General features: G+C 43.3%; 1 protein-coding gene across 6 annotated transcripts; it reads right to left on the minus strand.

The window, feature by feature from the left end:
- Window positions 1-7,375: 7,375 nt before the first annotated feature.
- On the minus strand, window positions 7,376-55,959 carry BCHE (butyrylcholinesterase). 6 transcript variants are annotated; one of them, XM_018912735.3, is made up of 6 exons: window positions 55,798-55,906; window positions 48,874-48,936; window positions 35,526-35,682; window positions 31,156-32,677; window positions 14,825-14,991; window positions 7,376-7,620 (listed from the first exon to the last, which is right to left on the minus strand). In XM_018912735.3, the coding sequence occupies exons 4-6, from the start codon at window positions 32,670-32,672 to the stop codon at window positions 7,499-7,501; spliced, it is 1,806 nt and encodes a 601-aa protein (XP_018768280.1). In that variant the 5' UTR covers window positions 32,673-32,677; window positions 35,526-35,682; window positions 48,874-48,936; window positions 55,798-55,906; the 3' UTR covers window positions 7,376-7,498. The 6 variants fall into 6 exon arrangements, with proteins under 6 accessions (XP_018768280.1, XP_018768279.1, XP_018768283.1 ...); XM_018912734.3 differs by lacking the exon at window positions 35,526-35,682 and having other exon boundaries at window positions 55,798-55,959; XM_018912738.3 differs by lacking the exon at window positions 48,874-48,936.
- Window positions 55,960-71,632: the final 15,673 nt, after the last annotated feature.

Raw genomic sequence — 71,632 nt, forward strand, 5'->3', positions numbered from 1 at the left:
TTGGAACCCATGCCAGTGGGAAAGAAAAGGAATTTGGGCTGCAGGGGTTGGACACGTGTCAAGAAATCTTCCTTTAAATGGAGAAATAACAGAGGGGGCTTTTCAGGGATTTTGGCATTTTGCTTGAATCAGTTTCAGGAATTTCAGAGTTTATTCTGCAGTGGGGGGATGTTGGGATAGAGCCTCCACTGCTCTGAGCTTGATTCCCTTCCCTGCAGGCTGAGTTTTGCCTGAGATCCCTCTTTGCACTCTGGACTAACAAGTCCCAGGCCTGGGAGCTCCTGCAGAGATTTCCTGTCATGACCCCTCTCTAGAAAGGAATTTTTGGGTGTGATGGACTTAATATTTGGAATAATACCTACTCTGATGTGGGTAAGGATGGGAATGGATTCAATTTATGGGACAATGACAAAAATCTGTGGAGAGCCTTGGTGAGGAGAGGATCCTCAGGTGGGCTGCAGGCACTGCCAGTAATCCCAAGGATTGGCAGAGGAGAATTTTGGGTTCTGTTTCCATTTTTCAGAGCCCATTTGCTCACAAATGACAGCAGCACAGAATATGCAAAGGAAATGGCATTTGTAGTTAGCACCTAGTGGATTTTCCTCTGCAAAGAGGAGAAGATAAACACAATTTGTTCACATCTCTGCTCTCCCATTTTCTCACCATTGAGAGAAATCCGTGGGGAAAAAAAAATCATTCTGAGGTGTGGAATCTTTTTTTTTTTTTTGTTAAATAGTAAATACCTCCCAGATTATTAAGTGATAGGGAAGATTGCAAATGTCACTCAGAGGAGCTCTTGTGCTTCTGCTGAAGGCAGTGACAAAACTTTAATTAACTGAAAGTCACCCAATGACCAAGAAGTGGGAGTGCTGTGTCATTCCCAGAGATGGATGGATCTAGAAGTTTTATGGAATGGAGGCAGTGGTGAGTGTTTGTGGATGAAATGGGGATTTTGGTTTGCAATAATCATTTTTGCAACCAGAATTCTGCAGTGAGAGCTCCAGGGTCAAGATCTTTTTAAGAGCAGAGATGGGGAAAATTCTAACTGTGCTCATCACTGTAGCACTGAAAATGAGAGATGAAATGGGATGAAGGTCTAGGTAAAAATATCCTGAAAAATAAAACAGGAGCTGTTTCTTTTTTTCTGCAGTTATAGGTCTTAATTAAAAAATAAAATAAGTTAAATATATTTGCTTTAGGTCATGAGAAATGAGGCATGGTTAGGGTTATTTTATGACTGATGTAACTTCTGCTAACAGTACCTATAAAATTTATATCCCTGTAATTAGTGAGTGAGAAAAGTTTAATATTTCAGATATTACACATCCCTTTGGATGTCTAATTTCAGCTGGTTCTCACAGTCCTGAGTAAGGTCCTTTGAATTATTTCTAAACAATTCTGGATAAATGATCAGCCACATCTTTTGCTGCTTTTTCTGGGTTAAAACCTTAATTTTCTCCCCTGTGAGATGATAAAGTCAGACCAGTATTAAAATGCAGTTGAAATGTAACTGTTTGGTAAGAAAAGGTGCAGCACAGGCTGTGCTGGGGAGAGGCTGATGAGGTGATCCAACATCCTGCAAGGAGGAATTTCACTGGGAAAACTGAGAGCTGTGGTGAGAACTCCTCCCTGCCCACACACTTTTACCACTTCTCACTCTCACTGAGGACTTATAATTAGTTTATCAATTAAAATAATTAACCCCAGCACTGCCAGACTCACACCTTTCACACGTGGTTCTACTGAGAGTGGATAAAACATTAACTCCTGCAACCAGGGCTCAAATTAAAATGGAACAGAGTTGGAAATATCAGCAGCTGTTCTTTTCCAGACAAATATATGGGTTTGGAAGGAATAGATGGATAATTTGCAATACAACTATGATTTAGTACAATAATAATTTCCTGGCTGGCTCCAGAGCCATGAAAAGAATGCCAGGGTTTTTAAAGAGTGATTCATGGAATGCCCAATTTCAGTAAACCCCACAAACCAGCACCCACAGGCTCTGGAATTGTCCTCAAGCTGCCAGGGGGGAACTTTTATCACTGTTCCCATTGTGTAGAAGACCCTGGGCAGAATTAAAGTTCATTTTTTCTGCTGCTTCTCCCCAAACCATCACGTGGCCGAAGCCTCCCCAGCCCTGCCCTTCCTAGAGCATTCCTGGAAGCCTGAGTTAATCTCACCTGCAATCCAATTAAAAGCCTCTCCAAACCTTGCACCTGCACTAATTGTAGATTCCCATCACTGCTCTGCAGTCATTATGTCCAGGAGTTAAAGTCTGGATGAGTGCAGCTGATCTGGTTTATCAACAGAGGGCTGCAAGGTTCCTGAGCTAGACCAGGATAATCAGCAGGGGTCAGGCAGGAATTATCCTGTCTGGCCAAGCATGTCCAAATGGCTAATTATGTTTGTTCATAAAAGTCAGACCTAAAACAACTGAAATCCGAGGGAAAGGCTTTGGAACTTTTACCTGTGAGTAACTCATTGATTTATATCAGAAAGTTCTGGGAGTGTTTTATTTTTCAGTGAAAAAAGCAAGATACTGGGGCTGTGCTTTCAAAGTGCAGCAGATAAAACTGCATCTCCATGCTGCTGAGCCTGTATTTGCATGGATGTCTGTGTGCATGGATGTCTATTCCCTGAGAAACACCCCCAGAGTCAGGATCTTCAAAATTAACCCTGTTGCCAAATCCCTGTTGTAGATCCCAAAGTATCCAAACAGTCTAAAATTCTATATTTTACCAGGAATTGTTTTTAAAAGAAGATTCTTTGTGCTCATCCAGCAGCCATGGAAAACCCACCTGGAGGTGTAGATGAGGATAAATAAAACCAGAGCATGGAGAAGGAGAGAAATAAGTAATTCAGCCAGGAACCCTTTTAAAATTTTTTATCCCTAAAGGATTCTTGCTCCCAATTCAGCCAGGGCAAATCAGCACACCTGTGGCCTGTGGAACAGATGGAGCAGGCAAGGCAACCCCTCCAGCTGCACAGATCTGTCACACAGGTGCTGGGTTCAGGCTCTGCCTGGCCAAGGGCACTGGGCTTTGGCAAACACCCAGAATTCCAGGGGCTGGAAGAGAAAAGGCAGGGAGAAAGGAGTCAGCTGGCAGCAGCATCTTCCAGAGCTGCCCCCAAGTGAGCCAGACCTGCCTGGCTCATTCCTCACCCCGTGCTCAGAATCACTGTCAAATTCCTAAACTTATTTGGCAGTTCATGGGGAGGAATTTTTGGCTGGAGTTGCTGGAACACAGGCACTGGGATACTCAGTGCCTCCGTGGAGGGTGTCAAACCCTGCCATGGCTGAGCACTCTGGGACAGATGCTCTTGTGTGAGATCTCCTTTTAATTCTTTCCCCCTTATTTGTTTGGGTTCTTTTCACACCTTATTTTTCATCACTCCCATTTTCTGCTAGACTTGCTCCCCCTCCCTGGTTGTAGGATTTTTACATTTCCCTTCTTTGATTTCTTCCTTCCTTCCTTCCTTCCTTCCTTCCTTCCTTCCTTCCTTCCTTCCCGTTCCTCCTCCATCTTCCTCTCCTCCTCTTCCTCTCCTCTCCCTCTCCTCCTTCCTCCTCCCTCCCTCTTCCCTCCTTCCCTCTTCCTGCCTCCCTCTCCTCCCTCCCTCCCTCTGTTTGTTCACAGTTTTTTGGTTTTTCTTTTCTTTTTTTAAATTCCCTTCCTTGGTGTTTTTTTTTTTTTTTTTATTTTTTTTGTGGGGAGGGTGAATGTTTTCATTCATTTTGTTGGGATGTTTAGGGGAGTTTTTTGTTTGGTTGGTTTGGTGTGGATTTTGTTCAGTTTTCTCATTTTTATTTTATTCCTTTTTTTCCCCCCTCCATATTTATTTTCCTTTCCTTGTTTTTTTTTTTTTTTTGGGGGGGGGATGTTAATTTTCTCACTGGTGCAATTCTCCCCTCCAGCTGAGGAGGACAGTGCCAGTGCCAGGGGGCAGTGACAGCCCAGGCTGCTCTCCCCTCTGGACGTGCAGGTGTAACTCAGGAGAGGTTTGCTGTGCCCCTCTAAATAGCTCTGCTGATGGGGCAGAACTGGTGCTGAGCCAGCAGCAGTGATAAAACAAAATCAAGCCCCTCAAGAGGACGTTGTGATGTTATAGAGACAAATTGATGTCCCTCCTCTGTCCATGTTATGTTCAGATGAAGCCAAACCCCTTGGTGATGATCTGCTGGGACAGGGACGTGAGAAGGGCCCATTCTTTTACAAACTAATCTTCTCCACAAAACTCTAATTCAAATACTAATTTTTCTGTTTAAAAAAAAAACCCAAAATACTTCAGTTGCCTCTGTTGAAATGACACCTTCCCAGCTGTGAGCTGGTGGGGATGAGCTGTCTCCTCAGGACAATTTAACTGGGTACATAAATCCGTGTGTTTATAGAGCAGAAATCTCTGCTGTATAAACAGACTGAGCCTCTACTGACCAAAGAAAGCCAAACCCCAGCTCCCACTGCAACAGAAATTTGCCTTTTTTAGTGTGAAACATCAGAGTGACAGCCAAGGCTTGGGATGGCAAAGCCTGAACTTCCATTCCAAAAATCCAGGCCATGAGGGGTAAAAAGCTATGAGAGTAATATCTGCAGCTGGGAGGAAGCCTGGAAATTTTGGGAGGGTCTAATTTGTGTTAGGGACAATTTTGGACCCTGTTGAAAGCCAGAGATCTTCAGCATTGGTTGGTCCAGCTTTGCAGACCAGGCCTGGTGAACATCCCAACTCCCGGTTGGATTTCACACAAATAATGATTAACTTCACTGAAAGCTTATCCAACAAAAAGTTCTTCAGACAAAACATTTAAAATGTGAACAAAGAAAAAAAAAAAGGTGGGTTTGGTTGCTGGGAAATGTCTGACTCCAGTCCTCCAGTGCCAACATCTAAAACAAGTGTGAAATATCTGTCATTAAACCTGGGAGATTATAAACCCAATGACAACTGGTTTAATGCCAACGTTTTTGTTGGCACTGCAGTTCATCTTGTTCTGATCTTTCATCAACTCTGTGACTAAATTCACAATTCTTGCTCGGGGTATCAAGGATGGTGAGAAAGGATCCACACATTTTCCAAGGTTTCACAGAGAAACCTGCGTTTCTTGGCTCTCAGGAGCAAAAAGAAAACATCAATTAACAACATTCCATCCTCAGGAAGGTCTGGGTGAGATATCCCTCTAATATATAATCATCATTTTCAGCAATCACAGTCCTTTTTCACTCTTCATTACCTTAACCACTTACAGCCAAGTACTTCAGGCTTTCCTTGTTTTGTGGGGTTTTTTTTCTTTGCAGGTATGAGCCACGGATGACTACATGATGTCCTGATTTCATTTGAATGATAAATGGAGATATTATTTCCCAGCAGGTGAATAAACACAAAGCTAGCAAGTCACGCCAAGAAAACCAGTAAAACCTTCAAAAAGTGCTTTAACCTTTGCTTTACCCAAACAAAACCCACCTTTGCAACCAAATATTTTATAAACTCCTTCAACGCCTTTCCAAAGGTTATTTTACATTTTAATTGGCTCAGATATTTTCCCCCCATTGATTGGGCTGATCAGACAGGTGGATAAGGAAATATTTCAGGGAAGAGGATGGCAGAAGAAATAAATGCTGCTGTGATGGTGCTGTCAAGGCTCACTGTGGCCCAGCACCAGCCAACATCCCCGTGAAGAACAGCACAGAAATAAAATGGGGAGTGCTCAGGGATGGACAAAAAATTCACCCTCCTGTGTTTATTTTCAGTATCCCATTGTTATCCCAAAGAATATTTGATAAATACTGTGCTAATCAGTGTAATGGGCTAATTACCTGTGGTACAAACATGCAGTGCTACACAGAGAGGGATTTTGGATCCCAGATCATCTCAAGTTTTGATCAGCACGTTCTAAACTGATCAGATTTTTTATTTTTTTCTCTGTGCAGGTTTGACTGCAGCCTTTGAAAATCCTGTGCTAAAAAGTGTTTTTCCATAAAACAGTCAGGGAAATAATTGTGTTCTCTTAGAAATAACTGGGAAGATGATAGGCCACCCTCTCTTACAGAATTTGGCCTTCCTGTGTAAATAAATCCTTTCACTGGAGGGAGCCTGTGTGGTCAAACTGATTGCCAGGAAGAGAACACTCTCAGTTCATTATCTGGAGTTCTTCAGCTCAATCCAAGGAGGCATTTTGCAATCACTAGCACAGAAAATAGATGCACTGAGATGCTCTTGCATTTACAGAAAGCTTCAGGATAATTTATTTACGAGATGGCTTGTTGCTCTTACGTGCTCCTTACATTCATCACATTCTTGGCATTTATTCTTCCCAGTTGGGCCAGTGAGAAGCAACCAATTACGGTGGTGTTCAGGCAGAAAAAATCCAGCCCCATCCAGAGGGCAGGGAAGGAGGGAGAATTATCCGTGGGTTTCTTTAGGGGTTTTTAACGGGTTCAGCCCAAGCAGGTGGAAAGGAGTGAGGGAGATGCCAGCTCACAGGGCAGGGAGCTCACCTGGCCGTGGCAAGGAGTCCTTTGGGTCCTTCCCACCAAGGTCACAACGTCCCTCTGCCAGGATCCTCTCCCCAGCCTTCCATCCAGGAGATTCCTGGCCAGGCCCCACTCTCCTGGCAGGTTTTGGGGCTGGGAATCTGCTGACCCAGGGACTGAGGCTCTTGTGCCCCTGGTGGTCCAGTAAATGTGGGGTGTCCCTCAACCAGGAGGCAACTGAGTGGACACAAAAAAATCATAATTGGAGCTTGCCTCCATGGGAGGGACATTTCCCAGGGTGCCTGAGGTGGAAAGGTGTGAATTCATTATTTGTGAGTCTGTAATTCTTTACTCCTTGAAAAGTGGGAATTGTGGGGAAGAAGTGGCTTTTCCAGCTTATTTCACTGTAGCACTTGATTTAGGCTTTCAATACACAGCTCAAATCCCCTCCTGCCGTGGCTTTGTCCACATTTTTGGCCAGAAGGAAGCTCTGATTCCCACTTTTGTGGCAGTCTTAAAACTTTTTGGTCTAACAAGCAAATATTGCCTGGTGCGTGCAGCAAAGTTATTGCATCTTTGTGTTTATGTTGATGAGATGATGTTTGAAACAAGGCTTGAGTGAGGTGGTGTTGCAGTTAAAGATAAAATCTGATTGTGCCCTGCACGGCAATGCTGTAAAACTGCCATTTCTGCTTTAAATAAAATCCATTTTCCCTAACAGATGACATTGTTTCTTTGAAGGGTGAGTTAAAGCAGCGAGGGTTTATAAGAATATGTACATCATTAATCTCCAGCCTTTAATCTCTGCAGTCCTACTGAACCCAGGGAGGCTTCAAAGGGTGTGGGTGCCTTATACCTTTTTATTGAGAGAGGAGGTAAAATATAAATGAAAGATGTGAAATCAGAGCTGTATCTGTCAGATTTCCTTTTAATCTGCATAATAAATTTAATGCTCGACAGGCTGGGAAGCTACCTGGATATCTGCCTGATGAACAGTTCTAGGGACAAACTGGAAAGAGTAAACATATTAATTAGAGACTGCACAGCTCCTTCTTGCTGGTGTAATCATTAAATTGATTTTTCCAGTCTGACATGTAATTGTTCCAGCGATGGAATCCTGCTTTCCACTCTCGTTCTGCTTCATCAATATTTCCTGTAAAACATGAAATGGGTTACATTAATCTGAATTTGAATCTCTTTGTATGCTAATTGAAAAATAATTTTGATTATCAATGTCATCTGCTCCAAATACATTATGGGATGGTCTTTTGCTTCTTTTCTTAAACATGGAATGACTGAAAATTCAGTGATTAGTATTTTGTCTTTACATCAAAAAGGAAGGAGTGCAAAGATATCATTCTGTCAGGGTAATAAATACACTTTGGGTTTTTAAAAATAAATATATTTTTAATATACATTTGGGATAATTCTTCTGTCCATCAAAACCATCATTTTAAAGTCACTCTTTTTTCTTTTTTTTTTTTCTCCTCAAGGTATTCCTTTGGTTAAATAGAACCTGAATTGAAACCCACCCACCCTGAAGACTAAATAATGCAAAATGAGAGAGATGCTTGTAAAGATAAGGGGAAATCACAGCTTTGTTTAAGGCAACATCAGGATTTCCATTGTTTTAATGGATTTCAGTGGATGTCCAGGATCTTGACCTCCCATGGAACAAATCCCCAAATTTAAAGCATAAAGGGCACAGGTTTGGAGAAGAACCCTGTCAAATTAACATGAAACCATCCTCTCTTTTCTTTTTCATCCCCACCTTTAAAGCACTTTCCAAGTAATCCTGAGTCCCAAGGAAATCTTTATTGCCAAATTTGTTGTAAGCATGGGAGCAGAGGGTGAGGATAAGTCATAAAATCAGAGCATTTCACAGGGTTCCCAGAGTATTTTATGGACAGGGAGCCCCTCCTGCAGCCCCAAAAGGTGATTAACACCATGGGAAAGGCTGTGGCCTTGCAGGAACATCCCAGACACCACCAAAATGTGGATAAAACCTGTGTCAGCCACTGCTGCTCATCATTTGGTATCAGCTGCAGACTTCAGGATAAAGTTGAGAAACCACTGATGATCAGTGAGTGCTTTGTTCATTCTGGACCCAGCTCTGGTGGTGTCCCTCACTGGCATGGCTCCCTTCCAGGAAAACTTGGGAATGGTGTTCCTGAGGTAACAGCTCCGAGGGTTCTTTATGCTCCTCTGGCTTTTATGTTCTTCTGCTGCTCCTCTTCCCTCCATAAATACACCCCTTCCCCCTTTTTTACGACCTGCCAGCGCTGCAAGTGTAACTGGTGATGTGAAAATGAAATACTTCAGTGTTTTACACATCACTAGAGAGAATATTGGGGAGAGAGAGTTCACTGATCCCGAGATCCAGCTTGGAGAAGCATCCAGTAATTTGGTGGCTTATCTGCAGTTTAGCTCAACGTTTCCAAACCTTTTTGGTCTGGAAATCCAGATGGCAATTTAATGAGACTTTGAAATGAGATTTACTTCTTGGTTCCAGTGAGACCAGAAATAAAACCAGGATATTTTTTTTTTTTCTCCGGGAAGTCCTGTACTTTTAAATGCCGTCAAAAAGAAAATTGTGAAGAACAAATATGGGGAAAAATGTCAATAAATTAAGCACATCCTTCTCCCTCAGCTCAAAGTTGTAAATAAGCTTGGCTATAACAGAGATCAAAGGAAAGTTCAGATACTTTCAAATTTCCTTTCTGCAGGCCACAGCTGCCATTAACACAGAGATGATTTGGAAGTGCTGGTAACAATAAAATCTCATTTTCATTGCTAACTATGCAGAGAGAACTCAGAAACGTGGGGACAAAACATGCACAACATTCTGCTTTCCTGACTGTAGGAACTCTCCTTTACACATATTTAATTTAAACATGTAGTTAGGGTCTCAGGCAAAGCCAAATTTTTCACATTAAGTCAAGTGGATTGGTAATTTAGTGTATGAAGCAGTAGCAGTGTTATTTGGAGAAAACTGCCTGAACTGTGTTTCTCATTTTCTTCCTGATTCTGGGTGTCCAGTTTTATTTATTCAGTCAAAACCTCCACTTAGGAATTGAAAAGGAAACTCAAAAACCTCTCTTCTTTAATTATTCAGGGGCAGAGGTGTTTCAAGTCTGCCCAAAGACACTGAAATATCTCTGCCATAGACACATCTTGAATTAAAAGTCACTTTTCTGGAGTATAAATGATGGGGCTTCTCAGTCCTCTTTAAAGATTATGGTGAACAAGTGAACCAGATAGAGGAAGACATCAAAAAATGCAGAGGAGCCACCATTATGGATCTAAAAGACAAAAGGGGGATGGAAATCACTGAAATAAGAACTTGGATTCCCATTTGTTTGCTCTCCTTCCCCCCAGTGATAAGATCCAAATTGAAGTCACAAGTCAATGCATCCCATTATCACCAACACCATCAATCTCTGGGAGCCAACCACCCATGACTTAGAGGAGCTGACAGCTGGGAGGCAAAAAAGAAAAAGATTGGAGAGTCCAAGCTGACCAATAATTACAGCTCAGAGCCCTGGGAGCCTGCAGAGCCAGCTAACAGTGGAAACAGGGAATTTTCTAGAAGCCACTGGGCAATCCCAAACTTTACCTTAATTCCTGTGCAAAGCTCAGTGAGGCTGACCAGGAGAAAAGGGGAGATTCTGTAGGCAATGGATCAGTGCTCTGAAAGGCTCCAGTTTAACAGATCCAAATTTAAAAAGGGTTTTTTTTTGATTCTTCAGCTGGAATTTCCTCTCATTCCATCTCTCCCTTGCTTTAATGGCATTCCAGCAAAGTTAAATTTATCACCATCCCATCCTTTGAACTGCTGGATGTGCCAATAAAGTGCTAATCTTAATGTTAACACACAAAACCACATTTAGGATTGGGATAAAGGCCATTAAGGCTGTTAATTAATAAGGGATGACAAGTTAGAATTAATTTTTCTGTCCTCAACACCTCACGACTGCAAGTTTGATGATTGCAGGTTTCAGCAAACCCTCGAGTTTCTGGGTTCAGAAGTGTGATAAATGCCACAGGTTTGTGCTGTAGATTCTCATGGTGAGAGTTCCTCCACAAACATCACCAATAATATCTATATTGAATGTTCTTCAATCACTCTCTGGGTATTAAAGCTTTGTTAGACACAGCAGTGTATTCCTTTTCACGTGTGCTTTTAGGGACTACAAAATCTTCTCTTTTATTTTTTTAGTTCTTCCAGGATTCAGCAGAGCTCTCTGGGAGATGAGTTCTTCTAAGGGCTGTTATCTTCCTTGGCATGGAATGAAATGTTGGGAAGAAATCAGATGGTTTAGGTACAGAAATTTTTTGCTCATAGGTGCAATGAGTAAAGTCTTTGTTGGGAGGCGTGGTAGCATTGGTGAGGTTACCTGTGATTTATTCACATTCCTTCATGTATCCAACTCTGTGGAAATTTAATGTAATTCTGATGGTGAATTTTCCATTTAGTCAATTTTTTAATATTCTTACCACCCTGAATATTTATCTCTGTTGAATCCAGACACTGGTTGGAGGACCACAGCAAATACAATAATTTTTGTTGCTCATTGGTCAAGAGCTTGAACATTTCTCTGCCTCCACATAAAAAAGATCTTTTTAAGGTGCTTTTAAAAAGTAATGTATTCACATGACCAAGCTTGATTTCTTCATAGATGACACATGATCCAGTAATATCAAATAAAATAGAAAAATATGTATTAGGCTCACTAAAATAGCAATGGAAGAGTAAATGGAAAGTTTGGCTGCCTGCAGGGTTCTACAATCAAGAGGAAACGGGCTCATATAAATAGGAAGGGCTTTGGATGCATTAAAGGTTGTGTAGAGGAGGTAAAGTCTAGCACAGATCCTTTTATAATTTACATGTGATTGCTCTAAAAGCCACTCAAAAGTCACTTACTGTTTACTGTCCCTGCAGTGTGATCCAGCAGCAGCAGCCAGCAGAAACCCTCCAGGTTTCAGGATGGAAAGGGAAATGCTGAGTGCTCCCAGCTTGTCCTGGCTGGGCAGGGGGTGCTCAGGGCCTTGGAAATTGGGTTAAAATCCTGCAGGAATTGTGTCTGCTTGGAACTGAGAGCCCAGCTCTACTGGTCTGGACACAAAACTCCAGGTTCTGATCGTGTGATGATTTATGAATTGAAACCCAAGGAGAAGACCTTGAGAAACCTTCCAAAATCACACAAATTAGTCTAGAGGTATCTGAGCTTATTTTATCTATGGCTGTTACTCTTGTAGTACTGTGACAGCCTTATTTTTTCCTTATTATTTTCCTACCCCACAACCATAATAATTTTTTTTTTTTTAAATCTGATACGATTGCTTGAGGAAAATGTGAATTTTCTAACAGTAAAGACACATATTTCTCATATATTTACCTGCCTCAGGGAACTTGTCCTACCCAGCCTGTGATAGGAACAGGCTGGTTCAGATCCAGGACACATTTGGAGCTGGCCTTTAAAGGCTTTAAAATCCCCCAGAGGGTGGCAAGGCTTGGGCTAGGAGCGGGTCAGGAATTAGGCAAGGGGTTACCAAGCAAATCCATGGCAAATCCTGATCACTTGGTGCTGAAAAATCATGATTTCTGCAAAATAAGTTGTTTGGATTATCCTCTTTGGGTTCTACCTGACAGAATTCTACTCTGCCTATCTGAACCCTACTTGAACTTGTAACAATGAGAAGATAAAAATTTCTTGCTTGTTCACTGTCATCTTCTATCACCTCATGTTACAGCAGCCTTCTTTTCCTCAGAATATTTCAAAGAAAGGAGTAATAGAAAGGACAGACCCTCAGAAGGAGAGGAAATCTCTGCATTAATGCTGTGCACTGTCCTTTGGGCATAAAAGGAGAGAGAAAATGCAAAATAATATTTCAGTGAAGAGAACTATTGCAATAGAAGCTATTATATCACATTTGTACACAGAATTTCAAAGGGTTTTCTGTCAGAATTGGATAATATTGTACAGGGAGCATCATGGAAATACTCTGTTTTTATTACTGCAATGTTTCAAGGACTGACAGATGATACAAGACAAGGCAGTGCCACTTGTTGACAACATTCTTGCCTCAGTTCTATATTTGGATCCAGACACGACGATTCTTCTCTTTTTGCTCGGAATACGCTCCTGAATTTCTTTTAATTAAATTATGTAAATTGATGTTGCCAATTACCGAATGTGGCACAGCGATGAATTTGTGTCTGCTGGCAGGGCCCGAGTGCTGCTGGATCATCCCTCACCCCACAGGACCAGGCAGAGCTCTCCTCTCCCCCAGGATGTGTTGAACCCTGGTGATCTGCTCCCTCCTGCTCGGCTTAGTTAAGCTCAGCCCATTTGTAGGATCCACATTTTCCCCTAGGGCTCCCCAGCCAGGTTAAAGGAATATGTAAAAGAGCTCAGTTCTCCTGGCTCAGCACAAAGTTGTCAGAATCTTTGAAACCTCCCTGAAATCCACCCATAATTGGGAAAGCTGTGATTTTAAAATCACACAGTAGGCTTCATAAATTATTCATTGTACCTACTGATTTCGTGTCTCTTGATTTAATTGAAAAACATCTGTTGAATTGAGAGGGGATAAAAGTTGAGCCATAATACAGTCACAGACTCAAATGAGGAGGGAATAAATTATTTCAGAAGGAATCATCTGTGCACCATGACAGTTTACATATTTTTAAGGCTTACGTGTTTTTTAAGACGAGCATTCAAACTGAGTCTCAGAGAAAGATTTTAAATTACTAATTAACATCTTAAAAGTGTATCTCGTTTTTGAAACGAGACTTTCCCTCAGTCAAGCTGCAGAATGTGATTCCAGGGCTGCAAAATCACTTTATAAAATCAATTCCTTTTGAAATCCAGAGCACAGAGGCTTCGTCTGTTGCTGGGCTTTGGTAAAACAGGGATACTGGTCTTGGAAAAACTTGGGTCTCCTCTGGTCAACTGATCCTAAAGTTTCAAACAATTAAACTTTTCCTGGCAGTGAAATCTCATAAATCCATTGCAGACATGGCCAGGCACAAATCAGTTCTGCTTTCCACAGGCAAATCCTGCAGGCTCAGGGTTCTCAGCAGTGACACTCCAGAAATAAAACACAGGGCTCTCACGTGAGCTGGAAACCAGAATCCCCTCTTGGCAGTGGCAGTGCACTCCCTATCCTCAGGGGATCGGGTGCGTAAAATAGAATCCCATAAATACTAGATAATATAACCCAAATAGAACATCCTGTAACGTCCCACAGTTTACACAGAACATCTAAAGCCTCCAGAGCTCCCTGTGCAACCTTGTGGGAACCCAGCCCATCCCTCCTGATGTCCAGAGCTACTGAGAGAACCCTTGGGGGGCTTGGAGGTCTTGGAATGTTGCCAGAAGCACTTGGTGGATGGATTTTCATCCATCCAGGGATGTGCCACCTGTGTATGAGGAGATGGAACCTGTGGGAATCACTGGGGTGTGAATGGTGAAGGGAAAACATGGTTATAGGGTAAATCCCAGATTTTGGGGTTTGGGTACAGGGGGGTTGTGGAGACAAGATGGAGCAGTCAGGGCGTGTCACAGGGCTCTTCTTTCTTCTTCTTGCCATCCATCTTCTGCTGTGGTGTTGGCACTTGGGGATTGCTCTGGGGTGAGGGTGCACTTGGTGACGAGGGTGACAGGTATTGGGGATAAAAGGTAAATCTGATATCTGTAGTTTTTGTTATAAAAGATGTGCCCGCCTTGGGGGAAGGTCAGAGTGCCTTTGGCTGCCCTGCTGGTCAGATCCCAGTCAGGCAGAGAGGGGACTTTGTAGATAAGATATAATAAACAATTCTGAAGACTGAAAAAACCTGGAGTCCAGACTCATCTTTTGAAGCCCAGCCTGCCAGAACCATCCTAAGTGTGTGTGGGAGCAGAGATGAACAGCTGAACCCCATACAACCTCTCCTTCAGCACTGATTTTCCTGCTCACTCCAGCACCCAGGAACCCTGGTGGCACCAAAACTCTTTCAGGGGGCACCCAAGAACAGAGGTTTCAGCACTCAGTGTCTCACATTGTGGCTGCACCTGAATTTTGGGACAGAAAATCTCCATATCACAAAGTCCTGGCCCTTGTGTGCCCCCAGGTTTTGTCCTGGTACAAGAAACAGGGTGGTGACCCCAAAGCCAGAAGCACAGGGCACGTTCTGGGCTCCACCCTCAGCACAGCAGGGACAATTCAATCCAGCACCAATTCAGCTTTACCCAAAGGAGCATCTCAGTTACAAACAGGAACAGAAAGATCTGAACCCAATGATCACATGGACATCCAGCAAAGGATCCTGGCATGGAAGTTTTGTACAAAAGCATCCAGAAAAGAATTGTTACCTGTCATTTCCACCACTCTGGGGAAAAAGTGTTTCCAGAATCGACAGTGCTGAGCTCGTAGTTTTGTCAGTACCTCAGAAGTGTTGGTGTTCAGAGTCAAATATTTTTGGTCGGCACTAGTGAAGACTGGCCATTTTATTCCATTAGTCAGGGTCCCATTTGGAGCTCTAAATGAGAAAAGAAACACTCCATTTAGAGTGAGAAGCCCCCTCAGCACACAATAAAGCATGATTTGAGTTTATTTAATAGTTGTTCAGCTTAAGTGTGTTACTTTGGGATGACTGATGTGTCCTTTTGGAAGTAACAGGGGGAAAAAGCCAGATAAATTTCATTTACCCTCATTTAAAGAAAAAAAAATCCCATTTGTGAGGTGTTCTGGGTTCATCAAAGGGAATAACTTAATAAATGATCACATTCAAGCAACTTTTTGAATCTGGAGATTCTCACCGAAGCTGTGAATTATTAGGGATGACTGTAGAACTAACCAGCCTGCCAGTCTGAGAGGCTGAGTGATTTGTGGTTTAGTCTGAATGCCTTTGATCCCTTCAGGTGGACAAACAGACTGGAGGAAATGACTGGGATTAACATGCAAGTAAAGGTAGAAATAATCTCCATACTGGGATGGGATCTGTACTGGGAGAGAGAACAATTATTCCTTGTTAAGAAGGAACTCTCATCCTGGAGATGTGTTGAGTCCTGCTTGTGGAGGGCCAAATGGGAGCAATCTGAAATCTTGTGGAAACTGGGAAGAGGAACAGAGGGCTTGACCCTTTATAAAACCAGCTCTGCATGGGAAAGGAGCACAGCTGTTGGTATGAAAAGAGTTGTGATAAATATTTATAATGCAGCAGAATTCAAAAGGCTCTAAGGACAGGCATCCAGATTTCACCTCCAGAAATGACAGAATCTGTATGAGGAGGGAAAAATGGCTTAAATGTGTAGGAGAACAACAAAATGGGCAGCGTTACATCAGGGAACACACAGAACAGAACATGGATTTTAGAATAAGTAGATTTGTATTTCAAACAGTCACAGATCTCCATTAGCTCAGAAGAGGTTGAGAATAGAAATTAAACATTTCATTTCAGTGGGAGCACAAGGAGCCATTTTCTGTCCTAGAAGCTGATATCGAGGAATCTGGGATTGAGGGCAGAGCAACAGTAATTGGTGATTTGTGGTGGGATAAATTAACTCTGAGCTGAGTTCACTTGGCTCTCTCTGCTTTACTTTTCACCAGGACTCCCCCTGGAAGACAAAGAGGAGTCCAGGGAGTGGAGCCCATTTGGGTTCTGCTTCCCAAGAGAGGGAACAAGGCAAGAGGAGTGGGGGGAGCACTCAGAGCACAAGATGCTGAAGCAATATCGACATTTCATTTCATCTCAGTTAATTCTGAATTAATCAAGTTTTCAGCCCATGTTTTTGTGTTCTGGGGTCTTTGGCATTGGCTGCTTCGAGAACCAGTGCTGGAATAAAAGCTTCAGGCTGTCATTTCCTGACCTGCTCCCTTCTTCACTGATTTTTCCTGGCTAATTCAGCTCTGATTAACCCACGGCACCTTTTTTGAGCGCACATTTATTTGTGGCTCCTGAGAATGATGACTTAAGCAGAGCTGACTTGCACTTCAGTTCAAGATCAGGATGCTAATGGTGCTGTCAGTATTCATTTAACAGCTTTTATGCTATGAAATAAATCATGACATCCCACATTATAATTTACAGGTGTGTGGGGGGATTACACAACGCCTCGATGGCTACAGATGTATTTTACTAAAAAATGATTGAAAGAACTGTCAGGTGAACACAGCACTTGGAAGCCCGTGAACCTGCTGGTTGTGCCAATCTCTGCATTTCTAGGAAGTTTACTGTTCAAAGAAATGCCCAGTAATTTCCTTCTTGGCTTTAATATTGGAAATTTCCCAAGTTAAAAAGCAGCTCCCAGTCAGAGCAAAAGGGAGATCACAGGAGTATAATTTGGAACAAGTTATGATTATAACCTTGTTGTTCCCTCACAATTACTGCTCATTCCTTCTTGCTAATAACTCCATGATGAGAATTGCAGTGCCCAGAATAGGCTGTAAAAATTCCCTGTTCTTTGCACCAGATTCAAGGTCTAATAATATTCCTAGAGAACAGTGGATGTGTGCTGGGAATATCTTCAGTGAGCAGACAGGAATCCAATACCCTGCACAAACCTGTCTCTGCCCATTTAGGTTTGGATGGACAATCTTTGGTGATCGATTACAGAAACTTGTTTGTACTGAAAAAATAGAGTTTCATTTGCATGGAAACCTCCATTCTGTCATCTTTTATCAATTCCTTAATCCTCTGCTCTTTCATCTTCTGGTATTGCTTAATCACCTCTGCTTCAGTAACTCCAGTTTTGCCACTTCAGTGCTGGCCCTGGGGCCTGATGGTGTGTCCTGAGCAGGCTTTGGGCTGTGCACCTTCAGGACAGAGCTCTATTCCATGGCTTTATCTTGCCAAATCACCTTCCTGGGACAAGATTTATCCAGAGAAAGCCTTAATGTTGTTTGGAGAAAATCATCAAACAGCATGGCTTGGAAGGGAAGTTGGAAAATCCAACCTCCTGAAATGAGAGGGATATCTCCAGCCAGACCAGGAATATGGGCTTCACTCAAGATCTCAGAAAGAATCTTGGTCCTTTTCTACACTTTTTACCATTTGCAGGAGCAACTCCTAAGGCAATGAAGAAATAGAATCCTTTGAACTGCTCCCAGAAAAGAAACGCGAGACAGAAAAACAAAACAAAATAAAACACAAACACAAACACAAACACAAACACAAACACAAACACAAACACAAACACAAACACAAACCACCTGTGTTTAAACTCTGGTGCAAACAGAATTTGTCTCATTCCTGAGCTATGTTTTCTCCTTGCATATGCCCTGAAATTATAGGCTGGATTCTCTCTACTCTGGTAGTGGCACAGCAGCTCATTTATAATAAATTATTTTATTAAGATGTGTTTTTAAGTGGAAGTTTCTTCATTGTTCTTGCTGTTACTTAGATCAGGTTCTTCCTCCTTTGGGTTTTTCCATCCACAATTGCCAATAACTTTCAGTTTTCAAGATTAATTTATAGCAAGTGTACTAAATTTGATATAGGCATGAAGAGGGGTTCGGAAGAGCTCATTCACCAATCATTTCTCTGTATTTAACATTCATCTTCAGCAACTTTAGAAACAGAAAGTTAATTTCATTCCAAAGGAAAATGCAACATGAACAGAGCTCTGTTAATCATAATAAACATACATACATTACCATTCTCATTAATATGATCAATATAGCCTGAGAAACAATACCAGCTCACTGCATTTTTATTAATATTCACACAGCTTCACCTTTACAAATGGCTTATCATGCAGACACACAAAAATATGTAATTCATCATCTGACTGCTTTTGGTAAACATTCAGGATGTAAAGTACCTGGAAAACATTCCCTTTATTTTTGGGAGCAAGTTCTGAACAGCAGAGTGAAAACTCCTGGAGTGAATTCTGTCCTTACCATGGAGGTTATTCTTTTGTAGTGTTCAGTTGTATTTTGAAGAAATCCAGAATGGCAAATGCTCTCTGCTAACCCTCCTGAAATCACATTTAGGGTGCTTTAGGAGTAAAACAAGTGTCCTACAGTGTAGCTTGGGCTGTCCCAAGCTTTCACCATGTTCCTCTTTGGGGCTGACATTGTGGGATTCTCCAGAGGACAAGAAAAACAATCCCCCATCTCAGTGCCTGCTAAGATGAATGAAAACTAATGACAATTCTGCTTCCCCTGTGCAGGAGGAATTGACATCCACGGGAGACCTGTTCCTGAGTGGGAGTGGATTGGCTCCACCCTGGCTGGAACTGCTCCTGCCTGTTTCCAGCTTGGCCCCTTTTCTTTTAAAAGCTGGTTTAAAGGCAGCAGAGAGGGCAAGTGGATCCCTTCCAGTGGCTTCTGTGACTCCTGGTGCCTGTTGGGCAGCACTGGCACTCAGCTGGTTTCCCTGGGATGGCATTTTATGAACTGTTACCATGGGCACAAGAAAACCAGGAGGGGGAATGGCCTTGGAGGGAATGCAACAGCAAAAACAACCCCAACTCTTGCAGGTTTCCTGCAGCTGCAGTACAAAACTTCTGAGAATTATGGAAACAGTCAGTGCAGCATCAAACAAGAAGGACAACCTAAAGGTTTCACCCCAAGGGTAGCTCTGGGAGGAAGGGCTGCTTCTGCACATCTGATGTTGGATTATCTTCAAAGTCTAAACCAAACAGATGAACCTTTTCTTTTTTTTTTTTTCTTTTTTTCTCTTTCCTCTCACATTTTGGAAGAAAACATTTTGTTGTTCTTTTTCCCCAGTTGGGCAGGAGGACACTCCTAATTAGCAGGAATGCTGATGAGGAGCTCCAGGCCCTCCTGTGCTGCCCCAGCCCCGCTCCAGAGGGAAGGGAAGTGTTTGTGGCATTAGCCAGGCCAGCCCAGCCAGGTGTCCCACAGGATTCCTGAAGGCCAGGGTGGGTGATGTTTATACCTGTGCTCATTTTCCCATTGCAGCACACTGCCTGCCAGGTTAATCTCAGTTTGGGGGGCTGGTGTGGTCCCTGGGGGGATGATGGGGTAGTGACAGCAGATTTTGTAAGGCTTTGCTTGGATGGCACCATGGATGTGAGAAAATAGTGATGGTTTTCTGAAAATATGTCAATAAACATTCTCATATAATTGAAATTAAAAAATTCCTCATATAGTTGTTCCTTAATAATATGCAAAACTCCTGATTTTGTGGCATTTGAGCCTTACTGAGATTCCCACAGCAGGAAGGAAAGGGCTCCTCTGATGAGCACTGTGAGTCTGAGGCATGTGCAGATCAAATCCTTCAACTCCCTTTTTAATCAGCTGGTTCTGGGAAGTTCATTATGCCCTGCTGTGCTCAGCTCTCACTCCCAGATCACACACACGAGTCCATAATCCAGTGACTGCAGAGTGTCCCTGAGCCAGAGGGAAACTGCTTTGCAAGTCCTAGCCTGGGTAAATATTATTCCTTCTGCTGATCCCTGAAGAAAGCAGCAGGATCCAGCTGGCAGAGTCCTTAACTGAGAGAAACTGGAGAAGAACCTTTGCAGCCAGGCTTTCTTACACCTTCCCAGGCTAAATAAAGCTCAGGATATTCCTCCCAGATTCCAGCCTGGACACAGCAGCTGCCTGTTTAAATGCCTTTAACTATAAATTATCGTGGGATGTGCTATTATAGATCAGTTTCAGGAAATGAAGCAACAAGCTGTTATTCCTTTTTTTTTTTTTTTTTTTTTAATTTGTGCTATTTGCTATTATGTTTTTTTTTTCTCCCATGGTGCTATTGGCTATTCCGTTTGTGCTGTTTGCTATTTTGTGTGTAATATTTGCTATATTATGTGGTGTTCTGTTCCAAAGAGCCTCCTGGAGCACCCACTGGGTTGAACCAATTCCTGCTGGTGCATGTGATAAATTCCTGCTGTACACAAGGCAGGCCTCAAGGTATTGCTCATAAATACATTTGAGACATTTAAATGCAGGATGTTCCAGCCCCTGGCTCCTGGACAGGAGGCTGCTCTGGTGGCAGGAGCAATCAGGAGTTTGAGCCAGAGCTAAGGAGCCCTGCAGCCCCTGCCTGCACTCCTGACCCTCTGGGCCGTGCTGCACGTGGGGCTCCTTCCCCCTGAAATGTTCCAGCCAAGCCTGGGGCTGCTCCAGGGACCCCAAACTCCACACAGAGCATGGATGAGATGGGATTTTATCATCTGAGGTCCGGAGCTGTCCCACTGTTCTGTGTAAGAGTCACAGTGAGGATCTCACACCTTCTCCAGGACCCAGGTTCTGGTGTCAATATTCACATTTCATGTTTACATGGCTTTTGGATAGACATGAGAGAGGCAACACTGCAGCTTAGTCCTTCTCTGAGCTGAAGGAACAGCTTTACCTCCCTTTCTCCCAATGTTCCTGTTTGGTGAGATCCTTCTGCCCTTTGGTGTGGTCTCAATTTCAGCTTTCAAGGGCCACTTCCCAAAGCTGGCATTTCCTACCAGTCTTGGCTGCAGGAAGACATCAAATGGAACTACAGCTTTCAGTCTTCACTTGTTGAAGAGGGATATTTGGGAATGGGAGGAGGTCCTGAACCCCACTGAGACCTTCCCTAGCAGGTAGGTAAAAGGAAGAGTGGGCAGGAAGGCACATGGCACTTGGCCTTGTAGTCATCCTCTGAGGCTGTTTGATCTCCTCTGCCCCCCCTCTCCCTCCTCATGACCTGGAAAAGCACAAACCTACACAATTCCTTCCCCAGAGTCACTCCCTGGAACAAACCAGGGCTCCATCAGAAACAAAAAAAGAGGGTGTGAAGGGAGAGAGTAATGTTTTTATAGCCACAAAACTATTAATACAGGGTTTTAAATTCCCACTGTCTTTGGTAAAATTTGTCAGCCCAGCTGGTTGTGAGAAAGAGTGAACACTGTGCTCATGGATATTATTGCTGCTTCCATTCCTTCCCTTCCCTGCCATTAATAAAGCTCATCCCAGGCACTCAGAAATTGTTGGATAAATGTGTTCAATGCTTTTCTTATCTCTAGAGACTAAATTTGCAATTGAGACTGTGCACTTGATGCTATGCCAGGATATGATATTTGAGATTTGTTTTCAATGGAAATTGCCCTAATCATGATTTATTTTCAGGATGGATGCTCCACAGAGCCCTGCACCAACCAAAACCCTCCGGATTCGTTGTGTCCTGATGGATTTCATCACAGTGGCATTTTTCTTTATATTTTCTACTACTGTTTTATTTCTGTGAGTGGGAGGAAGTGCATGAGTCACAAACTTTCACGACCATATAATATAGGCCAAATTGAGCAGTCCTAAAAATGAAACTATTGGGTGGTTTTCAGGAGGGGGAATTTGTTTTACTGCTTCATCAGAAACTGAACCACTGCAGCTTCATGCTGGGAAATGTAAACAAGAAGATAGAGTCCAAATAGATGTAATAAATAATAATAATAATAATAATAATAATAATAATAATAATAATAATAATAATAATAATAATAATAATAATAATAATAATAATAATAATTTCTTACAGTATAAATTCATTATAGGTTTGACATTTACAATTGGAAGTTACATATGTTTCCCTTTGATAAGGAAATGTGAATTATGTCCCGTTCTTGTAAATTCTTCTGAGTCTCTGCTTTGAAATGCAGCAAGAGGGAGATCTCCAAATAGCAACACATGGACTGGGAGCCATGGAAGAGTTGCTCTTAAGAAGAAACAATATGAAAAGAGAGGAGGAACCTGTTTAAAGTTCTTCTCTTTCAAAATTTAGAGGGTTTTGTGGAAATTATATATGCAGGCTACTTTGTTGCTAGGAAAAACAGCTGTTAAACATCTGAGCATTTCCAGTTGTACAGAAAATCCACTTGGAGGTTGCACCACGAATAAGACCCATGAGAGGCAGGTATTTAAAAGCTCATTAAAATGAAAAACTTTGTTAGAATTTAAAAAAGATCACTGTTTTAAAACAGCTGCTCCTCTAGGAAGCGGTGTAAATTTGAGGTAGTGCTCTCTAGGGTTTGCATTTTGTGAAATTGAGAAATTCTCTTAAGTTCCTGCAAGGAAAGGTAGAGGACACAGAAGTGTCTGGGGAAGCAGAGAATGTCAGCTTTCAATTTGACATTCTTATAGAATTGTGTAATATCACCAACTGCCAGCACAAAATGCCCAATTTCCACCAACACGGCTTCAGATTCTTGGGGACAGAACCTCCCAAATCCCAACACTGAGTTTCTAACTGCATTTCCCCCCCCACTGCCTTCCCCTGCAGCTGATTGAAAACAGAATTAAACACCACATTGAGCTCCCTTCAAAAACGTGGTGTTAGGTAACCTCTGCTGCTCCTCATTTCCTCTCCCTCGCCTTTGCCACTTCCCTGGAACAGCCAATCTCTGGCGCTGGGGACTGAATTAAAATGTGCACTCAAAGGTTTCCATTCCTCCCCTGGAACTCCTCAGCATCCCTGCAGATTAGTGTTCCAGAACCACCTGGAAAAATGGGCTTTGCAGACCTTTCCAGCCTCCATTTCTGGGGATGAAACAAGGACTAACTGCAGGAAAGCAGCAGGGAAGAAGAGTGGCCCTCCAAAAGGGGGTTAACTGTGGGGGAACAAACATTAATTAGAATTTCTCAGTGCCTTTTGGGACTGTGTGTGTACATGCCTGTAAAACAGATTCTCTCTGAAGTGCCTGGCTTTATAAGTCAATCAAATACAACCCATAATAAGTCCATGTGTGCCCTTCCTTCATTTCTCTCTTCTCAGGTTTGTTCTCCCCTGCAAGTATTTCAGACATTTTCTACGTTCATATTTCAATCTCATTTTTGTTCTCTCTCCTTTTTACATTTCTTGGTCACCTGATGTCTTGCAGCAGTCACATTTCCCTCTCTTGCTTTTCCATTTTCCTTACTCCCCACCAGACACTAAATTATTTACACCCAGGTTTCCCACCCCCACTCCCAAATTTGAGGTGGCAATCACACCATGGTTTTACTTCACTCTTGAAATGTTTCTTTCCCTTCATGCCTCTCCTTTCCCCAGAATGTGTCTGTGCAGACCCTTTGCCAGGCCCTTGCAACTCTGGCTTGTCACCGTCACAGTTTTTGGAAAAATCCCCTTGCCCAGGATTCTTCTCCTGGGAAGCTGAGAAGCCTCAGACAAAAAGGAAAACAAGAATATCCTATTTGCTTCTCCTGTGTTTTGCTGCTTTGGAATGTGGTTTGGAGATTATTTATCAACAGGAGATTGTTTCATTTCGTGTGAATTGTTTTTACTGAATGACCAATCCCAGCCCAGCTCTGTGGGGGCTCTGGACACAGTCACGAGTTTTCATTATTAACTTTTACCTTCTGTAAGTGTCCATTCTCTACTCTTTAGTGTAGTTTTAGTATAGCATTCTTTAATATAATATAATACCATAAAATTATAAATTAGCCTTCTGAGAACATGGAGAAATGACAGAAATTCCCCACCTGGCTCTCCAATAAAGGCTCTTCAACCCATCTCACTTATGAGGAAAGGCAGAGCCACATCCAAGATTTGGATCCATCCCTGAATTAGGTGGGAAAAGACCTCCAGGATCTGTAAGTCCAGCTGCTGACCCAGCACTGCCAAGGCCACCACTGTCCCATGTCCCCAAGTGCCACATCCACACGGATTTTAAATCCCGCAGGGGATGGGGACTGCATCACAGATTTTACCAGGGCAGGACATCCCTTTCCATGAGAAATTCTTCCTAATATCCAACCTAAACCTCCCTCAGCTGTTCCCTCTCCCCCTGTCCCTGTTCCCTGGAAGCAGAGCCAAGCCCCTGGCTGTCCCCTCCTGTCAGGGGGTGTGCAGAGCCAGACATTCCCCCTGAGCCTCCTTTGCTGAGCCCCTTCCCAGCTCCCTCAGCCTCTCCTGCTGCTCCAGCCCTTTCCCAGCTCCATGTCTCCCTCAGATCTCCCTCTCTTCCAGGGCTCAGCTGCTCTCCTTGCTCAGCCCCAAGCCACCACTGATGCTTTTGATCCCACAGCCTTTGAGCATGGAATTTGAGCTTCCCCTGCTCCCCAAAGCACTGCCAGAGCTCTCTTCCAGGCCATCCTCAGCATTCCAGCTCTAGATTTTAGTTTGGCTCTCACTCAAAGGCTCCTACAATATTTGGACATTTCCTTCTAGCTGTTCTCCTCTCCTGTTTGGAAACAATGGTTTGACTCATCTGTCGGAGGGAGGAAAATCCACACGGACAGAATTGAGTTTGCTGCACATATGGCAAGGAACTTCTTGTCATTCGCAATGTTTGTAATAAAATTAAACCAATCTCAACAATTTGCATCCCAGACTAATTTTCAAAAGACATCTGAATCAAATACTCCTGTTTTCAGTTTGGAAATTCAAGGGCAGCTTGTCAGCCTGCAAGCCAGAGAGAGAGAGATGCCTGCCAAGGTGAGTCTCTGGTCACTGATATTTTCCATGATCACTCTTTCCCATTAGTTTGCTAAAAAGGTGTTTCCATTCCTGTTCTGAATGTAACAATGGATGTAAACTCTGGCAAAGATGATGAGTCACTTTTAACAACTCAGAACTGAAGGTGGAAAAAATAGGAGTAAATTTTCTTCAAAATTAAACTTTTTTTCCCCCTTTTTTTCCAAGACTATAATTTCTGAAATTTCTTTGCATAGCTCAGAAATTTCTCACATGAAAGACAGCGAATGAGAAAGTAAATGTGTCCTTCTGGGTCAAAAGGAAAGTTTTAATTTTCTCTAACATGGGCAAGAAAGACTTTCCATATATATTTTTTGTATTTTTGGGAACCTCTCTCCCACTCTGTTCATACTCAATTTTTTTAAATACAGAAATCCTTTTTTTCCGGATTCTTTACCTGATAAGGAAAAAAAAAAATCACTTGTTAAGATGAAGAATTAAATTTTCTGGAAGGGTGTGAGATCCCAGGAGCAGCAGCCTCAGGGAAAGGTTCCTCTTGCTCCCCTGAGCTCTGGCTCTGGAGTGTTTGAAGACCCTGTGAGGATCAAAGTGACTCCAACCCCAAAACTTTCCTCTATCCCTGTGAACACGAGCGAATCTCTGGCAGAAATACAGCCCACAGTAAATTTCTTCCCTTGAAATGGCTCAGAGGCACATAAAACTTCCAACTTCCTGAAGTATAAGGAAATTAAAAGTGGTTGGAGTTTTTTATTTTTATTTTTTTCCCAGTATATTCAGTCCTTCCCATAGCCAGAGTATATAGGTCCCCAGTTCAAGTGCTGCCTGGACTCTATATGAGGCTGTTGGTTTTGTTCTCACTGCTCTGAAACTACTCTCAATAAACAGGTTGTGATAAGTTGGTAACAAAAGCACTGAAATTTATTATGTGTCTGCCAGAGGAACATCAGGGAAAGGCAATAATAACCAGACAAAATGCTTCACAGCTTTAGTGGGACAATCAAAGCCTCACAAATCCCCCTAAAACATAGGAGGAAATATTTCAGAGGCTTCACTTTATAGAAAAAGCTGCAAAGATTTGTTTCAGCAGTTGCAAAACTGGCAGGGAGACAAGTTTTGCCCGTTTCCTTTTATCAGAAACATTTTTCACAAAGCCTTAAAAAATATTATCTTTGTGTGCTCCATTATATTCATGCTTGAGTTTTCAGCCTGTCTGATTTGTCTGGTCCTTGTCTCTTTGCATCTCTCATCACTAAAGAACACAGTTACCAAATCTAATGGATAAAGGAATGGAAAAGGCACCCACAGGTTTGGGATCCCATCTAGTTTTCCTGGGGATAAATGAAATTTCTCCTTCCCAGAGCTGGCAGAGCATCCTGGGGCTGGGGATTGGTAGGACACTGTTGGTGTCACCTGCCTGCTTTCAAAAGCTTTCTGAAAAATAGCAAAATTGAGGCAGAAAAAGGAACTTGAAAAATGTTCAGAAAGAGAGATCTCTATTTTTTCATGAGTGCGGCTTAAAATCGAATGTGCTGGGAAAAATTTAAGAGAAGGCCACTGAAAATTACCACTGTTGTTAAAATCAAAATTATTTCCACACAAACACAGTCATACCAGAGCTGATCCAGCCCTTTTCCTGACCCCACACCACGCTTTCCTGCTGAATCCAATCTGCCCATCTCTCCTTGTCTCACTGTGGTGATATCTGGTATTTCATCACATGATTTTGAGGCTAGGAATTGACATTCTACTGCCAATACTCCTAAATGCAAGAATTAGCTGAGGAGACCCCCCAGGTCAAGGTAAAGGGAGGAATTCAACCTCAAAGTGCAAATCAAGAATGTTGATTTTAGAATCTCTTCTTTCTGATAACCCAAATCTTTTTATTAGGTTTGGTTTATTCAGACAGCAGATGTAGTAATTCTCTTTCTTCCCTTGCTGGTAGAACAAGGATTTTTCAGGGTATGATGAAAATGTTGCTCTTTCAAGGCTCAAATGTATGAAAAAGAAAAAAAAAATATTTTATGGAATATCTTGAGAGCACAAGGAATGGCTGGGATACTTGGTCAAAGTGACTGGATACCCAAATTCAGCCATGAAAAGGGCTCTGTGAGCAGGATCTTCACAGACTGTGTCAGTACAGATTCCTAGAAATGACCCTTTTCCTGGGATCCAGAGGAGAAATTGGAGTCTAACAGCAGCACCAGCTCCAAGGCTCACAGGAGAAATGTGTGTTCCTGTCTCCTGCTGAATCCTCCACATCTCCACTCCCTGTTTATATTCCAAAATAGAATTTTGTCATTTCCCAGGAGAAATGGCCACTAATCACTGCTGTTTATTTTAGCCAGGATGTGAAATAGGAAGTGTCAGAGATCTGGAAAATTGCATCTGCTGCTGCTGGGGATGGTGGTGGGCTGGGAAACCCCTGGGCTGGCTGACAGAGTCCTTTAGTCACTGAGAAATGCAGAAACCAAGGATTTCACACTCTTGGGAGGCTTTGAAGGAGCCACTCTCTGTCCCTAACATCTTTTCTTCTGTCCTTACACGACATGAAGGATTTCTCACAAGTTTTCTTGGCTTTTATCCCTCCAGTTCTCTCTCCCATCCCTCTGTGGGGGAAGAGGGCAGCAGTTTTGTGGGGTTTAGCTCCTGGCTGGGGTTAAACAGAAACAGAAAATGCTCCTAAGGGCATATTTTTAATTTTCCTATCAGTATCTTCATTCCTCACACGATAATAAAACCCAGAGATCACCAAGGTCAAAGTTTGGGCTGGAAGGCCCCTCATGAGAAGCAGCTCTGGCACCTCTCAGTCCCTCCCAGGCAGAAAACACCGGGAAAAACAAGATTTCTTCCAGTTTTGTTGACTCTCCTTCATCTCCTTTCCTCTGCAGGCTGCTCTCCCCTCCCTTGTGCTTTTGTACTTCAGCACATTAGAATATTAGGTCAAACACCCTCACTAAGAAATGTGCTGTACAATATTTCTCATTTCTGCTGGATTTTTCTCTTCATCTGCTGGAGACATCAATGGTAATTTTCCCCTCAGAGGTTTGCCCTTTGATCATGCCAGAGTTTCCTACAAACATTTTGTCAAGATGGGGCTTCCCCAGCTCCTTATAAATGTTTGCTGTGCTCCAATGTGCTGGGGGGAAAAAAAGGATTTCTTATTCATTTTGGATTATTAGGAATTTTTATTAGTTCCCCACTGCTTGCACACTCTGAATAATGGGATGGAGAGCCTGAGGTGTCTCTGCTGTGGATAATGAGTAAAGGGTCACACAGAGGGTTGATGCTGATCTGATCTTTCACTGACACAGAAATTGCTGGGCTGTATTGTTTTTCCCAATAGTGGTGGTTTGGATCCTCGTGGTGGGAGCAGAGGGAGGGATTATTTGTTGTTTGCTGTGGAAACCACTTGAAATTCAATCTGTGGGGTAATCTAATTATAGTGTGAATGATGATCAGAGTAGGTGACAGGACTGTCTTCCACAAACTCAAACCTGAATGTACCTTATGCTGTCTAATTTTAGGAGCTGCAGTGACAGGAACAGTGCTTTGCAGAGCAGGTTGTTGAGATTTAGATATAAATATATATACATAAAAGTTATGTACATGAAAATGAAATATATACATGGAAATGAAATATAGACATAATCCAGGGGAAACCAATAGTTCAGAGAAATGTAAATATCGCTCTTCAAAATCAAACATGGACCTGAGTTTCCCTTTTTCCACTGAGGAATAGTTGTGTTCAGAGGCAGGATGTGCTGTCTCTGGTGGAAGATGCTCCTGCAGGCTCCTTTAGGGATGGGGAGCTGCAGGCTGGAACAAGGAACTTTCACTCAACACCAGCCCCAAAGGAGCAGCGCCACAGCACATCTTCATGGGGCAGGACGTGTTCCCAAGCCTGTCCCAACCTCTGACTTCATCCTGGGAACCTCTCAGGTGCTTTTTTGGCCTTGACAAATCAACCTCCCAGCTCAGTTGCAGACTGAAGCCCACGGAAGGCTCTGCTCTGCATCCCAGCCCTCCCCACCAAACTCACACAGAGGGTGAGCTCAGGCTCCCAGCAGAGAGGGAGGCTGGAAGAGCTCGTGGATTAAACTTTAGATTCAATTTCACCATAATTAAAGCTGTAAGAAAGCATTATGCAGTGATGGTCATTTTCTGAGTTTTAATATGCTCATCTCTTCTGGTAAGAGAAATATCTATTACAAACTCCAGCATTTAAAGGGGATGGGAGTTGTTAAGGCAATTAATCCTCCTACAAATCAAGGCAATCAATCAATCAATCAATCAATCACACTCATTGATAAGTAAATCTGTTAAAAAATGGGATGCAGATAAAAATAAGCATTGAGCTCACTATGGAGGATGAGGGAAAGGGTCAACACAGGACTGGGGGTTGGCAGCCACCAGTTTTGGGGTGTCCTGGAGCTGGAGAGAGCCCAGGCAGGGGGAAAACATGGAATTGGGATGGATGGTGGAGCCTTTGACAAATGGCAGCCCCAGGATAGCCCCACCAAGCACAAACAGCTCTTGCCTTGCATGGATAAACAGGGAATGCCAGGTTGAGCTGGGAGGGAGAGGTGACACCTGGAATTACAGCTCCGTGGGGATGACAGTGTTTAATTCTGGCAGGGAAAGTTCCAACAAAGGGTGGGTGGATCACAGGTTTGAAGGTGGAGAGTTATTATTTGAGGAAAAAGCACATTAGTGCAAGTCTCAAGGGTATGACCCTGTTTGTTTAACAAACAATTAAAAAAAAAGGATTAAGGATTATATTAAAAGATCCTTAATAATCAACCTCTATATGGAAAAAATAATAAAATTAATTTTAGAAATTGTTAAACAAAATGTAAAACCTGGAAAATGCAGAGTTAGAACAGGCAAATTTAGTCTAGAAACACTTACTTTTCTAATGTGACATTTTAAGTGGAATTAAGGTTTGAAACAACCTAACAGTGTTTGTTCTTGGTTTTTAATCAGTGGGAACAGTTCAGTCCTACCTGTGTTTTGTGTTATGTGCAAGGCTGGGTGGACTAAATGAGCACAGGGGTCCCTTCTGGTTTCTAATCTATTAAAAAAATTAATTAGATCCTGTTCCAACGTTGATTTCAGCCTTTACAAATCTATATATCCTTGACAAATCAAACAAAGGGTCCCCTTTAGAAACAGAATTAATGCAGGATTTTACCATTAAAGTTAAAGAAATTATTCTAGAGTGTGAATTGACTGTTTGCTTGTGTGTTCTCCAAGGAACAGATGTTTGTATGTGCAATTTTCTCAGGAGAGAGCACAAACCAAACTTCTGTAAAAAGATATCTTCCCTTCCCACCAGGCTTGGGACTAATCCTACATGATTATTGTGGTGGGGGCTGTTTTTGTTACTGCTCTGAAACGTTTTCATTTCAAACTGAGCATCTCATTGAGAGCCCCCAGCCCTGCTGAGAGGAGCAGGGGCTGCCTCACTGCTCCTCACTCCAGCTGGAGAGGGGTTGGATTTGGATTTGATCCATTCCAACATTCCAAATATTCCCATTTGCTCCTGGTGCAGGCTGGGCCATATTTCACCTCAAGATGAGTGGACTGGAACTGGAGATTTTGTCCTGGGCTTGCACTCAGCAGACAGGGAGGAGAGGCTTTCTGAAATCCCAATCTCTTCATCGTGTGAACATGGCACACCTCCCTGTTATACACCTGAATGTTCTCAGCAAATTGCATCCTCGGGGAAATTGGGCTTTTTTCCTCCCACTTCTACTGCTGGAAGTCTGTTCTAGGGTTTGAAATATTTTGTTTCTAACCCTTGAAACCATTACCTGCCTTTGGAACAACCGCTGCCCTGGCAAAGAAATGTTTTATATTTGCTTTTATGGGTGGATAAACATTGATCCCTTAAGCTTGCCCAACACAGGGAGCAACACATCAACAGTTTATTTCATTGAAACCGTGCTTTTGTCAGAACGAAAGTAAGAATTCTGGATAACTGAACAATTAATCTGCTTCCATCATTCCAGCCAGGCTCCAAAGCAGCACTGAAACAGCCAAGCTTTTCCTCTTGCTGAAACAACATCCAACCCACCAACCAATCAAACTTCCAGAGTAAACTCACCCAGTTTTGGCAAAAGTTGCCCAAGCTTTTCCTCTTGCTGAAACAACATCCAACCAACCAACCAATCAAACTTCCAGAGTAAACTCACCCAATTTAGGCAAAAGTTGCCCAAGAATTTCCCCCTGCTGGAACAACATCCAACCAACCAACCAACCAACCAACCAACCAACCAACCAACCAACCAACCAACCAACCAACCACTCAACCTTCCAGAGTAAACTCACCCAGTTTTGGCAAACGTTGCCCAGTGTCTCATCATGGAGCGGCTCAGGAGCTCCTCAGCCTTGGTGTAGTTGACTCTCCTCTCCAGGGGCAGCCCGAACACAAACTCGATCTCGTAGCCGTGCAGGACCCCCATCCACTCCGGCCAGGGCAGCTTGGTGGAGCGATGCTCAAAGAAATAAAAGAAGACGTGGTGGCCCAGCTGGGCAAAGCTGGTGCTGAACTCCAGCGTGGGACAGATGATGTTGTAGTCCCCGATGACGTCATCAATGGCATCCCGGTAGTGCTCCGCCTTTCCCAGGTTTTCCCAGTCTGTGTAGTGGAAGATGATGGACTCTATGGCCAGTTTGCTCACTTTTGGGAAGGCCTGAGTTAAAGCTGCCTCAAACTGGGTTTTATTGATCAAGCCATCGCTATCCTTGTCCAGGCCGGGGACTCCGTAGGCCAGAAATGACAACCCTTCATCCTTATTAACACCCACCAAGATCTGGGTCTCTTTGAAAAGACCATTCTCCATCAGTACTTCTGGCATGTCCGCCAGGAAATCTCCGTCCACACTCGGGCAGAAATGTATTTGTAGAAGAGAACCATATGGAACGGTAAAAATTTCATTTTCCACTATTTCCTTCGGGTCCTTGTCTTGGAGGCAGAAAATGAGCTCTGACTCGTTGCTGGTGGGACACTGGAGCTGCTTGGCCAAAGCCACTGCTCTGTTCCTGGCCTCAGAAGATGTAATTGCAGCCCAGGGGGCATTTGCAGACCCACTTTGCAGGATGGCCCTGGTGAATAAAGGGTGGCTTTCAGGAGACAGGAGGTGATAGGTGACAGAGGCCGAGCCGGCGCTCTCTCCAAACAGAGTCACGCTTTTGGGATTGCCTCCAAAGGCTGCTATGTTCTCCTGGACCCACTGAAGAGCCAGCCTTTGATCAAATAAACCTGCATTTCCAGGAGCTTTCTGGTTTCCTGGCAAGGACAGAAATCCCAGTGCACCAGTCCTGTAGTTCATGGAGACCACAACCACTCTTTCCACCCTGGCCAGAAACTTCCCATCGTAGACAGGCAGGGAAGTGGACCCGGACTCGAAGCCACCACCATAAATCCACACCATGACAGTGGCGTTCTTGGGCTTGGGAGAAGGAACCCACACATTCAGGTACAAGCAGTCCTCACTCAGGTTGGTTTTTGGGTTCCACATCTCTGTGCCAGCAAAGCCCGGGTAAGTTGTGTCTATGGGCTGGTAGCAGGAGTTTGCGTGTTTGGTGGCGTCCCAAACATCTGCCCATTCCTCCCGAGGTTCTGGCTTTTGGAATCTCAGCCTCCCAATGGGGGGCTGCCCATAAGGGATGCCCAGGAAGGCTGTGACTGTCCCCCCCAGCACCTGCAGGCTGGTCCCTCTGACTTTGCCCTTCTTGGTTGCAATGATGTTCTCTTCAGGCACCACCTTCCTGGTGAACACGGACAGGAGGAGAAACCCCATCAGAAACCCAGGGAAGAGACTTAAACCATTTGTCCAAATCATGATGCCTGGAAGACAGGATGAAAAATAAATTCAGAATTAGTGTTGCACTATATCAGTACCAAAATAGTCTGTTAAATAAGGGTGCAGGTCGCCCCAGGGGCACTGAAAATGAGAAGGTGCTGCTACACAAAGCACAGAAGTTTTTAACTGTAAGTTCTTGATGGTTATTTGTGTTGCAAAGATTGTACCCAGTGTTTAGTATTTGGTCAGCACTTCAGAAAAATTCTCTTGCTAAAAACTGTAGAACTGAGGAAGACAAACCAGGAGAGATGAAATCATACAAGCAGGCTCTGACCCCTGCGGATGATTTACCCACCAACCAAAACCTACATGAACAATTTCTTCTAAGATCTTCTTTTTCTAGATCATCTTAACCAAGTTTACAGACAGCAGAGTCATATGAAGCAGTCATACTTCTGCTATTTAGAATTAATATTAAAATGCTAAAACATCAAGGATTTTTGAATATATGAAGATAGTGCCTAATAATTTGGGTAAGGTCTGCTCTGTCCTTCCTGAGAACTTTTCCAAGTGATAATCAGTATTATCTTAAAGCTAAGTACATAAACATTGATTATGTATCACATTTAAACACCCTAATAATCTTATTTACCCCAAACTTTTCAAATAAAACCTCAGCACCAACCTTGAAACAGAAAATTCACAAAAAGCCAATTTGCATAAATCCATTTCCATGGTTTACATCTCTGAAAATGCTCAACAAAGCTCCCTTCTATTTTTTTTTGCCTGTTTCCCTGTCCCACATGGCATGCTTTGTCCTGTCCCTTTAAACAGGCCATTCTTTGTTAATGAGGAGCTCTCGTGTCCTTAAAAGGAATGAGGATAATTTCTCTGGAAAATACAGCTGTGGCCTGATTTGAGCTCCTCCTGCTTGTTTGCCTGTTCTTGGAAGGAAAATGCAGCAGAGGGGTGGAAGGGAAGATTTTGTGCAAAGGGGCTCCTGATTTTGAGACAGCATCAAAGGAGCAGGGAGAAATCTTCAGGGACAATATTTTTAGTATTCATCTAAACAGACAGAAAATAGATAAATTTTAGAAAAGATAAACTTTTATGGTTGTTTTGTTAAAATAAAATAGACGAGGTGGCGAATGGGAGCGATAGACTTCAGAGCTGGTCTTAGACTCCACCAAGAATTCAGCTTGACTGACAGAAAGCTGCAATTGTCCCACTTTTGGTTAAATATTAGAGATGTGATTTGTCAGCTCCCGGGGTCCAGCAGCTCCCAAGGAGTGTGGTCAGCACAGCTCTCCCTGGCACGGGGAGGAGGCTCAGTCACACAGCCACTGGCTTTTGGTTCCCCTCTCTCTGTGCCAGGCATGGGATCAGGGAATATCCCGAGTTTTAAAGGCCCCCCAGGGATCATCCAGTGCAGCTCCTGCCCTGCACAGACACCCCAACAATCCCACCCTGGGCATCCCTGGGAATGTTGTCCAAACACTCCTGGAGCTCTGGCAGCCTCGGGGCAGTGCCCTTCCCTGGGGAGCCTGGGCAGTGCCAGCACCCTCTGGGGGATGAACCTTGTCTGAAATCCACCCCAAACCTGCACAGAGACCAAAGCAAGAGCCTGTAATTACCCCAGTTTGCTAAAACACTCAAGCCTAAATCCCACTGTCTTTGAGAGAGTTGGGCATCATTTACCTGGTTTGCTGAATATTTCCAGCCTGCTAAACCAACACAGACCTGGGATTATTTTTTTAACAGAGCAGGTTTCATTTTAAAACTCTCTCAAGAAGATTTAACAGAGGCCATGGAAGGAGAGGTGAGAAGAATGATTTGGTTTGCTCTGTAAATCTGTGCTTAAAAAATCATTAGTGTTGAGCATCCTGGGGCTTCTCTCAGCCCCTCTGCAAAACCAAACCCAAAATCCTGAAAAGCCACCAGAGCTGGGAGAGGGATAATGATGGAGGAGAGATCCAGTTGGGTTTTGGAGCACCCAGTAACCCACTGAGATGGGGGAAGGTATTTCTCTAAGTCTGTTGTTGTGGCACTGTTACTGCACTGAATTTGATGATGACAAAACCACCAAATAACAAGGTATTTAAAATATTGACATTATGAAGAGAAAATGATGCTAAGAAAAACAAGAGACTTTAAAGTTCCTCAAGATTAATCCACCTAAATAGTAATTAAAATTAATTCTCCTCCTGCACTTTCCTGTTAATTAAAAAGAGATGGGATAAACATTGTAGCATTGCAAAATATACAGGCAATGGTTTTAGATCATAATAGTACTGAGAAATAAAACCCCAAAAAATTAGTTCTCTTCCTTTTAAATTAGCTCTGGCATTTCAAAGAACAAGTTGGATCAAGCTTGAAAAACACAGAAGTTTTGTGCTGCTGAATGAGAGGACTCATCTACTCCCAGGTCACTCTGCCAATATTAACAAAAGTAGCAAGTGACAGAGGATTATTATTACACCTTGAATGCCTGGCAAATATTACATTTAATAAGGATTTTAATGCTGCTTTAAACCAAACTCAGCAACGTAAAGCAAACCGAGCAAAACAAACATTACTTGGTTATTACAAGGAGAGTGAAAGGGTCAGAAGATTGCTTTAGCTCATCAACACCAACCCAGCAGAGTTATGCCATGCAGTGTGTTTGCACACTGTAAAAACCTGCTGCTGTAGTAGTTTCCCCCAGCAAAAGTTAAACAGACTCTACTTTTGCATTCTTATTCAGCCAGGGAACATTATTTATCTCAAAGCCTCTTTCCTCCCCCTTGCAAATCTTTACCCAGCCAAAAAATCTATACAGCGAACTACATAATCACTAGTTAAACAGGAAAGATGGTTGAATTAATAAGTGATTTCTAGCTCAGCTTAATTTACTTAGCCCAGGATCCCTTGAATAATGCCAAGGTCTGCTACACACGCTGTTCCACTTGCAGAGCAGAGGCAGCTTCCCCCGGAGAGCAGCAAATGGGCAGAGCAGAGCGTTCCCCGAGATCCCAATCCCCGCGCAAATCAAGCTGAACCGCAGATCATCCTGGCAGGCAGAGACGTGCAGAGAGAGAATCACTTACCCTGCTCCCAGGACAAGAAACTACAAAGTTTTTAAGAGTGGGGATCTTGGGATCCCTGGGGGAAATGCAGCTGCTGCTTTAAGCCCGTAAATTGGCCGGTGCTGACATTATAATCAACTCTTTCTGACATGGAGCTCGCGAGAGTTGGCAGCAGCCACTTGATCTGCCTCCCATCCCACATCTGCTCCCAGAGCAGCCCTGGAAATGCTCCAGGGACAGCCCCAGGCTGGGCAAAACCAGGCACAGGCCTGGGGGAACACAGGCATTAGTTCCGTGCATGGGGCATCTGTTTAGTAAGAATAAATAGAAATGTAAATATAATAATTCAAGCCTCTCTTTCATCTTGCTTAGAGCATTCTCTCACCTGAATTATTTTTTTTTCTGTACTCAAACCTCAGATTTTCTTGTAAATAAGTATTTATCATTGGTTTTTAACAGCTGTGGCAGAGAAAACGGGAATGGGCCCTGTCTGGACATGTCAAGCACCAGCTGCATCACTTGGCTCCTGCCCATCCCGGCTGTGGCACAGATCTGCATTGTCCCCTTCTGGTTTTAGGGTTAAAAATGGGACCTGTGTGCTGTCACATGCTGCTTGCCCTCTTCTCTTAAGCCTCAAACAGGAAATCACCCGTGGTGCTGAGCACACCTGATATCCTTTTATTCCCGAGGCTCCTGAGCATTGTTCCCACCAGAATTCCAGGCTGCAGGTGCAAAGCCAGGCTGAGCCACGGCTGGGGGACGTGTCCCACAACACAGCATTAAAGTGCAACAGTTCTGCAGGGGACAGATGAAAACAGAGGGTGGGGAAAAGACAAAAATTCCATTCACCACCCTTACAAACTTTCTTGTCAAACCCCCTTCCCTGAGCCTCCCCACAGAACCAGCAATCACCCCTTGGAGCTGGGACTGCTGTCCTCCAGCAGCATCTGCTCTCTAGCTCTGCTCTAAAAAAAAAAAAAAAAAATAAAAAGCAATTTTTCCACAATTTAAGCCTTTTTTTCCTGCTGTCCACATTTGCTTCCCCCTTTAGAGCCAAACACCTTCCCTGTTTAATAACCAAACTACAGCTCTGTTTCAATTACACAAAAGCAAGATTCGGCAACGCATAGAGCAGGGATAAAGCAGAAATAAAAAGTTAAGGATGAAGTTTATAGACCTTAATATGGAGATTCCAAGTGGGGGTTTTAAAGCCAGCATGGGAATTAGTGTTTTAACAGAGGAAAGTTCAAGAATGCAGGATTATTTCATTTCTCCTGGTAATTTTACCACGTCCTTTGGGATCAGACCTTCCACAGGTATTTTGCATGCATGTGTTCACTGGAGAGAATGAGTCCCACTCTAAAGCCAAACCACCATGGCAGGGGTTGGAACTGGCTGATTTTTTGGATCCCCTCAACCCATGCCTTTTGAGGATTCCATAATTCTACGAAAAATCCCTAAACTTTCAGCACAGAGCTGTCCAATACAGTGGGATTTCAGAATTCTTAACCAAGATTGTTAACTCAGCAGTGTAATAAAAATATTTAATAATAAAATAGAAATCTAATATTGTATCATATTATAATATAGTATAATAATAAAATTTAATAACAAATATGTATTATAATACATAAGTGTTTTATAATAAAATATTTAATTAAAATTAATAATAAATTTTTAAAATATAATAATTGAGAATTACTTCTGGTGACAACTCTTGCTGATCGAAACCTGTCAAGTGCAGGAAACACGAAATGGTGCTACTCAAACTGAGGCAGTTCTCAGTGTTTCAGCATTTCCTGCCTTTCTCTGCCTCCTCAGCCCATTTGGGGATGTGGCCGGGTGTGACACACACTTCCTTCATTTCTCTGACATCAGAGGGATGAATCATAACCCCTAAATCTTGTTAGAGGCCACTTTAAAGCAAATTTCAGATGCTTCTGACCATGCTGGTGCTCTCAACCCCTTTGCCTTGAGCAGCAGAGAAGCAGCAGGAGACTCACACACTAAAAGCTGCTCCTGGCTTCATCTGCTTTCAAACCTTGTCTGTTTTTTCCTTTATTTGCTGTCAGGGCTGTGCCTTCCCCTCCCTGCTCCTCTTCAGAGAGCCCAGGGCACCCAGAGCAGCCTCCTGCTCCGAGGCACTGCTGTATTAAATGCAAAACGTGGAGTTTTCTGACAAGGTGACCCTGGGATGAGTGAATCCACTGTCTCAGGCTGTTTCCAAGGCACCAGGAAACTCCAGGTTCAGCCTTGGGGTTACCTGGGTGTCTTCAGGTAAATGTCACACCTCTCCACTACTGTCCTTCACCCTCATGTTCGGCTCCTATGCTGCACTTTTACAGAAATGTAAGCCAAATTCTATATTTTTCCCCCTTTAATTAAAAAAATTAACATATAAATTAAAGTTTTACAACTGTGCGCTGTGAGAGGAAACACTTCTTTTAGTTATTACTTAGCTTGCTAAAAATACCTGTGCAAAAATTAGAGATTAAACACATTTAATGCTCTCAGTAATTGTGTGGAGAGTCATCATTTTCTCAGTGATCCTATGGGAGAGTGGAAGAAAAGGAGTTGCAAACCTGTGGGTGAAATATTTTACATATATATAAATATATATATATGCTGTACACTTACAGACATAATTGTATTTATATTCTTATGGCTTTTGCTTTTTTTAAAAACATCTCTATCCATCTATCTAATGAGGTTTTATAAGGTAATGTCTTTTTTTTTATTATTATTTAGGGCAAGGTTCTTAAAAATCTCCACCAAACATGAAAGTGTCTTTTTGTTATTTCATGTGTACGTGTGAAATCATTGTCACATTGACACGGGGGCTTTGATCAAAGAATTGTCCAAGTGTCTACAGAAACGAAAGCAAAGTTCAGCTCTAGGGAAAATTGATATTTGCTAGTTTAGGAAGCTTAGAGAACAATAGGTTTATAATATATAAATGTATATGGAAATACACAAAAATATAGTATTTTTTTATTATTTAGTTCACTATAGTGTATAGTACTATAAAAGTAAAGGGTTTTTTTTATTATTTAGTTCACAATTAACTGCCCCTCAGGATTTTACCTAAGTATTATTAATATCCTAAGTCACACACATTCCATATTTTTCCAGAATCATGGAATCACAGGATGGTTTGGGTTGGAAGGGACCTCAAAGCCCATCCAGTGCCACCCCTGCCATGGCAGGGACACCTCTCACTGTCCCAGGCTGCTCCAGCCCAATGTCCAACCTGGCCTTGGGCACTGCCAGGGATCCAGGGGCAGCCCCAGCTGCTCTGGGAATTCCACCCTGTGCCAGGGCCTCCCAGGGAACAATTCCTTCCCAATATCCCCCCTAAACCTCCTCTCTCTCACTTTGAATCCATCCCTGCCTTGTCCTGTCACTCCATGCTCTTGTAAATTCTTTCTTTCCATTGATTTTCAGGACTTAGCAGAGCTGAGAAATCTTTGGGAGAGAAAAATATTTGGAGAAGTCCATGTGTCAGATGTTTCTGCTGGAGAACAGGAGCCTCTCTCCCAAGGTGTTCTCTGACCTTGCACATGAAGATCCCGTTCACCAGATTTGGTCCTGCCCTTCTAAGCCAGCCACAGCTCAAAAACATCACCTGGGCTCCTGCCAGGATGGCTGGGCTGAAAATCTTTGCAGGTGTCACCTCAGAGCAAAGGATGTCACCCACCAAGAGCGGGCATGTCTGAGCAAATATTTACATGCCCACAGTATGTAAAAGCAGGAAACATCCTAATTTTTTAAATGGCTGAGAGGGAAATCAACAAGACAATTATATCCAAACCATATTTGATGTCATTTCTGTGAAGATTTGGGGAGGCTGCTTTAAAGCTCAGCCTTGGTAAACTCCCCTGGGAGGGCTCAGCTCTGTCTCTGATCCCTGGCTGGATTTCCACGCCGAGCATCTGCGTGACCTTGGCTGGAACCTCTGAGCAAACCATCCCACCGTGAGAAAAAGCTGTGAGGGAAACAAGTGAACTCCAGCTCTAGGAGCTCCAAAGGGTCAAGCTGCAGACAGGGGGAAGATTGCTGAGAAGGGGACAGTTAGCAGCTCAAGGACTCGCAGGGAAACACATCAAAGCTGCGAGCTGTGAAATTTTCAGGTTGAAAAAAAGCCCACAGGAGGTGGGAGCTCAGCTCCAGCAGCAGCAAGGAGTTACTGATGCTCAGCTCTGGGGCTTGCAGCCACGTTTTTCTACTGTGAATATTAGGAAATCAATCGTTGCCTTGTCCTTCGAGCATGTCCTGCTTGCAGAGCACCTTTTCATGCCCAAACACAGTGACCCCGAGGGGTTGCACCTCTCAACCTTTTCTGTGTTGCTTTTTCCAAGTCTCACCCTTGTTAGGAGACTGCACACCTGTATATCCACGGATTTAAACCAAATAAACCTGGACAGGGATGAAGTGCTGCTACAGATGATTGTAGCTGATGGTCAAACCCATCTGAAATTCTGCTATTTTTCTTCTATTTTTCTTATTTCTCACCCCAGAGGGGTTACAGGGCCAGCAGAAGTGCCCAACAAGAGATCTGAAGTGTAATTTGATAATATCAGGAAAAGTGTTTCAGATACACACCATGAAAATGGGTACCAATTTATTGAGTATACAGAAGACACTAACACTCATGCAAGCCATTAAACATGATTATACTTTCCCCTTATTGGTTCAATTATGATCTGCTGTACCTTTCTCCTTATTACTCTAATTATAGATCAGTATAATTTCCTCTTTATTAGCACAATTATGGTCTGTACTTGTATAAATATCTTGGAGAAATCAGAGCCACTGAGAAGATACAGACAGTGAAAAGATAAAGTCATTATTATTATCATTATCATTATTATTATTATTATTATTTTCAATGTTCACATATTCTTAATTCCTTGAGGTATTACATAATTCTGTGTTTTATCTTATAGGGATCAGGTTCAATGAAGAAAATAAAAAATGATTAATGTGTACTCAACAAGACTTGCATGCCATTATTGCAGCCTGGTGTTTAGCTTGCAAGAAAAAGAACTAATTAAATTATAACTTAGGTTTCTGCAGACAATTAATGCATTGATTGTATGACTTTTTTCTCTGTTTCCTGTTTCTTTTCTATAGATAGTAAAGCTCTAATTGTTTAAAATAAAGATATTTGAATTCCCATAATCACCCAATAACAGCAGCTCGAAATTCACCATTTCATGCCCTCCCACACCCAAACTCTGTGAATAACTAAGAGGTTTGGTGGATCAATGAGCTCATTTGAGTCTCTCAAGTAGAATTTTTATCTAAAAAGTGGAAATTCTTCCCAGTCCTCCCCATTCTCACTATTTTAGGCTTTGTCTAACATGATCCTCTGCCTTTGAGTTTCTGCACCCACAAGAGAGATGACGTCTCTGATGGAAATGCCATCAGGATGTTCAAAGGTTCAGCTGAAGCCACTGCAGTTTCCAGATTCCAATTTCATCCAGCACAGTGAAAACAGGAATGAAAAAATTGATCCTGACTCCAGGACCTTCTGGGACCTGCGGGTGGAAAGTTCCAGAGGGAACAAATTCAGCGTGTCCCAGTCCGCGATCCCATTAAAGGGTCAGGGCTCCTGAATGTGTCACAACCACAGATTTTAGTGACAATAATTGGGGGTTTGTCATGAGATAAATCCTCAGGTCTCCTGGTGCCCTGCTGCAGGTCTGAAGTTTGTGGAGAGGAGGTTTGAGAGGTCACTGCAGCCCCCATGCAGCCGGGCTGCACCTCCCCAAAACTGTGCTCCAGCAGGAGGAAAAGAGTGGGATGGAGGGATTTAAAAGATGTGTGGATGTGGCACTTGGGGATGGTTTAGTGGTGGGCTTGGCAATGCTGGTTCTGTCATTGGACTTGATCTTACAGGGCTTTTCCAGCCTAAGTGATTCTGTGAGATTTTGGTCAACATCAGCACACACTTTATTTTTCCTCATCAATACAAAAAATATTCCAGAGCCATTTTCCCTTTGCTTTCTATAATTCCCAGCAGATTTGATCTTTTTGGCTTTTCTGTTTCATGAAAGAAACACAACTTTGGGTGTAACAGACAAGCCTGAGAGAGGCTGAGCTTATTTTGTTACCACTGGGGCGCCACATGCCAACCTCTTCCAAAGGGTCATGCCCAGATCCCATTGGGAACAGGCTTGGGAAAGCTCTTCCCCAGCACAGAAACAAACTTCTCAGGCTGGGTGGCTTTTCAGCAGAAGGCCACTTGGTCCTGCGGATGTGCAAATGTTGTGTGAGCAGGAAAATCCCTTTATAAACATCTGTGCAAATTGTTCAGGAAGACGCCGTGGTGGGTGAGGAGCTGATAATCCATCATGGGGCCATCTGCTTGAAAACACAGCCCTGGCAGGACAGGTGAACTCCTGCTCAAATACAGGAGACTCCCTCAGGTGCTGCTGTATGTTTATATATTAAGTACATAACCTTAAGTGAAAGGTAAGATGATGTGCAAAATATGATGCTCAGTATGGATTTTGAGAGAGCAGATGGAAATATTGAGGCCACATTGATTCCAAGGCTTATCCATGTAGAACTATGAGGAAATATTTTATTATAAAGGAGTCAGAAATATCTTTAATAACAGTATATTCTCCTCGTGATCATCCTGCCCTAGGCAGATCCCTGATGTTCAAGCACCCCATAAACTTCTCCTTCCTTCCTTCCTTCCACTTTCACTCACACGATGGAAACTGTACAAGCCTAAAACACCAACTTTTCCAATCCCTTGCCCTCTATCACGTCAGAGCATTTCAACTCCAGAAATGATCCTGCAGCATACTTTCCCTTAGCAGGAGTTGCAAGAGGTCGAAACAGGAAGGGAGAACTTCAGTGCAGGGCTGGAGAGCCTGGCAGAGCTCGCGGACCTCGGCTGGGGAGAGGAGTTTTAGTGGCTGCAGGACTGTTCTCATTCTCCGCTCATTTTCTCCCTTTTGCCTGGAGGCAGGTTCAGTACAAAATGCATGAAGAGAGTCCAGGGCCTGAAAGACTTTCTGTTTAAGCTGCCAGACCAAGGAGCCTGGGAAATTGAAAGATGTGCCCAAGATCATAAGAAAATACTGGATTGTATTCAGACACCCAAAACTTAGGGACACCACCATCCTTTTTGGTTTGTTTTAAATACCCCACTGCTATAGCTGCAGTTTTCTAGATTTTCTCTCAATATGTCACCAAAAATAAGGACCTTTGGATGGTAATCTTGAGTAAAATCATCATTTCCACCCATGCCCCACAGAAAACAGAAGTCATCCCTTGGGATTCAGAGGTTGCATTTTCTAGAAGTCACTACAGGCAATAACCAAAAGATGGTATGTAGAATATTCCTGGGCTCCTTGTCTGGCAGCCACTCCCTGGGGAAGGAAAACCACTTAGGATCAGTCTGCCCAGGAACTGCCAGTGCTTCTCCTCGGGGCCACCAGCTGTGCTCTTGTGTGCACAACTATCAACCCCAACGAAGGCTGCAGTGAGGGTTCTGTCAGGAAATGGATTTGGAAAGCAGGGATGGAACCTCGTGGCACAAACCCCTGTGCCTTCCTTTTTGCCAAAGCTCCAACTCGCTCACGCTGGAGAAAGCCCACAGGTGGGCGGGTGGGTGCTGCTGAGTTTCACACGGCCTGCCTTCCCTCAGCTTCCATAAAACAGAATCACAGCACCACTAAGGCTGGCAAAGACTCTCAGTCTATTTCCCAGAGCCCCTGGAGGAATGAGGCACGACGGCGAGGACTCGCTCGGCGAAAGCATTCAAGTGATTTTAATTTTCGTGTTCACGCAGAAGGGGAAAAAAAAAGGGCAAATCCCATCATCAGCTGCTGAAAACGTTGGAGGGTTTGAATGTCACACAAAGAATAGGAAGTGCCTGTGGGGTTGTTTCTCTGATTGAGCCCATTTGTACCTGTATCACAAATGAGCTGCCCTCCCCACTGAAAGGCCATTTACCAGTGGTTAGGATTTAACCACTGAAAAGGGAAAAACAATTTCCTCACCCTCCTTTGCTGCCTTTCCTCTCCTCCTCCTTTTATTCCACACCCGCCCCCCCAAATTTTAGTCACAGTTCATGTTGCCAAAGTATCTGCAGTGATGTCCTTCCACGCAGAGTGTAAATTAATTCCTCTAGTAAATGTTAACAGCAGCCGTAAAACAGCAAAATAAAATAACACCAAGAAAAGCAATCAATAAAAACCTGTGTGAAAATTAGGTATTGGTGGGTGAGATAGGAAAGGGCCTGAATCTGAGTGTTTTACAGAGAAACCTGGAAGCTATTCCAGAGAAGATGGGTAAGGAGTAAAATTTATCCAATGTTGCTGGGATAATTAAAGCAGAACAGGCAGGAAACAAGATGTTTGACCACAGGGAATGTAAGTGAATGGATCCAGCTCTATCCATGCTTCCCAAATCATTGTCCCTCTGGGCTTAGGTGACTCCAGAGTGTCACCATGCAAATGATTGTCAGCTAATGCTGAGACAGGTGTTACCATGATGGGTGCCTGGGCAGGGGGAATTTAGTTTGTGCTGAGCATCTGGTGCACGAGAAAAGGGGAGTCAGTCTTTGGGATCAGCACAGAGGTTCTCCAGAGTGGGAGGAAAAAATACAAATTTAAAAAATTATAAATAAATAAAAAGAAAGCAGAAGTCCTGCAGTTCTAACACCAGCAGAACTTTTTGCTTGGAAAGCTGTGCTGGGTCACTCCAGGGCTGGATTCATGCAAGGAAGATCAGCTACGAGCAGCCTCAGTGGAAAAAACCTTCCCATTTAGGACAAGGGGCAGCTGGTGGGAGCAGAAAGGTGGGACCCACCTGGGGAAACCCACCCAGCAGCTTTTGTCAGCCCACACAGGGTATTCCCACAGGAATCAAGGCAGTAGGAGCTGACAGAGTTGTGTGGAAATGTTTATGGGAAGCAGTGAGGAACTGAGAGGTGTTTGCCTGGGACAGAGCCAGCCAGAAACGGGCTCTGGAGTTTTTGGCAGGAGCTGGAATCTCAGCTGCAGTGAAACAAGAGGTGGGATGAGGGCAGGCCTTGAGGAGGAGTTGTCCAAAGGCACAGGAAGGGCTCTGGCACCATCAGGATGAAATAAACCCATCCTAACCCAGTTATTAGCATTGTGTCCCTTTGACACGATGCCTGGAGTGTTTCTCCACGGGGCAGCTGCTGGATTGCATCATGTCAGAGCCCAGCACGGAGCTATTAATGGCTTTTAATGTGATCCTCTAGATCCTGACAATACCTTAATCACAGGATCACAGACATTGATATGCTCAAACCATTAAGCAAAGACTCAAAATGCCCTTCATCCACAGGAAAATTACGAAACTTCAAACCAGAGCATCCACAGATCCAGTGCATGCTGGAAGAAATCTGAATTTTTAGTCTCCACGTGTCCACCTATTTTTGGGTTAATGGCTGAGAGTTACAACCAGCTTTTTAAAAACATAACCAAAAAATATTGCCGTGCATTTCCTTGGCAGACTGCTTGCAGCACTTTAATTTAGGAAGCAAACTCTGTTACAGCAACCACAGACATGTAAATGAGGCAAAAAAATGGTGCTCGTTTTGTTGCTTTCCAAATTTAAGCTGACCTAAATAATTTAATACAAAATTTACAGCAGTGAGAACACAATTTGGTGGACGAATATGGGAACACAGTGAATTTTTGGGACAGAATTTGTACTCCTCTGGGTAAAGGATGATTCACCATCTGTGTGTACTGGAAGCAGCTTTCACTTTGGGAGCAAGCACAGTGCAGACCCTCTCTGTTATCCCTCAATTTAGCATGGAAAATGAGAATTTTCCTTTATCCCAGCAGGAAAACTGGGACTGTTTTCTGAGTGGGTGTTTGACATTAATTTGTCAACATTTTGCTCTCTTCAAGTACCTGCAAGGGCGTCACACCCAGGTGGGTCTTGTCTTTCAGGTGAGAATGACAGGACCAGAGGGAACGGCCTCCAGTGGCCCAGGGGAGGTTTGACTGGATAACAGGGAAGATTTCCTTGGTGAAAGGCAATGGAACCATCCCTGGAAATGTCCAAAAAGTGTGTGGATGTGGCACTTGGGAACAAAAAAATTTAACATGAGCAACTTATGAATAATTAAAGAAATATCAGTGTTTTAATTTTTTTAGTAACAAAAAAATTTAATTTTTTTTAGTAACAAAAATTTTTTAAATTTTTTTTTATGGTAACAGTGCACGTAATATGCTTTTATTCCTTTTATTAGTAGTTAGAAATTTGTGATTGACTTCAATAGGTGACTTCAGTTTTTAAAATGATGACAGGTGGCAGATTCTCAGTTGAAAAACTTTGGAATTTGCTTATGACATTACTAAATTAATGCATGTGTGTGTGTATGCGTTAACAGATCTAGAATGTTAGAACAAGTAAATTTGAGTTTTCTAGGTTGATCTGGTAGCATTGCAAGTAATAATGAGAGAAGGATTATGAACAAACTTCCTAGCATACACTCTAGGATATTTTTAATACACAGTAGCCCATACCTGAGACAGAAACGTAATACTTTATGAGAAACTGTAATAGAATCAGCTGTCAGAGATGGCTGATTGTTCATTTTGATTTTACAAACAACAATTATAAATACTGTACTACGAATTCTGGGGCATACTTAGTAAACAGTTGTGTATTTTTCTGTGACACCCTTTCTCCAGTTCTACCCTCTATCAGTTTGTTAGAGTCCGTGGAACATGAGAACCTTTGTGCAGTTGAAGCAGCAGAGGCTGTGAAGCTTTGTTGAGGTTTGAGGGGCAGGAAGTTGGCGTGGCCTCTGTTGGCACTGCTTTGGCTGGAGCTGTTGGATTTGTTTTGTTTGCCTCTTCACTGCCCACGCACAGGGAGCCACGGGTCAGGGGGTGGCCTGCTCCTGCTGCTGAGAGGTGGCTGTGCTACATGGGCCACTTTTTTGGGCAGCCTTCTTTGCCACTTGTGCACGGGGTCGGGGCAGGAACAGGTGAGAGGCAGGACCGGAGCAAAGGCAAAGAAGGATTTTATCCAAAAGAACCGCGCGGTTTTTATAGAGTGGTACGACAGATTCTGTTCTATTGGCCAATGTCACCGACATGTTTTATGAAAAATCCTCTCCTTAGGATTTTTCCCCTCCTGAGAAGCTGAGAGGCCTCAGGAACAAACTGTAAACAATTCTTATCTGCTGCTGTGGGATGCAACAGAGGAAATCTCTGATTGGCCTCGTTAGGCTGTTTGCAATTAAGAGCCAATCACAGATCACCTGTCCGGCCAGTCTCGGTCTAAGAAGACCTTTGTTTTCACATTCCTTGTCTATTCTTAGCTTAGCATGGTAGTGAAATCCTTTCCTCTATTCTTTTAGTATAGTTTTAATATATTATCTATCATATAATAATAAATCAAGCCTTCTGAAACATGGAGTCAACTTTCTCATCTCTTCCCTCATCCTGGGACCCCTGAGAACGAGGTAACAGGCTGACTAACAGAAACATCTTTCTCATGCACTGTCCTTGAGAGGAACACAAAAACAAGGTAGAAAAACACCACCTGCAAATTGTTTATAGTCAACAGGTTATCACATCTTTCCAGCTCCCTGAAACTTCTCACAAGCCACTGTGAGAAACGCTTGCTGTTTCCCTCTCCCTGTCCCATGGCATCCACACTTGTTTGATAGAGCCCTTTGGCTGTAATTTTTGCAGTTTTTTCTGCAGGGGGGCTCCACTCGCCTCTGTTTTTTTTCCATTTTGCTGAGGGGACAGGCTCTGCAGGCTCTGCTTCTGTCTCCCTCCACTCTTCCTGCAGGAAAATTTGTGGACTGTTCTTCATTGCATCGGGGTCACCACGTGTCGAGTGTCAGGGACAGAGAATCCTCCACTGGTCACCAGCAAACAGCGTGTTTGATTGTTCAGAGCTGGCTTTTATAGGCAATTCAAACCTCCCAGGTCTGGACAGCTCATTGTTCTGATCTTTCTGAGCCCCAGGTGCTGGACCAGTGAAATGCTCGCACCTTAAGAAGGATGTTTTTGGGTGAAGCCCCTGTCAGTCAGCCCAGGGGTCGGTTTATGGAACTGGGCTGGGATTATTATTAATAACCAGATTCATGCTCAGCTTCTACTGTGACAGAATGTGGCAACAGGAGTGCTTGGACTCGAGGATCTTGAAGGGTTTTTCATGACAGGAGGGTGTCCCTGGTAGTACATTAAATTATTCCTGACAATTCTCTGTGCTAACATGAAAATATGGAATAACTTGTGAAACAGCAGGGGAAGGAGAGTAGAGAATTAACCCTGTCAGTGCTGCCCCAAGCATCACCCAGCACCCACGGCAGGAGGAGATGTCAGCTCAGCCCAGCTGATCTGAGCTTCTCCATCCAGGCATCAGCACTGTCTGCTGCTCCTGAGCAAAGCACAAATCAGTGTCTGAGCTGATGGGTAATAATTACAGAGTGATCAAAGCACGTCAGGCAGGGAGACCTGACATCCCTGTGCTTGCCAAGGGCTTTTAGACATCTGAAAAATACTCTGGTTTCTGCAGTGTGGGAAGCTGGGACAGCTTCCATCTCAGGGATTTGGTTTCTGTGCATGGTTGTGGTTAGCTGAGGCACAGCTCAACATCCTTCCCATGGCTGCTCCAGAGGGATTCAGGAACTGCCTCAGTGGGATACAGGGAAAGGTTGTGACCAGCAGTCTTTGGGATTTGATCATTGTGTCCTCTAATTCAGCACTCAAGAAAAAGAAGAAAATTTCCTTCCTTCCTTCCTTCCTTCCTTCCTTCCTTCCTTCCTTCCTTCCTTCCTTCCTTCCTTCCTTCCTTCCTTCCTTCCTTCCTTCCTTCCTTCCTTCCTTCCTTCCTTCCTTCCTTCCTTCCTTCCTTCCTTCCTTCCTTCCTTCCTTCCTTCCTTCCTTCCTTCCTTCCTTCCTTCCTTCCTTCCTTCCCCCCATTCCACACTTTTCCAAAGCTCTCTGTACAATTTTTCAGAACTATCCTCACTGCAGTTAAGAGTATTTTGTCCTATTTACCTAACAATGTGTTTCCTCTGTAACAAACCAAAGCAGAATTACAAGCATTTCCATGAATTTCAGCAGAATTCACAAACATTGGGCCACAATAACGTAAGAGAGAAGAGAAAGCTTTAGAGTCAGTTGAAATGCATGAATCACACACACCTGCAGTGGACTCCAGTGCTTTCTTGAGAGTGATTGTGAGTCATTCCTCAGCCATGGACTGGGCTAAAGGACAAAGAGGAAGCAATGAGACACCTCAGCATTCCTGTGTGGAGACAATCCTACAGGAATATTCACTGCATAAAAACAATGAACCTTTTGCCCCAAAGCACTTCAGTCCTCCAGTGCCTTTGAAAATCCCTTTGCTCTCAGCTCCAAAGCCACACAGGTGAAATCAAAGGTTCTTTGTACCAAGTTAAGCAGGACTGAGCTTGACTCAGGGACTCCCAGTCTCTGGAAGTGTCCAAGGCCAGGCTGGATGGGCTTTGGAGCAACCCAGGGTGGTGGGAGGTGTCCCTGCCCATGGCAGGGGTGGAACTGGATGAAATTAAAGGTGCTTTCAAACCCAAACCATTCTATAATTCTATTCTTCCGTGAAAAAGCCTCGCCCAGTGTCAGGAGCAGCACCAGCACTGGACAGGAAACCCCTCTCTAGTCACAGTCAGTGGCTTTTGTCCCATCCCACATGATCAGAAAATGAACTGAAGGTGCAGTTTGCAAGACATTCTGTTCAGCACCCACACCTGCATTGCTGGCAGTCACACAGCCTGTGCTTCACAACCAAGCAGAACACAACCTGTCGTTAATTTTATTTGACAATTCTCTCTGAGCTATTTGCCACCCGTTTCATTTCACTGCCACCTCAGAAGTTTCACTCTGACCAACGCCACTCACCCTGAAGACACACAAGAAAGAGAATAAATATTATTATTGGTGTCTGAATATTCAGTCTATGTAAATGCATTCTATACCCCGCTTGGCTTTGTCATAATAGAAAAGGCAAGGCAAACTTCCAATTTTTTCTGCTCACACTTTCCTTTTGTCATTTTTTTTTAGTTTTTTTCCCCCAAAATTTGCATAGTACATATTGCAAGATTTTTTTTTTTTCTCAGTTATATCCCTTTAGTTATTATCTTGAAAGCAAAATCCAGACACATCCAGCACCCTGAGGTTTCAGAATCAGGGAAGTTGGGAAGGACCTGTTACTTCATCTTTTTTGCATATGCCCTTGCAGTCTGCTGTTTTCTATTTATTCTGAAAACCTCGGGGAAAATGGAACCCCACAAATGAATTAATGAAAGCAGGCTTCAGTTCTGTGCAGGCAAGGAGCTGGGTTCTGGGGAAGGGAAATTCCCGTGCAGATCCCGATGCTCTGGAATAACCAGACACCACCAGGTTGTGCTGTTGCCCTTAAGCAATGCTCATCACCACAGAGCTGTGCTCAGCTCCTGGCTGCAGTTCGTCCGGGAAGACCCTGAAATCCTGGAAAACCACTTCCCTCAGACTCATTTTCACTTGTGATTAGACAGCTCAGTGTTTTTCCCCCAGTTTTGGCTCACTTTGAATGCCACCAGCAGTGTTTGCTGGCCAGGAAATTCAGGTAGGAAAAAGAATAAAAATAACCAGTAAAATTAAAAGTATTAAAATAATGAAAATAAAACAATAAAAATAAAATAATTAAAAATAAATCAGCCATCAGCGTAACCTTAGGATGTAAACACTGCACAGCTCACCCAAAAACTCCCTGGGTTTTTGATAGTTTATACCCAATTTATTTTTCTTGCAAACTCCTGAACAAAATCAATCTTTTCAGGTTTCCCATTGCAAGTTTTCTAAGTGCACAGATAAACTGCAAATTTGTTCCTACAGGACTGAGCACCTCAGGCAGTGGAGTGACCCAGAGTCACTTTCCCACTCTGACCCAAGAGATGTGTTAATTGCAGAGGAGGAATGACAGTTTTCATTCAATAAAGAATATCCAAGAATGGCCATGCAGAATCTGAACAAAGGCAAATCAACAAATTATAAAATTACAGGATGGTTTGGGTTGGAAGGGACCTTAAAGATCACCCAGTGCCACCCCTGCCGTGGCAGGGACACCTCCCACTTTCCCAGGTTGATCCAACCCCAATGTCCAGCCTGGCCTTGGACATTTCAGATCCAGGGGCAGCCCCAGCTTCTCTGGGCACTCTGTGCCAGGGCCTGCCCACCCTCCCAGGGAACAATTCCTTCCCAATATCCCCCCTAAACCTCCCCTCTCTTGGCTTAAAGCCATTCCCCTTCTTCTTGTCACTCCATGTCCTTGCAGAAATTCCCTCTCCACATTTATTTTAGGCCCTCTTTCAGAAGGGACACATAAAGTCTCCCCAGAGCCTTCTCTTTTCCAGGCTGAACAACCCCAAATCTCCAGCCTTTCCCACCAGCAGAGCTGCTCCATCCCTCTGCTCATCCTGGTGCCTCCTCTGGACTCTCTCCAAATAATGTTGGGGAAGTTTGCGGAAGTAGAAGAGCAGCCAAGCACAGAATTACACAAGTGAAACTTTCCAGCCAACAAAAACCTGAGTCTCAGTAAGAAGTGATGTTTTTGTCTCCTATTGCCACCCAGAGGTTTTTCTTCCTTGAATTCATCCCAGAACTTTTTGCAACCTCATAAACACTGGGAGTGCAGAACATCTGGTGCCAGATCCATGTGAAAAGTGCCATGAGGTGGAAAACCTCCTTGTGGTTTGCTTTTGAACCCACCACCTGCCAGCCTCCTGTGTGATAAAGGAAGAAACAAACCTGGCAAAGATTCGAGGCTGGATCCTCATTGTTTCCCTCAGAAATGCAGGTGGTTGGATAAAACCAGTTTTGGGGGTTTGTGGTATGACAGATGAGACCATCCCACCAGACAAACCCAAACCATGACCCCAGATCTTTAGATTTAGAGCAAATTACTGAGAGTCACATCTGGAGATGATTTAGTTGAATGTACATTGTTAAGATTGTTTATTCTCCTCTCACCATTCCCAAAGATTTTAGGATTCTTCCCCTACTACCCTTGAACTTTTTCCCTGGTGCTGAGGAGCTTTTCCACCTTGTGTGCTTTCCTGCTCAGCTGATGCAACACCCACCTTCTCCTACCTTCCCTCGGAGCACTCCAAGGAAAAAAGCTTTTAGCTCAGCTTGAAAAGAGGAAGAATCCTTTTCTTTCATGCACCTCGGTGGGAATACAGCAGCTCAGGAGTTGTTAGAACACAAGGAACACAACTCAGGTTTTTCAGCTCCCAGGTGGGAGCTGGGGCTGTCCTGGCTTGTAGAGCACAACTTCAGCAGCAGATTATGTGCTGCACAGTGGTTTCCTCTCCTAAAATAGTCTCCCAAAGGATACAACAAGATTTTATAGCCACTGAAATTCACAGCAGCTCTTCAGAGCCTGCCCCTGTCCATCTATTTCACCGAGATGTGAATCTGCCCTTCCACAATGAGGGTAATTGTATGTTGGACATCTCAGATTTCCTCCTGTCTAAATTATCGACAAGCAGCTGCTGCTCTGTCCAGTTCAGAGTCTCAGATGGGCTGATAAATGTGAATATTTAACTCCAGAATATCTACAAAGCTGAGAAAGAGGGGGAAATCCTCTCCCTCCCTTCAGACTAGATCAAAATCTTGCCCCACAGGTCTGTTGAGTGCCATCAGGAAGGACCACAGAACAAAAGCAATCTGAAGGAGATCATCTAGGGCTGGTTTTAGAAGGCTTTTGACCCAATCCATCCCCAAAGCCTATTAGGGAAATTTGAAAACTGCAGGGTAAAAGGAAATTTTCTGCCATGGATTAAAATGCATGGGTGAGATAGGGAAAACAAAGGAGAAGAGGAAAGATCTAATTCTTGACATACAGAGAGGTTAATGTGGAGTGCCCCAAGATTTGCTGCTGGGATGGATTTTTTTTTTGTCCCTTTAAATCCCTGGCATAATGCAAGAAGTCCTGGCTTACTCAGCAAATTCTCTGCACTTCTCTTCTGCAATAAATCCTCGTGCTTGCTTTAGCTCAGGCTCCTGAGCTGCTGTGCCCCAAATTGTCACGGCACCCACAAGAGAGTCAGAGCACACCAGGATGGAGCTCAATCTCCACGTGCTTCCACTCCACCAGAAATATCCCAGGGGGAATCTGTATTACTTGTGATTTCTCATAAATCAGAACAAAGACATTTTTTTCTTTTAAACATCCTGCCAGTCTGAAGCTCTGCAAGGTAAATAAAACATATTTTTCCTTTGTATATATATTTAAAAAAAAATTGGGAGCTGTGCTGGTGGTGTGGAAAATGTTGCTGTTATGTGTGAATGGATGGCATTGAAAAGGTTCTTTGAAGCCAAAGTAAACTTTGTCTTGAAGGTTTAAGTGATAGCACGAATGTGTGCAGATGTTCAGCATGGAAGTAAGCCAGCAAATGGAGCCAACTGGAAAAAACAGTGCAGGAACTTTCATTCAGATAAAGATTTATGAGTCTACCAATAGAGACACTAATGGATTCAGAGGTGGATGTTTGGATGTTAAAAAACAAATTAAACAACTCAGTAAAAGTGTCTGCTTGTTCTTCAAAACCAAGCCAAAATGGTTAATGTGTTTCATGGCAGAAAAGATGAAGCCCCAGTAAATGTTTGGTGTTATTGCACATCCTCTTGGTTTTGAATCGTTTCTGTCACGAGACAGAAAATATGGAAAACGTTCTGAAGGAGCAGACAGGAACATCTTCAGGGCAGCAAGAGCTCTGAGAAGTGTAAAAGCAGTTTTACACAGGCTTCTGCTCCTTTTTGCCCATCCCAGCTGTGCCACGTCCCAGAAGGTGACAGGCTGCCACGGGCACAGTGGTCAGAGAAACCTGACTCGGACATCCCAGGCACACAGAGCAGGATGAAAATCCTGAATGTGATGAACGCTCACTGCTCAGAACAGAAACTGATTAATGGTCAGTCCAGCCCAAAGGTTCTCTTGGAGGTGCTACATAGGCACCATGGTAGCTTTACTTCTGACAGAAAACAAAGCTGAATATTTCATTTCCATTGTCAGTTGATGCAGTCATGACCTCAGAAAATCAAAACTGATATGTGGGACTCTGGAATATTTTCATTTGCATTATCAATAATGCTGCCTGGTGGGGGACACCTCATTTTTCTAAAAATGTGTTTGGGAGCTTTCTTACACAGCTTTTACTTACACAGTATTTCTACCCTTTGGAGAATAATGGAGAGCTGAAGCCAATAATTGTATTTTATTTCAGGTTTTGTGTAGCACATGCAAAGAATTCACCTTCTATTCAAGATTAGCAGTTGGGAAGTTTTGATGATCCTTTATGGAAGAGCATTTGACAGTCACTCATGATTGGAAACTTTACTGCCCTTTCCAGATAAACCTACACAAATTTCCTTTTATTGTAAATTTTACAATTTCTTCCCTTTTCTTAATGGAAAGAAATTGTAAAATACACTGCAACCATTTTACACTTATATTAAAGAAATACATTTCTAAGCCACTCCAAACTATTTTCAGCTTTTTTGGGGATAAGAAAAAAAAATTACTTTCCTCCCATCATCCAAGTAAACTTTGTCCACCCTGTCCTTATTTGAAAGCATCACTCCTGATGTGGAAGGATCAAAACTATTACATCATTTTTTTCATTTTATGTCTTTGAGGTCAGTCTGGTAGAGCACAGGTCATCAGAAATGATAGTGCCACCAAGACATAAAAAATAAATAGTTTGTGTAAAATACACACACACAGAGTGGAAACTTCTCCAGATACAATTTCTCTTCAAAAAGCTGCTTTATGTAATTCCATATTGACTGAAAGGATTTGCAGGGGAAAATACATCCAAATTAAAATCAGCCACTTTAAAAACATGGAAAGAAAATTGCTGTGTAACAGCCACACTTCTGCCAGAGAAACCCGAGTGCAGAGAAGGGAAGAGAAGCCTTTCTGAGGGTTTTGCAGCTGGGAAAGCCTGGGAACTTCATTTTTCAGAATTCTTAGAAATGCAGTGATTTGCTGCTATTGCTCAGGGAAACAAGAGCGCTGCTTATGGAAAAGTGTTTGTGCAGAGATGGAGAAGATGAGGAGCTCTGGAGCAGCCTGGCTTCTCCAGGATCCAAAAACCCAAGCACAAATCTATAAAATGGCATTAATCCCAGGAGGAAGAATGCAAAGATTTAACCTGCAGCTCTGCAGGACCACAGGTGTTAATCAGCTCAGTTACCTGCAGCAGCCACCCCAGAGCTGCAGCAGGTAATGATTAACTTAATTAATTGTGCCAGCTCTGGCTGCTGCAGGTGCCCTTGGGGTCAGCTGGGAGAGAAAAGGGAAGGGAGAAGGGGAAAGCTGAGCACAGTTGGTGTGTCCTGAGGAAGCTGGGGAAGAAGAAAGAGCCACTCCTCAGGGCTGTCAGGGAGGTTACATTAATAATTGGAATTTTTAACTGCACAAGCTCTGGGGTGTTGGTGCCTTTGATTGGGGCTCCCTAAAAGCAGAGGGCAGGCAGAGGGGAGGGAATAAGAAGCAGTTCTGTGGGTTGAAGCCCTTCAGGTCCACCCAGGGCAGCCCAAGCCCCCCAGGGGCTGCACCCAAAATGCTCCAGGGCTCACGGGTGTCACACTTTGATCCCTTGGGGCCATTTGCACTTTGGGGGTTCATCCTCCAAGCCCAGCTCCAGCCAGTGAAGGCACTGAGCCCCAGTTTGCTGCCCCAGCTCACTTTTGTTCCCATCTCTGGCCCTGGGGCACTGAGGTGTCCTTGATGGCCAGGCTGGAGAGGAATTGTTGTGTCTGCCCAGAATGGGACAGCAGCAGCTGAGCCTGGCTGTGGAGTTCAGAGTCACACACTGAAGAGCTGCAGGGTCACAGACAGGTGGAACAGAAAAGGTAAAATCCTAAAACATCAGAATCAGCAGGGCCTTGTCAGAGCTGTGGGGTGGCATCAAATTAACCCAGGAATGTAGGTGGCAGCAGGGCTTTGTTTATCCACCATAACCTGCCTGTCTGACCACACCAGCACTTCCACCTCTCCCACTTTTAGCTCTCTTGGGTCAGAAAAGGAAGCAGAAAAACACCAACCTTGAGAGCTGCTTTTCCCGTCTGGCTGCTTCTTCCTTTGAATGAAGGAGTTTCCCTGGGCCAAGAGTTTACCACCAAAGCAGCCAGGTTATTTCTGCCCAGAATTGCTGGTTAAGCTGTCAGATAAGCAGGAAGTTGAGGAGCCAGCAGCACCACATGACTGCAAGGATAGGCTATTTTTTATCTGTAAATAAGGCACTGCAGTAACGACACTTGGGCAAACACGTGAATGAGCCACGCACACATTTCTGCTCTGCTCTGTTTGCACATCTCTGCTTTCCCCACTTTGCTGAGACCTTTCCCTGGTATTGCATATTTTTTATAGTTCCTGATAGGACCAGAGTTTTATATTTATTTTTAAATCCTTTCCAAGGTCCCCAAAAAGTCCATTTATGTTGATTTAATTGTTTTTTAAAACCACTTTGAGTTTTAATGCCTGGGGTTGACTTGTCATTTGAGTGGAATTTACATTCCACATTGTTTTAACTGGAAACAAAGAAGGATTAACATCTAGAATAACTCAGTTATTCTGTATATATATGATATATGATATTATATAACTCTGTTTTCGTGTCTGGTATTGCTTGGCTGTTCAAGTGTGGGACATCAGCTAAGGGAGAAAGGGCTGGTTCTGCTCAGGGAGCTGCTGCAGCATTGAACTACTTCCTTTTCCACTTCCCATTTTCTGAAAAAGAGCAAAACAGTTGTTTTGGGTTTGTTTGGGTTTTTTTTAATACTATTTTCTGTGAGCACATTAATTGAATAGAAAACCTCCATATAGAAAATATAATGAAATAAATCTGAAAAATATTTCTGTTGAAGAAAGTCCACTGCTGAGCTCTCATCAGACCTGCAGTGCTGTCACTCTCTCGTGTCCACCTGGTGAATTCCCAGTCCTGTGTGTATTCACCAACTGGATTTCAAAACCTTCAGTCTGAGCCATTCGTTTACTCCTGAATTTTGTCCACCCAGAGCAACCCAAGTTGTTCAGCAGGAGAGAACCTTGGCTGGCTCCAGCTGCCTCCACAACCACTCCCAGCCCAAGGAGCTTGTTACCATGCTCTTGATCCCATGAAATGAAACATTAAACGTCTCCAAAGGTTCAAGGGTGGCCATGGCCAAAGCTGAACAGGGGGTGACCCTCAGGAAATGCTCCAAGCCAGGCTGGAGGAGAGAAAGGAGCTCAAGGGACCCCAAAGGAGTCTCCCCTGTGGAAATCCTGTGATGGGAGCAGTGTCTGAGCAGCTCTGGGAGGAAAGCTGGGCCAGGGAAATGGGTTTGAGCTTGAAAAACTCATCAGGAAACTGGACTGGAGTCTCTCAGTTGTGAGTTTTGTTTATTTCTACAGTGTAAGAAAATGTGGCTTGGATTATGTAGTTTTCCAGTAAATATTATTGCCCCTAAGAAATACTTCACTAATGCCAACAGTGCATTATTTCATATAACTAACGACTGGCGTTTTTATTTTGATTATTAGTGTGTGAAAAATGTTCCCTGAGACCACCATATTTCACCTCTGGATATCTGACTTCTTCTGGGCACATTAAGACAGCTCTGCCTTTCAGTGTTGTAATTTGGAAATATAATCTACACACACTTCACAAGAATTTACTGTCTCTCTTGATCCTTGACCTGTTTATGTAGTAATTATTAACCAGCTTAATTCTGAGAACTCTGCTCGTGTTATGTTTTTACACAAGATATATTGGCATGATAAAATGATGCCTCATACAAGTCAAGGTTGTTTTTGCTCAACCAGAACAGCCACATTAATTCTAAATTCAGTGTAAACAAGAAGCAGAATAAATGTTTTCCAAGTAGAGGAACAAACCTGGCAAGGAATAAAACACATTCATGCTTTTAAGGTTCATAATACAAGTGTGTAGAAATACAGAATCTTGGTTTTCAGGAATGGCAGGGCATTGTGCAGTCCATGGTTTATGTATTGTTTCCCTTTTAATTTTGAGCTAATTCTTTGCTTAACCAGCCTTAAGCCTTAATCTGTTTTTTTCCAGGTATTTATAATTTGTGCATATATCCAAGACTGAATTAAATTTGAATCTGAATTGGGACTGATCCTGAATGTCTTTTCAGGCAAGTGCAAATCAGAGCAGTGACTGAATTTATTGAGGAGAAACCAACAGAGGAGCCCCCCAGGAACTCTGACTCCCAGAATTGTGGGGCTCCATTGATGCCAGTGCTGCTCTCAGAGTTTGTGTAAGGATCAGAAGAGTTGCTGCTTTTAATAACTTCTTATTACAAGATTTCTCTCATCAGTGCTTCCCTGACTTCAAGGAAATCACCCCCTAAACCCCACTCATATAAACCAAATGCACTCAGCTTCATAACCTTCTCTCCATAAAATATCCTTTCCAGGCATCCCACCTTCCTTTTCCAGAATATTTCCTGGAAATAAGGCTGCAGAATTAAACAGATTGTTCCAATCAAGGGCTCAGCAATGCCCTGGGGACAGCTGCCACCTCTTCCCTGCTCCTGCTCCTCCCTGTCCTGCTTTTGCCCCCTGGTGTTGTGTCCTTGCCTTTCCTGCAGCATTCCACAGACACTGAACATTCAGCTTCTCATCTCTGATTTCTGCAGCACTGGACATGTTGATTTTATCTCTTTTTCCAGGCATAAATTTATGGTGTTGCAGATGTACAAAACGTGTTTGCTGTAATAAAATCTATTGATTTGCACTAAGACATGGAAAGCCTTCTCTAGTGTTTCCTTAATCCACAATTCATTGTGCATTAGCATCAAATCAAGAGAGAAAGGGCCAAGAAGTAATTTTAATGTTTTCTACCATGGACTGTAGCAGTGCCTAAAGTCTAAAAACTGATTTATTGTTGCCTGACCTCATTATTGATCATTAAAACTGGTATTAAAGTGAGTGAAGTCCTGTAATTTACTGAACCATCCAGTGTGAACAGTCATGCTCAAATCAAAATGAATAAACTTGAGATCATTTGCACCAAGTGAGAACTGGCATTTCCCCTGTTTACAAATATTTAGCTGGATTTAAAATTGCCTTCTTCACACTGATATGTGAAAAAAAAAGCCTTACTGATTTATCATCTGAAATTTGTCTTTGCTTCCTACGTTTGGTGGAGAGCTGGGAACCAAAATGCAGGGGGTGGAAAAAGGCAGGAATTGCTGGATAGAAATAGCTCCCTCCCCTATCATGGACTGCCTGATGGAATAAAAGTCATATTTTTCTATTTTTCTCTTTGATTAATATTTTTAGTCAAACTCTTTGCTCTGTGAATGAGTGGGCACATGCAAACAAACAGATTCATTAATGGTTTTTAGTGTAGTTGGTGGTTTTAGAATCTAAGGATCTAAGAAAAAAATGAGGCCAGGGAAGAAGAACTCCAGAAAAGAAGTCTGATACCACCTCTAGATGGTATTTCTAGCAGAAAAAAGCAGTATTATGAGACAAATTGAGGTAAAAAATGTCCTCTACTAATAAATCTTTGTGTTACTGCTACAAATCTCCCCATTTCCCACCCAGTAAAGCATTTTATTTTGGCCTGAGCAGAACCAAGTGGTTTGAAGATACTGACTTGAGAAAAGGCTGTGATCTCAGTCAGACTGGGGTGGGAGCAGATTGCACAGTCAGATGATATCAGGAGTGTTTATTCCTGATTAAGAACAATTTATCCTCTGATATTTCTGCACCTCCTGGTGTGGGCTTTAAAACACACGGAGCTTGCACAGGGAGAGGTGGGGAGAAGATCCCAATCTTTTCAAGGCAGATGCATTTCCTGGAGTCCTGGGGAATTGAAAAGGTTCCTCTCTGCATTTCAATAGCTGGCATTCAATCTGAGTTTCAGAAATCCCAGACCACAGGACTTCCATCTCCTCTATTATTCAACAGTTTAATATGCAGCATTTCCTGATATTTACATCAAATGTCTTTCTTCCCTCATAATATCTTCCCTTCACCTGTTAAACTCCTTCTGCCACGTAACAGAGAGAATGATTATTATCCTTTATCCAGGCTTAGGTCCTCAGACATTTGAAAGCTGTTATTGTGCTCCTGCTTATTCCTTATTTGGCCAAATTATAACTGCTTAATTCCCTTCATTTTCCTTCCCACTCCAGTTCTCACAAAACCCCTTCATTTTTGATGCTGTCTCCTCTCTGATTTGCTGCCAATTTAACATCTTTCTGGGAGAGCATCTCTTCTGGCTGCATGCAGTGGCCAGAACAAGGTTGCAGATAATCCCTGCTCTGGGACTGCCAGCCCTGCCCAAAACCCTTTGAAGTCCATGGCTGCACTTCCACTGGATGCAAAGGGTGCTGCATCCTCAACTTGCACTTCACTTTTTATAATTCCTGCAGCATCCTTCTGCTCTCTTATCCATGGCCACTCTTCCATTCCCTAAAAGATAAAAACTATTGTTCATCTCTTGAGTTACTCTGCTTTGTGCTGGTTTTGTGTTTGCAGTAAAATAATTTTCTTCCCTTGATTAATAAAATAATCAAGGAAAAATAATTTTGTGTTTGCAGTAAAATAATTTTCTTCCCTTGATTCCCCTCTATTTTGGCCATGTTTATTCCATGGGCATAATCTCTGTATTTAATTGTGATCTTGACTGTATCTTTTTCCTAAGCCATTAATGAAGATCTAAAGTGAACTCAGACTAGCAATCTGTGCATGTTTGTCATGTCCACCCCACTGGACATTTCCACCCATCTTGTTACCAGCTGTTTATCAGCATTTTTTCATTTGTGCTTTAGCCAATATTCAACCCACACACCATTGTCTGCAGCCAAGCTGACTTGAATTAATTTTTCAATTAAGATTTCATGAGGCAGTGTCAAATGCTTTACTAAAATCCAAGTATCTGTCAACTCCCATATTGAGGGTTTTTTTATGGTTTTATCTTATTTGACTTTTTTCCCCCTCGCTCCCTCTGTTTAAAGTTAATTCTTGCCACAAAGACATCAACAACTCTTCCATGTCTGCATCACTTTGTGCTTGTCAAAGGTAGGCTGGAAGTGTCTGTTTGCCCAAAGCCCACCCAGCTCAGGGCTTGCAGAACATGAAAAGATTTTTCTCTCCTTCACTCTGCAGTGACTGGGGTGAGCTGAACCAGGGTTTTCTGCCCAAATCCTCTCTCAGATTCCCAGTTCTCTCCATCATTTTCATTCACACAGCCAGAAAACACCTTCTGTCCATCCCTTCTCACACAAACAGCAGCAGATGAAGCTGTAATTCCAATCACTGATTTTTATGCCAATGAGAGAAATCTCTCTCCACCTCCAGCCATCCCCTGGTGTCCGTGCTGTGCCCAGAGTGCCAAACCCAAGCTCCTGAAATCCAGGGGCCTCTTCCTCAGAGGGTCCAAAGATCTGAATTTACCCAATCTCACTGCTGGGCATTAATCCTCTGTTTCTGTTCTTTTCAGAGGGACTGATCATGCAGTGAAGGGCTGCTTGCAGTTAATTAAATAGTCCAGCCTGGCTATTTTAGAGCTACTCTGTGGAGGATTTAGAAACTATTTGACATCTAGTTAATTCTTTTCATTCAGTGAAAATATAAAAATAATTGTTCTTGTCTTTATTAACTCTCTGTTCCTTCAGTCTTTACTAAGGGACTTCTTTGTGGGTGAATAAACAGCAACTTTCTATGAACTTTCCTTCATATCCAGGTAAATCTCCAGCCACCAGGATGAATTTCTAATTAATTCCTAGTGACCAGTTATAAGGTGCTCCTTCATTAATTCTGGAAGGGTATAACCAGAAAAGCATTTTATAATGTATTCAGGCTCCTGCCAACAGAAAGGAACCAATAAGCAAGTTTTGAAGAATTAAAATGCTTTCTCCCTCCATGAGAAAAATACAGGAGGACCATCAATACCCAATATTTTAGTAGCCAGACACTTAGATTAATTGTTGTATTTCTTCTTAAAAAACCAGATTTGAATCTATGAAAGATTTAAAGAGGCTTTTGAATAATGAAGAAACTCATTGAAATTAAAGAAAGCCAATGGCTTCTATTTTATTGCAAACATATTTTAAGGCTTGACAGGAGTTGCAGTGTTCCCCTAATTTTTGCTGTAAAAGGGAAGTAAAACAACTGTTTATTGTGGCAATACTTCACAGTGCCCTACTTCTGTAAATTGTCTTTAAGCTCTAGGGTAAGGATGGAACATTCGTGTTTTTAAATTGGATACAAAAGCTTTTTCTGTGCAGTGGCTGCTGGAGCATGAATTGCCATACAGGGGCTCCCAGATTTCTCTAAACACACTGATGCTCAGCAAGCTGGCAAGGTTTTCCTGCCTTGCTTTACCTGCAGTGCTTGTAGCTCCTGCTCCTTTTAAATGATTTTTAATGTTTGGGGTGCAGCACACAGACCTTGAGAATGTTGTCAGAAATCCTCCTTGAAATAGCCCCAAAACTCTCAGAGCCACCCCAAAGTTTTGCAGAGTTTTTAGCAGGGCTGATTTATAAAATAAATTGGCTGAGGACACGATGCTCCACACATGATAATGGGGACTAAATGACACTAATTAAACTTTTATGGGAGGGCAGCAGGGGAGCAGGGGTGGTGGCACCGAGGCGTCACACAGGGACTGCCAGCAGGAGCAGGGAGGGGTTTGGTGAGGGCACACCTGGAGTGCTGTGCCCAGCTCTGGCCCCTCAGCTCGGGAAGGACCTTGGGACACTGAGCACATCCAGAGGGGACAGCCAGGCTGGAGAGGGGCTGGGAACACAAACCCTGAGAGGAGCCCTGAGGGAGCTGGGGGTGCTCAGCCTGGAGAAAAGGAGACTCAGGGGTGCCCCCATCCCTCTGCAGCTCCTGAAAGGTGCCTGTGCTCAGCTGGGGCTGGGCTCTGTCTGCAGGAACTGACAGAATGAGAGGACACAGAAATAGATGTTGGATAGCAGGGAAAAGGTTTTTACAGCAAAGATGATAAAGTTCTGGAATGTTCTGCCCAGGGAGGTGGTGCAGTCCCCATCCCTGGGGTGTGTTTAACAAAACCTGGAGGTGGCACTGGGTGCCAGGGCTGAGTTCAGGTGTTGGGGCTGGGCTGGACTCGATGGTCTTGAAGGTCTCTCCCAACCCAGTGATTCTGGGAATTCTGGGAATTCTGCTCCCTCCAGGTGCCACCCAGGAGGGCCTGAGGGTGGCTTTGCCTCATCCTCCAGGGACAGGTGACCACAGGTGACAACAGGTGATGAATTTGCCAGGTGGGTTTGGGGTTGTGAGGCTGCAGGGGAAGCAGCTGAGCTCTGCTGCCTGCTCGGGATTGCAGCTGGCACCTGGAATCGTGGCAGGGATGCGGGAGGGGAAGGGAGCTGGGACATCGAGGAGCCCCGTGTGTGTGTGTGGCACAAGGGGATGCTGAGCAATTAGCCACCCAATTAGCAATTAGCCACCCAATTAGCAATTAGCCACTGAATCTCTGCTGCAGATACCAACCAGCTCTGGAAACTCCTTCCTCTCTTGGGCTTCCACTGCACTGCCTTCATTTCTCATCACGGGAGAGACTTTTAACTATTCCATTGGAAGGAAAAACATATTTTAAGGCTATTGAGTGCCAGTGATCAGATTGGAAGCACCTATTGCATGCTTATTTATTTATTTTAAGGCTCTAGTGCTTTATTTATTTATTTATTTATTTTAGGGTCCTACAATTTCATTTATTTATTTATTTGTTTGTTTGTTTACTTTAAGGTTCTGCTATTTCATTTATTTATTTTAAGACCCTGCTGATTTATCTATTTACTTAATTAGTTATTTATTTTAGGGCCTCCTGCTTTATGTATTTATTTTTATTTATTTATTTATTTATTTATTCTAAAGTCCTACTGTCTAATTTATGTATTTATTTATTTTTTTTAAGGTCTTTGCACTTTTTTTTTTCCTTTCTTTTTTCCTTCATTTATTTATTTTCAGGTCCTGGTGATTTATTTATTTATTTATTTATTTATTTATTTTAAGGTCCAATTGGTTGGTTTATTTATTTTATTTATTTTTTTTAAATTTACTTATGTATTTTAAGGTCCTATTTGTTTATTTATTTATGCATTTATTTTTTTTATTTCTATATATTTTAAAGAGCAGAAGGAGCAGCACGAACTCCCATCTTGGAGGAGTTTGGTTTGGGATTAGGGCTGCTTGCAAGAAGAATTTTTTGCATTCCCAGAGGGGAGGAAGGCCACTTGTCAACTGCAGAATTAGCAGTGCAGTCACCCACTGTTTTAGGTGTTTTAAATAACAGGAGAGATTCTGGAACCTGAAAACAAATTAAGCCTTGCCATGGATGAGAAAGCCTCACCTGAAAGTTCTGTTGTGTATTTAGAGCTTAGCAACAGATGCTGAGCCTGGAAAAAAGGAATTTACAGAGAGGGACAGAGCTGCCTCTGCACCTCCCCCAGACTGCTCCAAAACTCCCAAAAATTGCAAATTAACTCCCAACAGAAGGAAAGTGCACAAGCACCAAGGAGCAAGGGGAAACAACTTTTCCTTGTTCCTGAAATTAACACATAGCTTGAGGTTGAATGGGCAGTGGGTTATAATAGGAACAGTTTTGAAAATAACAGCATGTTCTTCTTTGGGTTTAGTGCCTGGGTGTGAGGGTTTTTTATTTACTTATTTCAAATTCATTCATGAAACCTTGAATTTGTTATAATAGAAAAAGCAGCAGTTTTCTTTATTGCTGCTTTCTGCTTGAAGAAATAAGACTGAAAGACATTTTTATCAACGTTTTTATTTCAGAAGAGACAGCAAAAAACACCTATTTTTGAGGACAGTTTTTAAATCCTATTTTTTATATAAATCCTATTTTTCTTCATAGGAAACTTGGTTGTCCCTGATATTAACACCATGCTAAAATGATTTCCAACAAAACTGAAAGTCTTCAGCTATAGCAGCCACACACTGCTGATAATTGGATTATGTCTTGGGCTCTCTTTTAGGAAAGAGAGAGGTAAAACCCTTCTTGTGAACCAGGCCTACAATGGATTAAACCTCAAGGCTGGGCTTAGGGAGGATGGAGCTGTGGCAGGTGAAGCTTTTATCACCCTCACAAAAGATAAGGGCACGCAGGGGAGAAAGGGTGAGGAGGTGAGATACCCACAAATCAGGCTCTAAATACCTTTAAAAAATTATATTTCTTGCAGTAAGGAAAGAAACAGATCTCATCAAGTGATTTTTCTCTATATTTAAATATCATATTGTGTTTTTTTCCAAAATAACAGTGCTATATTTTACTGAAACTCTTGACAAAGTCCATTTATTTCTAATGACATTTAAAAAAAAATGAATTATGGGCAGCATGCTCCATTTATTAATCTTTCCCAAAAGAGTCAGGGTAGAGCTGCAAATTTTGGTACCTTGGGGTAAGAAAGTTTGGTCCAAAATATTCCAGAAATGGTGTTCTGAGCAGGTTTTGGTGCTGGTTTGTGGTGCTGTGGAACAATTTCCCATCAGTATTGAGAGGATTGTAGAAAAAAAGTGTTCTCAGAGAGCAAACTGCATTTCCCACTCATCCATGAGCTCACAGCAGGTTGGACAATGTCAGAGCAGTCCTTTCTCTTTGGGGCTTTCCCGGGAGGAATGAATGTCTCTTATCTCTGTGATGATCAGGTGCCACATCTGTGCTCTTATCTCCTCCTGGCTGGAGAGAATGGACAGACAGCACAGGAGGTTCCATTTGCAGGGAAAACCCTGGCCAGGCAGTGTTCCACCAACCCACGGGTGGTTTTTGCAAAGCTTGCTGTGAGCAAGAAGTAAAAAAATAAATATTTGTGTGTTTTTCTCAAGTAAAAAAAAAAAATAAACCCACAAGAGATAAGGTGAATGTTACAGATGTGGGGATTTCTACCCACAGAATATTGGCTCTTATCTATTTGTCCCTGTCACAATAAGGATTCCCAGAGGTTCAGGCAATTAATTAAAGCTCACATTTGAGCTGCCAAATGCTGATTTCCAAGTTCTTCCCTGTGAGGTGTCCCAGGAAGGCACAGCAAAGTCAGAGTTGTCCCCCTCGCCAGACTCCAGCTGGAGGTAAGGTATTTTCTGCTCTCTCTGCAGGGTGGGAAGCAAATCCTGAAGTAGATTTGTCCTCTGTTGTCCAAGGAAGAGGAATTCTGCATTTCCCTGGCAGCAGCAGGCACAGAGGTGATGCTCAGAGGGGTTTGATCCCCACTGGGAGTGCAGAGATTTATTTCATCCCTGTGAAATCTGTCTCCTCCCTTCCTGTGCTGTAGGCAGCTCCCAAGCAGCTCTGCTATTTTACTTTGTGCTTTCTAAATAACACCTAAGAAGCAGAGGGCCCCTAAAGAGGTAATTTCATGTTTTGCTTTAAGTGTGCATCATTTCCCCTTTCTGTTGTGACATTGATTTATGTATTATGCCAGAAATAGAAAATGTGCACGGAAAGAGCAGCAGCATCCCACACAAAACCACTCAATTCAGGCATTCCTTAGCCTGGGAAGGAATTGAAATCACATCACAGGGTTTGTGCTCCCAGACATCACCTTCCATTACAAGAGAAGTTTCTGCTTTCTCCACTGTGTCCTGCCACCTCCAATTGATCCAGCTCTCCCTGCTCTGCAGTATTATCATTAAATACTGACTCCAATCCTTGATTTTTAGTGTATTAATTGCCATTGATTGAAGATTTTTTAAAACCAGGTGTTAATTCCTAGGCAGATGGGGAAAACCCCCTTTTCTGACACGAGCTAATTCAGAGTGCTGCCCTTGAGGTGCCCTGGCTGTGGCACATCTGTTCCAGCAGCCACAGCACAAGTTTGGCATTGTCCCTCCAGCAAAACAGCAACAACTCTGAGAGGTTTTTTGTCAACACAAAATCCGTGTTCTTCTTCCCACACACAGAGAACAATTTCCCAACCCAGGGATCTTTAGCAGAGCTGCCCAAACACAGCCAGCCCGGGGGGGTTGGACACACAAGGAACGACAAATTGGATGTTTCTGTCTCTCAGCAGAATCTCCTGATGAGCAGCCACGAGGCTGGAAAAGGCTCTGAGCACAACAAGGGCATGGAAGGAGGGAGTCCAAACTCTCCTTTACAAGTTAAAGAAGTGCCAAAGGGAAAAAAAAAAATAAGTGTAATCCCTCCTTTTATCTTGTTTTGAACCAGATCCCTGCTTCCCATGGAATGCTGCAGCTCCAGGCTGGCAGGAGGAGCAGGGAGGAGGAACAAAGTGCAGTGTGCTCCTGCAGGAGGCTGGGAGGAGGGAAGCGATGCAGGAAGGTGGAAAAATCATAGAGAAAGGCTTCAGAAAATCAGTCCTGCTCTCCTGGAATCACTGTCTTGGCCTGTCAAGGAATCCCTCTGCAATTCCCAGGTGGAAGCAATCCTGGTGGGAGCAGTTCATTAACAGAGCAATCTATTCCTGGGGAAAACAACCAGGCTGGATAAACTGTTCTTACACCTTGAGAAAAATGAAAACTGCCTCTCACAAAGAACTTTCCAGCACTTACACACCAAGGGTTGGAGTGACCAATCAATCCAGAACAATTTATTATTAATAACAGCTGACCAATGAAGGGATTGACAAGGGAGCTCCTGACCCACACACAGCTCTGTAAAACTGGATAAAAGGAGTTATGTGAATAAAGAATGGGCTTTTCCCACCATGAAGAAAATGGAGTCTGTGTGATTTACTCCCATAGGGAAGGATGTTGTTTTGCTGGCAGTTTAACTTTGGGAAGCCCAGGTGGGAAGCTGTTACCTCTCTGCATGTGAGGGGTGATGTGGGCTGGCAGACAGGTCACAGATATTTGTTAAACACTCAGGAGCAACACCTGGTTCTTGTAGGTGTTGCAGGGGGTAAAAGTCTCTAATTAGCCTTTCCTGTAGTTTTGGGAAGCTTTGGGAAGTGTCTCTAAGATATTTTTATTGGGGTTTTTTTGTATCTTTCTTTACAGCAGAGTGTGGCTCCTTCCCTTCTCCCTCTGCTCTCTGCCTGTACCTCCAGCACCCCTCCTGCCAGCAGCACAGATTCCCCCTTCTCCTCTCCATTTCCTCCTGCTCCTGGCACTGTTTGTCACTCTTTGTGACTGTCCTGGCTCTCGATTCCTCCCAGGTTCACCTGCCCTCCCTCCTGTTGCCTTCAGGAGCTTCCCATGCTTCCCACAGGAGCAGCAGGGCCAGGTTGAGCCCCTTGTTTTGCTTTTTGCCTCTCCCTGCAAAAGCTGTTTGGGGACTTTGGACAAGGGCGTGGAGTGCCAGGAAAAGGGGGAACACCTTCAAACTGATGGAAGGCAGGGTTAGGTGGGATATTAAAGAGAAATTGTTCCCTGGCAGGGTGGGCAGGCCCTGGCACAGGTGCCCAGAGCAGCTGGGGCTGCCCCTGGATCCCTGGCAGTGCCCAAGGCCAGGCTGGACTTTGGGAATTGGAGCACCAGGGACAGTGGGAGGTGTCCCTGCCATGGCAGGGGTGGGAGTGGATGGGATTTAGGGTCCCTTCCATCCCAAACCACTCTGTGGCTCTGTGACCATGAGTACTTAGTAAATAAGATATGAGACAGGGACAGCACAGAGAGGGGACAGCCCAGAGGTGACAATAACCTGTCAGGTGTGTTGTCACCTTGTCTGGACTCCTAACAAGCATCTCTGTGCACACTGGGGCTTGAAAATCCCAAATTTCTGTCTGGGAGATATTTAGTGAGGGTTTCCCTGGGTTAAAAGAGCTGTATTACATAAAAAAATCCCAGGTTGTGCTCAGAAAAGCCAAATTTAAAGGGTGCTGGATGCAGCAATTAGCACCATTCCTGATTAATGTGTTAGTGCAGGTGAATAATTCCATTCCCTGTGCACAGCTCCTGGGCAGGGACAGCTCAGCACCACAGTTCAGGAACAGTTCAGCAGAAATTGGTTTTAAGAGCTACCAACCCGTGTGGTGCAGGTGTTTTTTTTATCTCTGTATTTATATCTGTATCTTTATCTGTTTTTACAACTCGTTCCACCACACAGAAACAGTGTTTCTCCATAAAACAGCCCTGAAACTGCTTCCCTTCACCTCACAAATGTCTGGGGGGTTTTAGAAAGCAGATGTTGCTAAAATACTCCCAACTTTCAGCCTCGTGGAGAAAATACCCCTTAATAATTCGGGTTGCAACAATAAACCGGGTGGAAGTGAGCCCTTCCCATAAAAAATTCCAAACAACCACAAGTACAGCCCATAGGAAGAAATGCTGGAAAAGCTGGAAATGCTGGAAAAGCTGGAAATGCTGGAAATGCTGGAAATGCTGGAAATGCTGGAATGCTTTTGCACCCTGTGCTGCTGTCTGGTGTTTTTTTCTACATGTCATCCTGACTATTTCCCCTGTACTTAGTGCTGCAATTAATATAAAAATCCTTCTCTAAAGGTAACGAGGTGTCAGCTCCACTTCCAGTTGAGAGTGTCTGTTGATTAAAAACTGCTTCACAACCACATTAAGCTGCAAAGAACAGCTCAAAAAAAAAAAAAAAAAAAAGAAAAAAAAAATCATAAGCCCGAGCCACGCACTGCCAGTCCCCAAAGATTTAAATTTAATTAAATGAGAAAACTGCAGGACTCTTTTTGTTCACACTGAAGGTTCCCAGAGCTATCCCAGGAGCAGGGCTCAGTTATTGCCAGGCACGGGCTCAGCTCGGAATATTGTTGGATCATTCAGGCTGCCAGCCCAAATGCCAGGGTGCCAGCGTGGCAGCAAAAGGCCTTGGCCCTGCCCTGGAAGTGTCCTGAGGATGCAGGGCTGGGGTCACATCAGTTCTTATCAGCGAGATTTTTAGACTTTCTAAATTTAGAATGTTTAGACTTTCTGGGCTGGCAGGCTCTGACCCCCAGGAGAACCCTGCACTGACCTGAGGGCATGGAGAAGCTTCCAGAATGGAATGGTGGCACTGGGATTGGGGATATGGAGTTTGGATAGAAGTGTGTGATGTCACAGGGTGGGAAACTCAGAGTTTGAGGGTTTAGAATGTAGTGATAGACAGAAAGCAAGGTGGAGGATTTAGGGTGGAGGCTGCTCCTTCTTCTCCACCTTCTTCTCCTTCTCCTCCATGGGTTTGGGAGGTTTTGTGCAATTGGATAAAAAGTCCCCATTGCAGCCATGGGTGGTTGGTTATTGGGTTAAAAGTAAAACTAATTGAGGTGTCATTTGTTAATTGGACAGTTCATCCTTCAAAAGCCAACAGACTAAACATGGGGCTCCATGTTTGGTTTGTTGGAGTGAAGTGCTGCAGAGCTCAGGGTTTGTGAGGCTGTGACATGGATAAGAGCTAACAAACACCTGAGTCCCAACAAGAAATACCATCTCACACATTTAATCCCAGCCTTGGCAGAAAAGAAGCAAAGAGTCAACAACCTTCACCCATTTCCTGCCAGCCAGCCAATTGTTTGGGTGTGAAACCCAGCCAGGGTGCTGCTGTTCTGGGAGGTGTTCACCACCTGCTCCTGGAGGCAGCAGAGCCCTTCCTTTTGTGACCCCCAAACCATGGAATTGTGAAATCCTGGATCTGGAAATGATGCTGTTATCTCCCTTTAAAACCCCCTTGGCATGTCCTGCATCCATGGGAGATAACACCACTTCCTTCCCCCTGGGCTAGTGTCCTTGCTCCCCAAACATGGAAAAATGCTGCCCCTATTCCCAATAAATCTGATATTTTCCCCACAAAGTATAAGAAAGAACCTGGCATCGCTTCCTAACCCCTGCAAATAATTTGTTGTCCTTTGAAGTATGGAATTATTCATCTGACATTTCATCTTGTCTATCTACCAGCACTCTCAAGGAAAATATAACATCTTTAAGCCCAGTTTTCTATCTAAGTTTTTTTTTTTTACCTTAAATATTTGCAGGTTTTCCCTTCTCAAAGACAAATTAGGAAATAAATGAGCCTGCAGACCAAGCTGAGAATATTCTAAGTGATTAAAGCACAAAGATGAACATGAAAATGTCATCAGCATCATTGCCACACACTTTCTTGACAATTTCTTTTTTCCTTTTTTCAGAAAAATTGGTTTATAGTGTTGGAGAGAGGAAGGAAAAGAGGCTGAGGAGATGAGAAGAGAGAAATAAAGGGGAGAGCTGGACAAACAGACTTCCCCTGAGCCTCTTCCTTGCTCCAAAAAAGGTCATTCTTGTCTTTGTAGCTGCTGAAGTTTTTAAGCTGGCCTGCTCTGTCTGTGAGAAACTGTCCTTTGGAGCAAATACTGGGACTTTGGCAGATTAAAGGCCAAACCATGTGCTCATGAATTTTAATGTAAACAAAACCAGCTTTTTTTAAATTTTTATTATTTCCTTCCCTTGTTTTGAAGATCTTCCTTGGCTTTGTAGTGTGGGGCCAAGGGCAGAGGAGCAGAATGGCCGAAGGGCGAAGCTGCAGCTTGCTGGAACATGTGTTTTCATCTCCTGCTGAATCTTATCCTCCATGCTCTAAAGAGATCACATTTACAACAAAGAGACCTGGGAGACTCGGAGCAAATCAGCACCTGGAGCTGAGCTTTCCCAAGCCACCACTAATAGAAAAGGAATGGGAAATAAGATTAGCCCTGCTGCTCCTCACAGGTTTCTCTGAATCTGCTGAAGTTTGTGCTTCTGCTGCAGCAGTGATCATTAATAACACTCATTTGCAGACCACTTTTGACTTAGTTCCAGGGAAGCAGTTGAACAGATCGGGCTGTTTGCTCCCTGGGGAAGAGGCAGAGGGAGGCAGAGCTCTCAGAGATGCTCTGGTGAGGGTGTGGGGGTGCCAGCTCCATCCCCATCAACCTCAGCCAACATCCAGGCCAAGGTGACCTGGCAGAGCAGCTCAGAGGGGACTCGTGCCCAGCAGCAGGTGTAGAATCCACAGAATTCCCAGAATTTCCA

This window comes from Serinus canaria, chromosome 9 (assembly GCF_022539315.1).
Source record: "Serinus canaria isolate serCan28SL12 chromosome 9, serCan2020, whole genome shotgun sequence".
In the NCBI taxonomy this organism is placed as follows: Eukaryota; Metazoa; Chordata; class Aves; order Passeriformes; family Fringillidae; genus Serinus; species Serinus canaria.

What these genes read in the sequence shown, in the direction of transcription:
- BCHE (XM_018912737.3), bottom strand. Translation starts at nt 32,672, where the DNA reads ATGATTTGGACAAATGGTTTAAGTCTCTTCCCTGGGTTTCTGATGGGG. An exon ending in GCAACGTTTGCCAAAACTGG is followed by an intron (nt 14,992 to 31,155) that starts GTGAGTTTACTC and finishes TTTCTCATTTAG; the next exon opens with AGCTCCAAATGGGACCCTGA. An exon ending in CAGAGTGGTGGAAATGACAG is followed by an intron (nt 7,621 to 14,824) that starts GTAACAATTCTT and finishes CATGTTTTACAG; the next exon opens with GAAATATTGATGAAGCAGAA.